This window comes from Oculina patagonica, chromosome 11 (genome assembly GCF_052425735.1).
Source record: "Oculina patagonica isolate OP01 chromosome 11, crgOcupat, whole genome shotgun sequence".
NCBI lineage: Eukaryota > Metazoa > Cnidaria > Anthozoa > Scleractinia > Oculinidae > Oculina > Oculina patagonica.
Genome location: NC_135768.1, coordinates 17,231,661 through 17,287,211, shown reverse-complemented (window position 1 = coordinate 17,287,211; position 55,551 = coordinate 17,231,661). Strand labels below are relative to the sequence as shown.

The 55,551-nt window shown below is 38.3% G+C and overlaps 7 protein-coding genes across 7 annotated transcripts; 1 reads left to right on the top strand and 6 right to left on the bottom strand.

The window, feature by feature from the left end:
- Positions 1-2,514: 2,514 nt before the first annotated feature.
- On the bottom strand, positions 2,515-20,898 carry LOC144629700 (histamine H2 receptor-like). Its single transcript, XM_078487923.1, has 3 exons — positions 20,073-20,898; positions 14,258-14,266; positions 2,515-2,697 (listed from the first exon to the last, which is right to left on the bottom strand). The coding sequence occupies exons 1-3, from the start codon at positions 20,880-20,882 to the stop codon at positions 2,515-2,517; spliced, it is 1,002 nt and encodes a 333-aa protein (XP_078344049.1). The 5' UTR covers positions 20,883-20,898.
- Positions 9,960-11,996, top strand: LOC144630896 (uncharacterized). Its single transcript, XM_078489263.1, has 3 exons — positions 9,960-9,968; positions 10,311-11,008; positions 11,960-11,996. Exons 1-3 carry the CDS (start codon positions 9,960-9,962, stop codon positions 11,994-11,996), a joined length of 744 nt encoding a protein of 247 aa, XP_078345389.1.
- A 3,604-nt stretch (positions 20,899-24,502) lies between the features above and the next one.
- On the bottom strand, positions 24,503-25,513 carry LOC144629699 (adenosine receptor A2b-like). The gene has a single exon (XM_078487922.1). The coding sequence runs from the start codon at positions 25,511-25,513 to the stop codon at positions 24,503-24,505; it is 1,011 nt and encodes a 336-aa protein (XP_078344048.1).
- Positions 25,514-29,689: 4,176 nt separating this feature from the next.
- On the bottom strand, positions 29,690-30,781 carry LOC144630018 (histamine H2 receptor-like). The gene has a single exon (XM_078488296.1). The coding sequence runs from the start codon at positions 30,686-30,688 to the stop codon at positions 29,690-29,692; it is 999 nt and encodes a 332-aa protein (XP_078344422.1). The 5' UTR covers positions 30,689-30,781.
- Positions 30,782-35,802: 5,021 nt separating this feature from the next.
- Positions 35,803-36,813, bottom strand: LOC144629697 (uncharacterized). Its single transcript, XM_078487921.1, has one exon. It carries the CDS (start codon positions 36,811-36,813, stop codon positions 35,803-35,805), a length of 1,011 nt encoding a protein of 336 aa, XP_078344047.1.
- A 4,170-nt stretch (positions 36,814-40,983) lies between these two features.
- Positions 40,984-42,138, bottom strand: LOC144630067 (adenosine receptor A3-like). Its single transcript, XM_078488346.1, has one exon. The coding sequence runs from the start codon at positions 41,983-41,985 to the stop codon at positions 40,984-40,986; it is 1,002 nt and encodes a 333-aa protein (XP_078344472.1). The 5' UTR covers positions 41,986-42,138.
- A 5,197-nt stretch (positions 42,139-47,335) lies between these two features.
- LOC144629696 (uncharacterized) lies at positions 47,336-48,256 on the bottom strand. The gene has a single exon (XM_078487920.1). It carries the CDS (start codon positions 48,254-48,256, stop codon positions 47,336-47,338), a length of 921 nt encoding a protein of 306 aa, XP_078344046.1.
- Positions 48,257-55,551: the final 7,295 nt, after the last annotated feature.

Below are 55,551 nucleotides of genomic sequence, written 5' to 3'. Positions count from 1 at the left end.
AGACAGAGAATGATATTGTTGCATAATTCTGCTGTGCTTTCTAATTTTACAATTGTGTCGTCAGTAAGGTGGATCGTTATGGTTTAAACATTTGCGTCTTTTGCACGGAATCGCATCTAACCCAATAATTTTGATGAATAGATTTTAGTACAAATTTGTATTAATAATAGGTTTTACCAATAATTAAATTGAAATTGACATGAAACCTCTTTGCCATGAAAACGTCAAAAAGGTCAAAGATACTATATTTTCAACCTTTTGAAGCTAATAACTTAAAAACTAACTACTAGGTAAAAACTTTTGTTTTTATCATATTTTTGTCTAATCAGCATAAGAAACGAGCGTTTTTACCGATTGGTGGCTATGAACCTTACCGACGGATATTTTTTTTTTAAATTTGTTTTTCTTTTGGCAATTAGAATAAATATATCAAAAACAAAAACTCTCTCAGAGCTCTCTATGTCAAATCGGCCTATATGAAGTGAAAGAGCGTTTATAGTAGAATCACAGCCTACAAGTAGTTAGTCAAAAGGTTTTGTGTGTTTGATTTTATACAAGTGCAAACTTACTCCTTCAAAAACAGGATTTTTCATGATTTGAAGGCTCAATATGGGACCACCCCTGGAACTTTAAAAGTAAAAGTTAGAAAACCAAACCCAAATGGATTTTGGAATATTATTATTATAATATCTCATCCAGGCCAACTGCAGGAAAATCGGTTGACCCCGACTTCTAAGGTCTGGAACACTTTCTCTGACAATGACACTCAAAAGTGCGACCGTCCTATAGAGTATGGTTAATCTTGAGTTTCAAATTATTTTCTTGCTATCTACAAAAACGACCTCTAAGTGCTTGCAATGCCAGGACAGGTTAAACCTTAAAGAAAACACAACGCCTCCCTTAATCTTTAGAATAGGCAAGCGAGAACAGCATTAATTTCAGCATTTCACAACTTCCTTTTAACCCACTATAGTTATTAACATCAAGGGTAAACAACAAATTTCTCCTTACAACAACAATACATTGTCAAACAGACAGGTGATGATGACGATGAAAATCATCAACTAGGGGATCAGATACTGCATTTGAACACAATGAACTTCTCACTAACTTTAAAGGGAAGATTTAATACTAGGGCATTCCACAAGTTGCTCAAGATTTCCCAAAAAGTTGCCCGTTATTTCTCAAAAAGTTGCTCAAAAGTTGCTCCAAAAATAAAAAGAAGTTGCTTCTGATAATAAAAGATGCTCGAAAGTTGCTCCAAAAAATCTAAAACGCTGTATCTAATCAAGAGAGTTTCTCTAAATATATGCTTATTTCCCTTTGAGGGTAAGATTTCTAAGCAGTTTTATGCAATTTTACAGAAAAAGAAGTATCGAAATAATATATTAAGGGGAAAATTTGTTAAATAACAAGGATTTCTTTAAATGAGAAAAATCGTGCATATCGATGACGTCATGTTTGCTGACGAGTTTTGTGATGTTTTAATGCAGAATGAGCCGAAAGTTAAAAAGTCTTCAAATGTTCCTCGAAAGTCTACGGCAAACTTCGTAAATCTTCGGAAACGTTCGTATGGCCTTTGAACAACACTCGGATAATCTTCGGAGAAAAGAAAGTTGCTCGAAATATGAAAAGTTGCCAAAAAGTTGCCGAGCAACTTGTGGAAAGCCCTATCTAAGGGCCTCTTCACATGAGCCCGGTTTACGAGCTGTCTCAGTTACCAGGACGGATTTTGACCTCTGTTCATATGGAAAATTTTAGCCCGGTTGACGGGGATAAAATTCAAGAAACGAAGGCAAAATAGCGACACATAAAGTTGCATCTTTCGCGACTATCGTAGCTTTATTGACCCATGTAACTTTATTAATAAAGCTAATTCGCATATTTCTGAAGTGGAAATAGATCCAAGGCAAAATTAAACCATTTGGACCGCCCAATTACGAAAGGGAAGCTATTTTCTCAAAAAAAGTTGCGTCCCGGCGACCGGGCTGGAGTGTTCATATGGGAAAATATTCTTCCCGGTTGTCGAGATCTCGGTTGCAGAAACCGAGATATCGGTAACCGGGCTGGCCCACCTTCTCATATGAACACATCCAAAATTTTACAAGAAAATAGGAGTGAGCCGAGATCTCGGTACCTGGGCCAGCCCGGTCAACCGGGATCATATGAAGAGGCCCTAAGACGGGACTAAAGCAGGGCCGTAGCTACCAAGAGGCAAGACGAGGCACCTGTCTCGTCTAGATTTTAACCCAATATGTGTTAGAAAAAATACTTTGAGGTTGGAAAATGATCCCCAGTTGAACCTGATTGATTTTTTTGAAGAAATACCTCATGAAAAAGCTGAAAATAGTGTCTCTGAGCTTCTTGTTTTTCATTTTTTTTTCTTTCTAGGCCCCGCTAGCGGCTAGTGCCTTCGACACTCGCGACTTTTGCCTCGTCTATGTTTTAACGAAGAAGTCTGGTTACGGTCCTATAAAGGTGCCAAATGTGTACACCTAAACCTTAGCACCAGAGCTATCTTGTATCTAACTCCACGTCTTCCTGCTTCACATTCTTAGGATGAAGTTTCCTAAAAGTTTGTTTCGCGCTTTCGCGAAGCTCGGCCACTCGCCAGAAGTAAATCAACGGATTTGCTGTAGAGTTTGCAAAAATGACCACAACGGCAAGACAGTGAGCCGCCGATGTCCTCATGTCTTCCTTCGATTGCGAAGTGTAACGGTAGAGTTTTTCTTGTGTGTGCGATGGGGGAAACGGGCGAACTCTGAACTTGAGTTAACGAGACAACTGCGACGATAATTGCGGGGAAGATTAGACTCAAATGGGGCACTCGCTTGCAAGGAAGAGCCGTTACACTCTTGGGTACCGGGATCTAACCACGAACTGAACGGACAGCAACAGCAACAACTCAGCTTGGTTCCAACAGCGGTTTATTCTTCTAACTTCGTAATCGACGATGTAATCAAGAGATGTAATCAAGAGATGTAATCAAGAGATGTAATCAAGAGATGTAATCGAGAAAGCATTACAAGTGCGGTTGTTTATATACGATTTGTACAAGCGTCTATTGTTAACACACACATATACAGGAGTGGTTTTGGCACAAATCGAGACAACTCGCTCGGCTCGCCCGGGCTCGCCTCGCTCCTTGTCTCGATTAGTGACCAAAACCACTCCTGTATATGTGTGTACAAAAATAGCGAGCGGCAAACAAAAATCTCTGCGGCTTGAGCGCTCAAAAATATCAAGCTGAATTGCTGTGCCAGAATTAATTCCTATTGAACAAATGCCCAATAAAGATAAAATGGGAAAAGGAAGGAAATCAATCATATCAACATGCCCAAAAAAAATCTCAAACAACACAAAAGAACAAGACATTATGCGTCCTAATTACCATAAAAATGCAAAAAAGGAAAACTTTTTCATAAGAGAAGAAACCATCGAATTGTTAAAATCAGTTGACAAAAAGCTTCTTGCAAACTTTTTGACAAACAACGCGTGTTAAAAACATGCAAATCATTGTCTGACAAAGTGCAAAAACGTTTTTTTGACTGAAATTTTACAGACACAAAAAATGGTTGTCCAAAAGAGAAGACATCAAACCGGCTGCTTCGCGAAGCGAAACATGAATAATTAGCCGTAATGTATGGTTACCCCGCAAGCAGAAACCGGAAAACCCCCTGACGTGTATATATTGTCATGCTTGGTCAAGCAGGAAAACTTTTAAACCTGCACTAGGATATATATTTTTTTTGGCGTATGCCTTTAACGACTTAAAATGCTATTCTCCTTTCAAGCAGGAGTAAAAGTTTGGATAAAATAAAGCAAATCGCATGTGTTTTTGCGAATTATTTATTCAACAACAATATAACTCACATGCAAATATTGAGCTGAGAACTTTCTAGCACATAAAAGAACAATATAAGATCACGGTAAGTTTATTTACCAAGCGTCATTACTATTTTTAGTTAATAGGTTATTTCCCGATGTAATGACGTCTTTTGTGACCAATCACAGTTAAAATTATAACTTTATATTATTCACATAAGCTTTTTTGTATTACATAAGCAAGCATGGCCGAAGTATAAAGACGTTTATCAAACCTTCATTGAAAAAGAAGCAAAGACACAGCTTACGGACATGAATCATTTGGAAACGACAAACGAGGGTCCGATTATAATATTTAACATCAGCTATTCGTGCCTTCGCTTCACGAAACCGAAGCAATTACGGACAACAATCAGATGCTTGGTCGCGTGAAGTTTTATTGCAATCGGTTAAGTATATCGGAAGCTTAAAGACGTTTATCAAACCTTTTTCGATCAAAATTAAGAAGATTTAACTCAGTTTATCGAAATGATTCATTTGTAGATGTCTAACGATAGCCTGATACAACTAAAGCGTTTTGCCGAACTTGACAAAAATCGGCCAAGTTACAAGCCTAATTGGAATGCAAATGGGTTACGCGTAACCCGAATTGACCAAAACTTGTCAAGTCATCAAAGGACAGACGCCGCGCTGCCATAAGATGTCCGCCGTTGTCAAGGAACAATTTACCTTGGATACCGTGGCCATGAATGTCCGCCGTTGTCAAGGAACAATTTACCTTGGATACCGTGGCCATGAATGTCCGCCGTTGTCAAGGAACAATTTACCTTGGATACCGTGGCCATGAATGTCCGCCGTTGTCAACGAACAATTTACCTTGGATACCGTGGCCATGAATGTCCGCCGTTGTCAACGAACAATTTACCTTGGATACCGTGGCCATGAATGTCCGCCGTTGTCAACGAACAATTTACCTTAGTTACCGTGGCCATAGATGTCCGCCGTTGTCAACGAACAATTTACCTTGGATACCGTGGCCATGATGTCCGCCGTTGTCAAGGAACAATTTACCTGTCCGTGGCCATGAATGTCCCCGTTGTCAACGAACAATTTACCTTAGTTACCGTGGCCATAGATGTCCGCCGTTGTCAACGAACAATTTACCTTGGATACCGTGGCCATAGATGTCCGCCGTTGTCAACGAACATTTAACTTAGCAACTGAATAAAATTATTTTTTACTTTGCACATCTGTTTTGTTTATTGATTGCTTATATATTAATAAATACAACGGCTCCCAAGCAAAAAAAAAAAAGTCAAATAACCCCCCGCTCTCACCTAAATAAATGCGTGTTACCCGTCTTTCGCTGGCGGCCGCTAAAATATTTTGTCGCAGTCAGAGCGTGACAGGCAGGCTGAGGGGGATTTGGACTTTGGGAAAATCAGAATCGTGGATCGTGGATCGTGGAAAAAAAAGAACACAGCCTCAAATGTTATATTTATTTTTTTGCACACTCAGATGAAATCCAGTGTTTATTTTCTCAAATCTGATTTCGACTCGGCTGCAAGACGTTTTTTTAATTTCTGCAGTTCTTGTTTTTTTATCTCCTGTCTCAGCCGTTCAATGTCAGGACTTCTTTGCTTTTTACTTTCTTTTGGAAGTGTGCCCTTACGAAATATTTGTTTTTGAATCTCATAACTCTCTTTCTCATTAAGAACGCTCTGAAACTCAGCATCTGTTATTTTGCCGTCAACAAGAGATTTGGAAAGAATTCGGTTGACGGTATCAAACTTTGACATGGCAAGGGCCATGATTTTGCAGTGCTTAATAAGTTTGGGCTCGAGTTTTTTGTAAAAACCGGTTAAAACTGCAGCGCTGGCACCGAACGTAGCAGCGACTATGCCAATCGGAAGAGCCGCAGGTAAGCCAATCCCTGTCATTGCAGCACCAACCCCCCCTGCTGAAAGGGCACCAGAAACGCCACCAGCAATGAAGCAAGCGTAGTTGATAATTGTCTTTGTTCGCTTGTATTTTTTTGCAACCAGCCGATAGTGGTCAACTTCTTCGCTTAAATATTTCAAAACTTCATTCGCTTTTTGCAAACGGAAGTCATTCTGTTGCGGCAGAACAGGATATAAAGTTTGGGTTTCCGCGTGTTTTACGCTGTTTTCTTCGCTAACACCATAATCAGGGGCACTCGGGAGAACATTAGCAGATGACATGGTCGTATACATAAAATTTTATTTTTGTATTTAATTTAATTTAATTCCAGCTCATATGTAAGATTTGTGCCGTTAAAATCGAATGGGTTTCCATTTTCATCTCTAATCGAAAGAGTCAGAGATGATACATTTTCTTCAGCAGAAACGTCGCGCAAGACGTTAAGATGTGTATTTTGGTAACAAACTTTTTCATACGGTTTTCCACGTATGTCAAAAAACGCTAAAAGGCTTGTTGGCTTACCATTTAGCAAGCTTTGTTGCTTGTCGATAAGGTCACAGTCGATAAAGTAATTTTTAGGATTTGAAACATTATTTATCTCAAATGTTTCAAAATATTCTTTTTCAATGCTTGCGTGATTCTCAAACCCAGGCAAATTAAAGAACTTAATAAGACTTTCATTTAGTCCAATAGTTTTTAAATTGGGCTCTTTTGCTCTTATTATCAAAGAACGACCTGTAATGCCTTTTGTTACAGAAAACATGTTTTTCTCTGGAAATCCTTTTTCAAAAATACTTCCAATGTCATCGAGTGAGTAGTTTCCTTGCCGTATATAACGCGCCTTCTCTTCCTTGTTCGCTTGTTTATAAAAAACTATTCCATCCTTTTCCAAACTATTCCAGCTGTTGTAAAGAGAACAACTTAAAAGCCGGATATAGCTTGGTTTTGGAATAGGCTGGTCAAAATAAACAGTGTGAGGATTTTCTGTTGTGGTGACAGTGAGCACAACCATCTTTATAATTATCTTTTGAAAAATAAATCTTTAATATAAAATGGCTCCGCCTATTCCGAGAGCTGATGACATTTCTCAATCAATTTTTCTTGATTCCAAAGAAAGAGATTTTATGAAGTGGATGAAAACCCCAGAAGCAACTACAATTTCTGAAGCGGCAAAAGACAAGGCATGGAAACCTTTTCTTGCAAAATATCCAAACGCTGACCGAACAAAATTTGTTGCACAGGTTGAGTTCGCGTACAACCACACAGCAACGGCAGACATTTATTACAAGGCAGAGCAAGGCCATTTGATAAATGTTTTTGGCTCTGACAGCAAATATTGGAGCCCAGAGATGAAAAAAGCACTGGGGGTGAATCAAATTTCAGGCGGTTTTCCACAACAGCTGTCACCAAGCGGCGCAAAAGGCGCATCTTTACCAATTCCCGCGGTTGGATTTCACGAAGCCGCACCGAGTTTGAAAAAAATATTTAACAGCAAAATCAACATCTACGTCACACCAGATCAATATTTCACAACGAAATTAAGAGAGATTTTTCAAAAAACAAAACTGAAGCATACATCAGGAAAAGAGTCAAAAAGGTGGCTTGCTAGCCCAAATATTGGCTACTGGCCTCAACAACTTAACTTTGCTGTCTGGTGCGCGACAACAGGCAGTGGGATAAGTCGTGAAATTTTTGATGAAGAACACTCAGCTCTCAGTTTGCCACCTGTTGTGCGTAATTTTTACCTCTTTCACGTTTATTTCACAATCAGGCGAATATTGTTTCAGATGGGTGGAATTCAGAGCGTAAGCGCCTTGCCAGGCGACCCAACGTTTAGCCAGTTCGACAACAAGTACGACGTGGCTTCGTATAAAAGAATATGCGCTGAGTTCGGTGTCGACCCGTCAAGCGATTTTCGTTTCACAAGAGGTGCCAATCATGGGCTTGGTGATGTTTATATCTGGTTTACTAACATTGGACCAAAAAATTCTGGAGCAAAATACCCCGATTACGATAAATTTTCGGACGAAGGGGGAGCTGCAAGCAAGGGTAACTTAATTCAATATATCGAGCCAGACGACGCTGCATATGCACAGGCAGACTGGTTTTGTCCTAACGCCGCAGAAGGGCTGACTCAGGCAGGTTTGTCGAGAGTAAACCAGTCGATAGAGGCTTTTGTCTACTGTATTCTGGGTTCGCAGGTCAACGTTCGAAGTAGCATACTTGGCACAGGCGGCCGCGCAAAGGAGGCTCAAAGTGAGTTCCTCGTGTTGGTTGAAGACGCTATAAGGCAACCAGATCTGGCAAAGTCAGTTCAAAGATACCAACTTTCTATCGATGAAGCGAAGGTTCGGCTTAACCTTGCTGTCTGCCCTGGTGCCTGGCTGATGCCTGGTAGTATGGTGATAAACACAGAAAGCGTTGTCGGCTACAACAATCAGCTGAAGCAGGCTGTAGCAGGAATGAAAATAGGATTGAATAATGATGTTAATAAATCAACAAAAAAAGCAGCTCTTAAACTGATGGCCGGAGGACCATCAAAGGTAAACCCACCAAACAGCCACCCTTCAAATCCTATACACAAGGAGTCACAAAGGGACACAAAAAAAACTACGGCACCAACGAGCACCGAAGGTGCTGAAGCTGAAAGCGCGCAAAGCGCTAAAGCTACAAAGGTTGAAGTCAATGATACACACGAAATAAACAAAGCAACTATCGCTGTTGGTGCGGTTGGAGCTGCAGCTTTGCTCTACGCCCTTATGCGTTAACGTCTCTTCTTGATGTATCTTTCAACAAGAAAAGCAACCGCAGCAAGTATAAGCAGCCAGGTGTGCTCTGCAAGAAAGCTAATTACTTGACCAGCGGTTTTGAAAAGAAAGCTCACAATCGAGCCAATAAGACCGGGCAGAGCTGATGCCACCTTTGAGCCAACATCACTTAAGCCTTTCCCCAACGCTTTGCCGGTAGCCTTCAAAGAGTTTGTAATGGCACCAATTACAGCACCAATCGTGACACCAGCAGCAAGAAAGATTGCTGTTACTGTCACGCCATTTTTTTTGAAGATTTCTTTGATCCTCTCACGAAGTGGAAGCGCTCTTTCTCTTTCTGCAATCTGTGTTTGCAAACGTGCGAGCTCCTCGGTTCTTTCAGCAACTCTTTCTTCCGCGGCTTGTTTGTCAGTGGTGGAGGCATTCTCATCATCTATAATCTTTCTGTCTTCCGCATTTTGGCGCTCCAGTTCTGTTTTTTGTTCTTTTAGTTCGTTGAGGGCTTCTGTGTTCATTTTTTCTTCAAGTTCTCTCACGGTTTCATTTAATCTGTTATTTTCATCTGTGAGCTTCTGAATATCTTCTTTTAATTTTGGCGTCTGTTTTGCTGTTTTGCTTATTTGTTCCAGTTTCTTTCTTTTTTCTTGATGTTGTTTTTCAAGGTCTTTCTTTTGCTGTTTTAGTTTTTGAATTTCTTCTTTATCCAAATTACCATGTTTATCCTCAAGAGCGGTTCTCTGTTCATCAATTTGTCTTATTTGGTTTCTGATTTCTTCCATGTCATTTTTAACTTTTTCCTGTTCTTGTGCTAGAGAAACAGATTGTTCCAGTGCTTTTTCTTTTTCGGCCAGTTGTTGTTGAACTTCTTCCTTTAATACAAAAATGGACTTTCCGAGTGCATTTTTTATTTCTTTTGTAAGACTTGGATTTAGCTGTTGTTCACCACCTGTACCCCTTTTGGTGGTGAAAAGGTCATATGATTTTTTACCAGCTCCGACCATTTTTACTTGTAATCCTGCCCTTTATGACTGTAAGAGGCTTCAAGGTTTGTTGATGAGCTTTCTGGAAATACCCCTTTTAGAGCATTCCATGCCTTTTCGCTCATTGATTTCGCACTGCCAAGCAAAGGTGTTTCGTCGTAGGAGGTATCAGGCAGCCCGCTCTGTTCGTGCTGCATTGTTTGCATTTCATGTTCTTCACCATCATGGTAGAATGTTGATGCCATATTTGGCTGAAATCGCCCGGTTGTGTTGACCTCTTGTTCATCATCATCATCATAACCGTCATTATCACCGTCATGGTCAAGATCTCGGTCTAAATCAGGGTCCTCGTAGCCAAAATCACCACCACCTGTTGCCATCGCGTAATTATATATATATATTTTCAATTTAAACTTTTCAATTTAACAATAAAACCTTTCGAGTGATGGCTGCTGTTCAAGAAAACCTTCGACCGGGACGCACAGAGAAAATACTTGGCGCACTGAAAGCCGAGCGCGCTGTAAAACGAATCACTTTTGACCGCACTGAAGCCAATCCAGAGGAAACTCTGTATGTTTCGGTGCCAAAGCTGAACGAAAACGAGGTCATTGTGCCTGGCTCGCTGGCGCTGCGCTTCAACATCGACTTGAGCGGAGGCCATGCCAACAACTTTCTGGTTGACAACGTCAGCCGAGCTCTGGTCGACAAGTTTGTTGTAAAGTACGAAGGCACCGTCATGCAGGACACGGTTGGCTATGACATCTACAAAATATTCGAAGATTTTTCCCTTTCGCAGGAGGAGCGCGACGACAGGGTGCCAGAGGGCATTCAGAGCGAGGACCTCAACAAAATTCGCTCAAATGCTGGCGATAAGAAAACTTCAGGAGTCGAAGCAGAAAAAAAGCTGAATGAGCTATATGGAAATAAATACCGCATCCGTCTGGATCACCAGATTCTAACTGACCACGGAGCATTTTATCCACAGGCACTATACAACGATCTTGTTTTCGAACTGAAGCTCGCGGCAGCCGAACATGTTGTCAGAGGCTCAGATGCAACAAAACTGAAATACAAGCTGACAAACATACAGCTGGAGTACGAAATGATAAGAAGCAAGGAAATTGCAGATGAGGCGTTCAGCGCTTACTCGGGCGGCAAAGAGTTCGCTTACGACCACATCCAGCGTGCCGAAGTTGTTACTTTTGCAAAAGGATCCGACACACGTCTGAATCTTAAGGTCAACCCTCAGAGGAGGTCCCTAAAAGGTATCTTGCTACTTTTTATAGAGCAATATGCCAAAGGTGCAAGGATCTCGGAAAAGTACATTAACCCAGACCTTACAAAAGTAAGCGTCACTGTCAACGGCTCGCCAAACATGCTGTACAACAACGGCATCGAAGGAATGGACATATGGGAAGAAGTTAAAAGATTCTACATGAAAGAAAAAAATAAAACGCAGCACATGACCCTGCAAAAGTTTTACACAGAAGACAAGTTCGGCCTTCTGATTGATCTGCGTTCCATGGCTGACCACTCGATGCACGGAAGCGGCAAGCGCCTTGTGAACACAAAGGACGGTGTCCAGCTTGAGCTAGAGAGGAAAACAAGCGGCTCAGGTAATTTGAACTGCCACATTTACGTAATCAGCGACGCCCAAATGAATATAATTGGCAGGCAGTTAGAATCTGTGCTTTTATAATATAAGAACGCAAACGAAGTTCTGTTCTGAAATGGATCCTGCCAATATACCCTTCAACGCCCTCATTGTGGGACCAACAAACTCAGGAAAAACAAGGTACGTGGTCAATCAGCTTTGTGGCCCTTTCCGAGGCAAGTTTGACTACATCGTGCTCATATGCCCGACTTTCGCGCACAACAAGACTTATTATCGCTTTGCTGAGGAAGATCTTCGATTTTTTGTTTTCATTTGCGAGCAGCACGAGGTTGAATCTTGGTTAAAGCTTTCAAGATTTCTTTTTGAGGGTGCGAACACGCTTATCATCCTCGACGACTGCGCTGCTTCTAAAGATGTGAAAGGGCGAACGGGGGAGTTGGTGAATCTTGCTTTCTCTGCTCGCCATGCAGGCTTGAGCGTGTGGGTGCTGACTCAAAAAATGACAAGCATTACAGCCTCATTCCGCGAAAATGTTGCGGCAATCGTTTTCTTTTACACCCCCTCTGCCAAGACCACGAAGGCAATCTTTGAGGATTACGCTGGCGAACTTTCCCATGAAGATTACAAAGAAGTCATTTCAAAGCTGAAAAAAAATAAGTTTTCGCATCTTGTTATTTCTCATCGCCACCCTTACGGCACAGAATTTTTTTATTGAACATATTTTTTAGAGTAATAAATGGCTGACCCGTTCGCAACTTCCACCGATATCACTGCAAGTGAACGAATTATGTTAGAAACGTCCGTAATGGAATTGCTTGAACCTGAACCAGGCAGTATGCCGTCAGAGATGCAAGCAGCGGGACCTGACATTCCAGCTTTACGTGAACAGCTTGCAAGACTTGTTTCAACAGGCAAGTCTAAAGAAGCAATCGGTGTGCAGCTAACTCACGATCAGGTAAAGCGCTTGACCGACAAAGACGTCGAAAAGTACTTCACGAGGTACGAAGCGTATGTTGGGGCCAAGACCACAGAAAATCTTATCGACAGCGCGCTCACTCTTTTTACGAAAGCCGCAAGTCTGTTCGTGCCCTTAAAAAATATTGAAGCTTTGCAAAAAGAGCTTAAAAATGACTACATCATCAACAACGAGCTTTCCAATCTTGTCGGCGGTTTGTCTTTCAAATACGGCAAGTTTCTTCTCCAGCTTCTGTTGCTTTGATAACGGCAAAGCACATTGATTACAGCACAGCACCACAAGCGACTCTAGAAAGCGAGCATAAAGATCTTCCTGAGTAAATTACTAAGCAATGCTAAGAAAATGCTAAGTAATTACTGAACAATGCTCATTAAATGCTGACCAAAAAAGTTTGCTAAGCATTTTTCATTTAAATATATTATTTTTTCTAATAAATGGCGGACCCTGAAACACAAATACCGAGCGAACCTGCAGTTGTTCAAGAAAACGTTCCACAAGTCACTTCAACAACTCCTGCAACAAAACCTGCCAAAAATCCAAAGCGAGTGGCTGCTGGCAAGCTTGCAGCTGAAAAAACAAAACAGGCTCGTGAAGCACAGAAAAAAGCTGCTGTCGAGGCCGCTGCCATAATTGCAAAAGAAAAGGAAAAGAAATCTGCGGCTGCTAAGCGAAATGTAACTCCACCCGTAACGGAACCAGCTCCGACCGAGTCTCCGCCGGAATCCAGCGGTCTAAGCACAAATCAATGGATCTCTTTGCTGGGCATTGGCGTTGCAATTATTACAACTTATGTCAAACGCGAAGACATCAAAGCCTTTATCAAGAGCAAAACCCACCCAGCCAAAGGCACGGCACCAGAACCCGAGCCAGCTCAAGAGGCTCCTGCAGAGCGGCAGCGAATCAGCGCATCATCGAAAATTCCGCAACCAAAAAGAGGAATTCGTCCGATGGATTAATAAACTTTCAATTAAATATTTTTTCATCATTTTATAATAAAATGTGGAAAGTCCCTGACATCCAACAGTTTATGTTAACCGTTGCTGCAGTTTCAACGGTTGGCTTGGTTTGGATAAATTTCACGGAAAAGTGCGTCAAAACAATCGTTTGGATTGCAAAAAACCCAGATATTTTCGTGAAAGTGCGCGAAAGCGCTCAAGAAGAAGGGGAACAATGAATTTTCAATTAAATGTTTTTTTTTTAATTTTATACTGAACTAAGTTCTACCGTCATGTCCGACAACAAACTCGTGAAAACACTCATGGATGCAGCCACCATTACAGGTCTAGCCGCCGGAATCGGCTGGGCTGCCAAAAAAGTTGTGAAAGAAAACTTTACATCCGACCCAAGCAGCAGTTTTATGAACTATGTAAAGTTCACAGCCGTCATGACAGGCAGTCTTGCACTAAAACAATATCTCGAGGACCAAAAAATCCTCCCAACCAATTAAAAAAAATTCGCATAATATAAGAACAAAGACACACAATGGCAAGCATCGCTATTATGGCTGGCGGAGCGATCTTAAACGCCGCTGCTTTCATTGGTGGCAACTACCTTGCTCGCGCTTTGGGTGGTGGTGATGATGCTGCTTTGAAAGAAAAAGAAAGACACGACAAAGCTCTCGAGGCTTACCAGGCAGCTTACGCGAAATACTCTCGCGACCGCACCAAGCTCCTCGACTGGATACAAACCAACGCGGAAATAAAAGAGCAGGCCAAACAGAACTTCACTAACACTGACTACGCTTTCAAACTCTACAACCAGGCACATCCTGACAAGCAAATGATTCCTCCAAAAGAGCCAAAGTTTTCTGATTTTTATCAGCCAAGCGAGCAGCAGAAACAAGGTGAACTTATGTTCGTTGGCGCTGGCGCGCTTGCACTTGGGTACGCTGCCTTTCGGTTTCTTTAAACTTTTCTTTTTTTCTTGTATACGCATGGATGCAAAGATCTCGAAAGTCTACTATAGCCCCCAGGGCTATTGGAAAGGAATTGCCGCGATAAAAAAATTAGCCGAGGCTGCCAAGGTTTCCGAAGATGCTGCTAAAAAGTGGCTCGTTAAGCAGGCCCTTTGGCAGATCTACCTTCCGGCACCCCGATACGTTCCTCGCCCAAAATTCGATGTTTCTACTCCTAACGCGGTCCACCAGGCGGACCTTCTTTTTCTGCCACACGACAAACTGCCGCGAGGGCGAAAAGTTTACAAATACGCGCTGACTGTTGTTGACGTTGCCAGCCGTTACAAAGAGGCCGAGCCTTTGACCTCCAAAGATTCAACTGAGGTTGCAAAAGGTTTTCAGACAATTTACAGGCGAAGTGCACTAAAATGGCCACAGATGCTGCAAGTTGACCCCGGGCGCGAATTCATGGGCGCTGTTACCAAAGAAATGGAAAATCACAAAACCTATATTAGGCGCGGGCGTGTTAACATCCACAGAGATCAAGCCATTGTTGAACGTTTTAATCAAACACTGGCAGAGCGCCTGTTTGGTTATCAGTACGGTGTCGAGTTGACCCTGCCATCTGGCCAGCGGTCGACAGCGTGGGTAAAAAGGCTACCCGAAGTTGTTGCCGCTCTGAACAACGAAGTAACCAGTCTTACTTGTAAGAAACCAGCTGCCGCAATCAAAGAAAAGGCTGTTTCGTCAAAACCGTCCTCAAAATATACAAGACCTGTTGGCAAGAAAGAAAAAAAACTCCCCTCTCTCATTAATGTGCGCTATCTCTACCAACCTGGTGAGCTGGAAGGTGGTGTAAAAAGGGCAACAGATCCGATTTGGTCATTAAAAGTCTACAGCATTGAAAGGTCTGTTACTAAACCTGATCAGCCAGTGCTTTATTACTTGCACGATGGTCCCAAGCGCGGCTTCGTGCGTGAAGAATTGCTTGTTATTCCTCCAAATACACAGTTACCACCAGAAAAGCTATAAACGTTCTGTTTATGTCGGCTTATATCCGTAAGCATTTGTATGTATCCCATCATCCGCTATCCATCGCTTTGAGTCAAAAGGCGACAGCGAGACCTTGTTGAGATGCATTCCGTAAATCTCATGACCCTCGCTTCTAAGTATGTTCATTCCATGCCACAGCTGCTTTGGTCCTTTAAGCGCTTCCTTATACTGTTCATGCATTATTTGCTTCTTGACAACACACTTTTTTACACCCTTCGCTTTTTTTATTTTTTTTTCGTCCACCTTTATCGTTGACTTTTTCTGTCCCGTACAAAAGCAATCTGATATAAAGGTTTCGGTAAATTTGTCGTTTATTTTGTCCAAAAACTTTTTTTCACTTTTTACATCAGTCATTATCGAGTATATTTTTTGTCCCGTACAATCACACTCTGATATGTATGTTTCGGGAAATTTGTTGTTTATTTTGTTCAAAACCTTTTCACTTTCTACATCAGTCATTATCGAGTACATTTTCGGTCTAAGACAAACACACTCTTTTATTGGGTTTCCTGCGCATTCGTCTTTCATTTTCCCCAAGACCTTTTTGTTTTCGTATGAATGGAGTGGATGCTCTTTTCGGTAGTCGCTTGTATCATACAGAGTTTTGTTACATTCGATGTCTGTGTAAATATCTTCTGTTTCGATCTCGAGCAAAAGGCTGTCTGTGTCTGTATACAATAGCTCGCATCGTTGTCCGTATACCTTTTTCAGATGGTTGTAATAAAAATCGTACATGAGTATCTTGCTGTTGTCAAGGATAGTCATCCCTGTATAGACAGGCTTATTAAGAAACAGTTTGCTTTTGCGCATGTCAATCCCGACCAGGTCGTTTGAAAACATTACATGCCTTGAGTACAATGGGCTGGCAACCATTTTTCTTATTTTGTTTGTTTCATTGCTTCGCACTATTTTTATGTCAACACGGTTACGCAGGTTTTCCATTGTTTTTCCGAAAACTGAGTTATTCATGAGCTTGTAAAAGTTCTTTTCAAAGTCGTTTTTCGCTTTTTTCCTGAATTCTGTGTTCATCCGGATGTACGGCTCCATCCAACATTCCTGTTCGAACTCTAACACCCTGTGTACATGTTTTAGTTTCATTCCCTGTTTCAGATAAAACTGCAAGTTTCGATAATGTACAACGTAATTACTTTTGTCCTCAAGAGTCAACACGAGCTTTTCACTGTCAGGTGGATCCATATCAAGGTCATTTATTAATTTTTTTTGGTAAGGAGAAAATAAGTCTTTATCTATTTTCTTTTTCTCAGGAGCTAAAGGGTAACTGTTGTGCTCTTCATGCAGTTCTGCAGGGTATTCGAGGTCTACCTCCAATATCCAGCCGGTTTTTGCAAACTCTTTTTTTCTCATTATTTCTTTTTCATTCGGCATAACTCTTTTCCATCTAAAAGCACTTTTTGGCAGTGGCTTGCTCATTGCCCACCCATAAAGGTTGTTTGCATCGAGGTACATTATGTATTTTTTTGGCTTGCTTGGATCGTAGCCTTCAACATAATGATTGTTTGCCTTGGCATATCTCTTGCTTACCATGGAAATACCTCCTCTTATTCCCCTTTCGACAAAGAGATGTATTTCTGAGTCTGTAAGGAGCTCAAGCTGCACGCCTGTCTTTTTCAAGAGTGCGTCCCAAGAAAGGCCAGGCGATGTAAAATAGTGAGCTGGATCGAGGCCATACTTTTCTTGGCATATGTTTCGAAAGTTCTCAAAAACATCAGCCAAAAGAGTTACGTCAGTTTTAACGTACAAATCGTGGTAATCTCCAAGAGTTTCGCATCCAAAAGTTTTCCACACACTTTTTGCATGCTCGTATTCTTCGTCAGTAATGTGTTCATCGTTTAGCTTACTGTAAAACTTTTTTTTGTCTGGCAAACTTGTTTCTTCAAATCTTTCCCATGAGTCCATGTACTCGTATGGATAAACCCCCTTTTTGTAAAGAAGTTCTGCATTTTTTTCTATTTCTGCTTTTTTATGATTTTCTGATTTTTTCCCAAATTCTGCATTTTTTTCACTGTTTATTTTTGATATGACTTTTGTTATTTTCAATGACTCCTTCGGTGTTGCGCTTACAAGTGAATCGAGGCTTCCTTGTAGAAAGTTTAAGCTGTCAATAAAACGCAGACCACCAAATGAAAATGTAATGTATTTCTCCATGTTGTTGGCGACGCATTTCACCTCTTTCTGTGTCGCTTGCGACAGCTTCGACATCGCTTGCATTAAATGGTGTGCATCATAGCCCCTCAGGTTGTGAAATACAACTGGTATTTGGTCCGTTTTTGGTTTTATTCGCATTTTCAGGTTGCATGCGTTGTGCGCGGCTCCGCGGTACTTGCCTGTGATGTGGCAATGATCCTTTACAACATCTCTGAAGTTTTTCTGAAGTAAAGGTTTGCCACAAAAGAAGCAGTTTTCCTGTTTTTGTGCATCTTCTTTGTCTTCTTCTTCTGTTAACCTTTTTAAGAAAAAATTGTAATATTTTTGTTCGTATTCACAATAAAAATGTTTTTTCTTTTCTGTGTAGAAACATTTTTTATGAGATTGGCCGCAATATTCAGGTTCTGCATATTCTTGTTCGATTTCCCAAACTGGCAGTGAGTCTAAAAAGTAATCTTTTATCAAACTTTTTTCACAAATATGGCAATCAGTTGCATTTTTAAATTTTACCCAATCTTCTGAAGTCATCACAAGAGGTTTTGGCAATGACAAACTATTTCTTATTGTTTTCTCTTCCTCTTGAAGACAGTTCAAAAACACTTCAACAGCATTTTCACCTCTGTAAACCACTGGTCGTTTGTTTCTGCCATCACTCCTTACAACTGTGTAAGCAAAACCACATGCCTCATGCTTTTCTGTCTTTTCTGTGTAGCTTTTTTGTTTGCTTTCTGGGCCACGCTCGCGGCCTTCAATCTTTCTTATCAATGCCTCAAAGTCGGCATATATCACGTATGGCGCCCTCATCTGTTTGTTATGATTTTGGAAAAAAAGGGTGTTTTCCCCATCTTCCGGCATCTCGATCCTTGTCGGCCTGCCGTTCATGCCATTGCAATATTTTTCGTGGTTCTCGAGCAAGTCCGCTCTTGAAAAACCGGTCAAGCACATCATGCAAAAGTGTTTTTTACAACACCTTTTGCTCTGATCAAAAAGTAAAGCGCTTACTCTTTTTACATAACAATAGTGCTGAATTTCTTCAGACTCAATTAAAATAAAGTTTATACGAGGAATTGTTTTTTCTTTTTTGCTTATTCTGTGCACAATCACACGATTGTCTTCCCAGCCGAACACATTTATTGCGAGGTTTATGTTTTGTGCCTCAAGCTTGTCAATCTGTTTTACAGGCGTTGGAAAGACAATTCCTTCATAGTTAATTCCGTCGTTAACCGGATATTTGCTTGTTCTTTGCAAGTTTTTTCCGTCTCTTGGTGGGAATAAAGCAGCTCTTAGAGCCCACTTCAAACATTCGTTATCCCTGTTTCGCACGTTAATGATTGCTTTCTTGTTTGCCAAATTGGCTGGGAGGGGTAAGTAAGTTCCTCCTTTCAATGGCTGATAGCGTGCAACATTCAAGTACGCTGCCATTATTCTTTCAAGAACCCACCCTGAGCCCCGCTCTGACCAAGCCTCAATTTGGCCCTTTGCTGTTTCAATAAATCTATCGAACTCTTGTTTTATCTGTTGTTTATTATGTTCGTTAAAAACGTGCGGTTCTTTTTCTTTAAAATAATGCTCCATCTCTTGTGTTAAACCAGTCTCAAAATTTTCTTTTGTAAATTTTATTTTCATCTCAAAACTTACTTTTACGCTTTTCAAATCTCTTATTTCATTCTCTACCAAATCAATAAACTTTCCTTTTGTTTTCTTTTGAAATACAAAAAGGTCTTTGCTGGCACGGCCACCCTCTGGTATGGTCATTTTCCACACGCGTAGCCATTCGTTAAAATCGGATTGGGCCAGTAAAAAAGTTTCGTTTCTTTGAGTTTTTCTTTCAAATTCACGAATTTCCTTCAAGAGTTGTTGCAAAACTTCTTGCGAATAACTTGCAGCAGACATCTTGTCTTATATACTAAGAAAAAATATTTGTTCAATAGGAATTAATTCTGGCACAGCAATTCAGCTTGATATTTTTGAGCGCTCAAGCCGCAGAGATTTTTGTTTGCCGCTCGCTATTTTTGTACACACATATACAGGAGTGGTTTTGGTCACTAATCGAGACAAGGAGCGAGGCGAGCCCGGGCGAGCCGAGCGAGTTGTCTCGATTTGTGCCAAAACCACTCCTGTATATGTGTGTTTAACAGAGTATAATAAATGCGCTAACACCAAGATGTGAAAAGTAATATAAAGTCCTTTGAGAATAGCGCAACCTAATAAAAATTCTAACTTAACTTTCCGAGTTTATTGTCAAAAGTGTTCGTTGCTTGGCGGAGGAAGTTACAACTAAAATAACACTAAATTAAAACTACCGAACGAAATTAAAACTAGTGAATAGCTAGAAAGTGTTAACGAGCGGTTTCTTGCCGACCGATCTCACCTCTAGTAAATTAAGTAACCAAACATTAATTAAAGAAACTAGATGTGTCAGCAAATGCATTCACAGTTAAAACACGATGAGTCAGCGACCAACAGGTTGTTAATTACTCCTATTCAAGTGAATAGCAGAGGCGAGATCGGCACGAGACTCATTTAGTAAAGTAATCAGAAAACTAAATTAAATACTGAGAAAATGTAACACTTTTTAGAAATGCGACAAGCGCGGAACTCTTAAGTAATTAGCTACGGTAATAACCAAAACAACCGCTATTACTAAAAATAAATAACACAAAAACTTCGGAACTAAAAAGGAACAATCAATTATTTTAACTCACGCCTTTTTATATTAAACGACCAAAATAATAGATCAACAGGTTATTTTTGGCTAATTAGGTACTGTTGGCTTTTATGTGTTTTTAAATGAATAACGTGCTAAATACGGTTTAACATAGAAATGACTTAAATACGGGAAATTCTCCGTAACAGAAGCGCTTATTGCTGTAGTGACGATAAAGGGGAAGTAGCTTAGGAGAAAAGCGCTAATAAGAATAATCATTGTATTTGTTGTGCGTCGATATCGGACCATGCTTTGATGGGTTTGTTGTTGTGAGTCCTGAATCTGTTTGTTGTGCCTTTTGACAGTTTTGTAAATTATAAAATAACACCAGGCGTCAATTGCTGTTATCAAAATGCAAAGGGCAATAAGTATGTGGGTCAGAAGTTTGCTTGTCGCCCAAAACCACAGAAGCGTTATCCACGTAACCCATATCGACCAGTAAATAATCACCGTAATGAACACGCGGGTGTTTGTTATTAACTCGGCACATCGAAGGTGAAAACGCAGGGCGAGATATCGCTCAAAGCTAATGGCTGACAGCGTTAGGAATGAAACCCCATTGAACATCCAACTAGTGTAAAAATGAATAAACACTGCCAAGCAGTACAGTTCCATGTTTCCAAGAAGAAGTGAAATTTCTGCTGCTAGAAAGGAAGGCTGGGTTGTTAAACCAACGAAAAAGTCGGAAACTGCCAGGGAACAGAGGAGAACATTTCTTGGTTGATGAAGCAAGGGTGTCCTCCATATTGCTAAAATGACAACCATATTAAAAAGCAGCGTTGTGAAGCACATTATAAAGACAACAACACAGGCCGAAATTGAAGATATTATGTAAAACTGTGGTAAATCCTTTCTGGCTTCTATATCCAGAAAAGGTTGAAGAGTTTGACAGGTTGAAGAATTAGTCGTCGTATAGTTTTGCGAAGCAGAACTTAATAAATATGTTGCATTAGCCATGATATTCCGTTAACACAGTCTCTGCATCCGTTTTACATAGTATCAATTTGTATTCACGCATTTGTAGAAATAGCTTTTAATTTGCACAGCTTTTAGTAAACAGGTTCGAAACAGCTGCTTTTCAACGATTGGCAGTTTCATGTCAAATGCAAAATTGCGTGGGTTTTAAATTAGCTCATCATTGTCTCTAGTTTCCCTTTCACATGTAATTATAGCTTTTTATTATGTTAGAAGAGTGCTTTCAACAAGCAAGAAACTTTTAAGGAAGAACTTAACCTTTTTAATGTATAAGCCTTCCAGCAGTAGGCTAAAATATAGCAGTTGTGTTTGCGTCTCTCGCGAGTGCCTCGTGAATACTCCTTAAGTAGTTATTTACCTAAAAGATATCGGGGATATTGTTACGCTCTCGACGTGATACGCCTCACGGGATAAAATACGTATGAAAATAAACATTGACATTTATTTTCGATTGCTAATTTTGTTTTCGAGTTTTAACCAAATTCGAGACATTTTTTTATCTTTTCAACTAAAACATCGTGTTAAACGTAACCTTTATTTTGCAGCATTGAGAAGATTGACTGAAGACATAATCATTTTTGGTCAATTATGTGTTTTTCAGTAGATAGGCGAAGCGAACAAGGAAAATACTCAAGTAGGTAATACTTGGTTGTTTACCATTTGCAAAAAAATAAAGAAATTCGGTTGGGAACTTCCGTTTAGGAAACATGTATTCAATTTGAAAACAGGAGAAATGCGGACTGAGAAGTGGAAATGATGCTACGAGAATTTCTATTCGGAACGGAATAAACCAAAAAGTTGTCTTCCATTTACATCGTAACCAGAATTTCTGTTTTATATGTGAATTATATGTCCAGCACCGATTGTTGAAGATAAAGTTCATGTCTCGACAACAAGAAGATAGTGTATTTTGTTGCCGATGGAAGTGAAAATCGGCAGCAAAATGTGACTTTCGCTGCGGTTGCCCTTGCAGACAGGCAGGCGCATAAATTTAGCAAGGCGTCACAACGGTTTATTTGCGTTATGCACCTATAATTAACTAAGCGTTTTTGTTGTCCCGCCAACTGGTAGGAAACTTCACTGCAGGCATAACGGCGATCTTTCATGCCTATTCAATAATTTAGTAATTTTTAAAATATTATTAAATAATATTTTAACCTTAATCAGTACCCAACCAAGTAGTCTTGTGACACTTTGGTGACAGCTTGGTTCCCTTAAATTATTCTACGTACGTTAGAGTTGTTTTTCATTTAACTTATGGATAGTTCCAAAAAGTGAGAAATAAAATAATAATTAGGAATGACCGTTTGTTCGTTTGTCTCACGATAGAATCGCTTTGAGATGTTGATCGCGACGTTTCGACTGCAATACTGCTAGTCTTATATCAGGCGATGAGGTCGATTGTTTACTCGTCGCTATTTATGCACGTTGGTTCGCTGCTATTGGTGCATTTCGACCCTCATTATTATTCCGACCAATGTTTTCTCAGAGGTCCGCTTTGTAGTTGAACGGCTGTTGTGTTTTCTCATCGTAGATATCCATGCTTCAGGAATTTCAATTCCGCTGTCTCTGTTGATGTTATTTGGATGAAGTCTTATTTGGAAACCCTCTTTGACCCTGCGTGTGTATCGGTGATGGTCACGATCGATAAACTTGACTTTATTCCATAAAGGAAAATGACCCGTTTCGTTTGCATGCTCCGAAACTGCGGAGGTTTGTGTATGAGCAAGCCGTATGTCTCTGTCGTGTTCTTTTATCCTGTCTTGCATCGCTCTCCCTGTTTCTCCTATATATACTTTGCCGCGTTCACATGGAAATTTGTAAACGACACCGTCTTTTTTACCTGGTTCTAGGGAGTCTTTCGGTCGCACTAAGGGCCTGTTTATATGGAGGAGAGTTGTCCCTGGTAGGAGGGTTACCCTCCATGCCGAGCCACCCCGGGCGAGAGAGCTTTTCATACGTTTCTTTATAAATAGCTGCGAACCGTTTATATGAGAAATTGCAAAGTTGACTCGGGGGGCAGGGTGACCCTGGGTGGAGGGTCACTCGCTTTGAAGGGAGGGTGACCCTGGGGAGCGAGCCAACTTTTTTCCATATAAACAGTTTGGTTAGTTTTGCCTCGCCTACCAGGGACAAGTTGACACATACGGAGCATGCGCAAACGCTAAAATCAGCAAAAACAAAAGTGCAGATAAATTGAAACGAAGTCGGCGGTAAATTAGTCCAAAAAATGGTCTTGGTCGACGATTCAGCGTTCCTGATTTTAGAAAAAGCAGCCATAATAGATGTTTCAAAACAACTCTCGCCAGTCTTTTGAACCGAGAGGGCCAAGTTTTGGCTCGGTCAACAGGGACAACTTTCTCATCTAAACGCTCGGCAAAAGATGGCTCGGGGGAGAGGGTAACCCTCCTACCAGGGACAACTCTCCTCCATATAGACAGGCCCTAAGTGAGACCGAAGAGTTGTGTCAAATTTAAAAAATCTTTGTTTTGCGATTGGTTTCAATGCTCTATCCAATGCATTAACATGCTTTCTCGTCCCTTTTTTATTAAGAAAAGACCATCCATTCATAGACCTCCCATCAATATCGTTTTTCCGACTTCCTAATATTTTCCAAGTCATTTTAGCTTTTGTAAACTTGCAAACACGTACTTAGCTTTATGCTAATTATGTGTAGGTACTCAAGCTGATTTTTTATTAATCTACCATTGAAGTTCTTAAAAGCCTTTACTCCAAAGATTTGTTATGACAACAGTAGAATTACTAATGAAAATAAGCGAAATAAGACTTCGACGTTTCGAAGCCATCTTCACTTCTAGTTTTACTTTTCAAGTAAAAATGACGGTTGTAGTTTTGTATTTAGAAGGGCGATATATTAAATTCGTAACTAAAACCGTCATTTTAACTTGATAATGGAGTCAAGATGTCTTTGAAACGTCGTGGTTTTAATTTTTAATTGTATCTCTAAATGTTCTCTTATTGTAACAGTAGAATTCACCGATATTTTGATCATCTTCTTGTAAGATCCTTTACCTTTGTTTCATTGAAGAAACAAAAGCTAGTGAAAACATACAAGTTAAAATCATATGCACAAGCACCCTGCGTGAACATCTATGTAAATAAATATGTTCACAAAAGCAATCAGACCATAGTAAATCATCACCTTTTTAATATTTTTAAAATGTAAAACTCCGAGTCGATGGAAGTTAATGCCGTAGCTGTCAAGCAAATGCTGTTTAAAATAAATAGAAACACTGAATAGATCTGCCAGTGTAATATTGCGTGGTTTTCATTAAACAGGAGAAATTTTACACTTATCATTTTCAACTTCATAAAATGCCTTAGGCTCTCAGATTTTAAAATCAATATTGCATTAATGTGGGACAAAAATATATATAATGCATTATTCATCAAGCGCTAAAACATCACACAGTCTTCAAAATTTTATAGTGAATGGCGTTTTCTGTGCTCATAATATTCGCTGGAGGTTTAAGAACTATTTACAAATTCGAAAAGGTTAAAACTTTAATAGAGAAAAAGCGAACGTTGTCGACTAAATAAGGTATCTTCAGGAGTAGTCAATAGTCAATCCTTTTGCTATTTCAGTTGATGCATTTGCATGACATTTTTGTTACTGTTTTAATAACTGCTACTCGAAGTTCACGTAGACGCCAGCAGTATAAAAAGGGATTGATGGCAGAATTAGCAAATAGCAAAGTTGCTGTAAATATCCAAGCTGTGTTCGAGTTTGTGACATAGATATGACTGTAAAAAATCCTGTAAATAAGCCATGGAAAATAACAAAAAATTGTGCAGATGTAAAATACGAAAGTGTTTACTGCAGTTCGGCTTAATGACAGAAGGTTATACGAATTTTCATCAGTTGACACTACCACTGCTTGCTGTTGAGCGAGTATCTGCAACTGATGGCGACGAACGATTCGATATATGCCGATGTAAGAAATAGTAGAAGCTATAATATAAACGCATATTAAGACAATACTAATATAAAAATTTGCCAGTCGATACCAAAATTGAAAACTAGACAGCAACAGGATATGAGTAACCCAAATTATTATCAAGATTAATTTAACACGCCTTGTAGTAACAAACATGTTATACGTCATGTGATATCGAAGTGCCAAAAATCGACCAACACTTATCGCTGCCATTGTCGCGAAGGAAATCCCACAGAAAGAAAATCCCATCGTTCTTGTTACTCCCAGCAGAATAATATCCGATGTAAGCTCTTTGGCGATGTAAATCGGCTGAACCACCAAACCCACAACCAAGTCTGAAACAGCGAGACCACACAGGAGAATTAAGGACGGCGAACGAAGCGAAGACGTTATGGCAACCGCTGCTAACACCATTGCGTTTCCAAAAATTGATATTAGCATCAGTGGCACATTCAGGACACAGTTGACAATCACGATAGTAGTAACACGGGTTACAGTTTCTTTATAATTGTCAAAATCTCCACCATCTGCCGATTCATCCCAAAGCGAAAATGTATGGTTTAGCATCACGACAGATTTTACCAAGATATAACTAAGCAATTTGTCATCCAAATGTTGTCGCCATTCTTGAATGCGTTTCAAACGCAGTGACATGTTTACACCTGAGTTTGTTTGCCGGATTATCAGATTCAGTCTAGCATGCATATAATTTGAGTAATTCCAAACTGTTTTCTTTCAATGCTACAGGAAGATGTTTTAAAACACAAAAACTCACACCTATTACAATTAAACTTGCTAAAGCTGCAGCTTATCATACTGATGTGACAAGATGTCAGTTTTTCCACCTGCAATCGAATTGAATCAAAACAATGTGGAGACTTTTGGAGTGTCTAAATGATGACGCTGACATTAAAATTTGTATTAATAAGCCAATCTACGAAGATTCAAAATTGACTTTACTGCGAAATTGAATTATCTTAGTTATATGTCCGGTTTACGGAGTTTAAGGCCTGCCTCACACTAGCGACATAACGACGAAGACATAACGACATTGAGAATAGATCAGTTTTTTTGTCGTTATGCTTTAGTTATTATTTTTCTGTTATGTTGTCATGTCCTGTTGTAAAATATTAAATTCAAATCGTTGTAAACCTCTACTATTTACTGCTAACCTGGAAAAATTGTCAAAACTATTTAAACAAATTAACTACCAACTTGCAACATTAAGGCTAAATTTTTTAAAATGGACCATTCGCGACGCAGCTGCTTCAAAACTTATGATATTTTTGCTAATGCGCTGAAATGCCCATAAAGCACATTATGTGAATGTTATCTGTGTGTGTAATGTATAACCAAACCAATTCAATAAACTGTAATCACATAGGTGGGATTCAGAAGCAAAGCGTGCCATTTCAAAATTTATAACAAGAATTTGCCTGTTTTGCCTAAACTTACTGCCAAAAGGTAGTAAAAATATATATATTTTTCAATGATCCTCTGGTTCAGAAGCGCTCAAATATTTGTTTTATTAATTAGAAACATATTTAATTGACCAGCTATTAACGCATATGATAAGTTGCTTGACCTATATTCTACGAAATATTGTGTTAGTACGAGTCTCGTTGTTGAGCAAGCAGATTATTTCCAGACGGACCTCAAAATCGCGAGCTGGTAACAGCAACAAACTGGTTTATTCCATAACGTTGACTCTTAAACATTACACACGTCACATCAGAATGAAAGTCTCGTTCCTGTACACAAACACTAAGACTAATAATTAATGGTAGCATAAAATGTGATTTTATATCAAAATTATTGCATATACTTAAACGTTTCAAAATGTCATTACATGTCACCGTTCAATGACTACTTTTCCTTGACCTCTGAGTGGACGTGAACACCGCACCTACACTGCATCCAGTCTTGCAAAGAAACAATGTTCGGCTGTTTGGATTTTACTCTGTCTTTGTACATAACATCTTTCTTGCTGTTTTTACAACTGCCCTTCGCAGCTCGCTAAGACGCCAACAATACAAAAGTGGATTAATTGAAGAGTTCAAGAATACTAAAGTGGTGGCAAGGTTCCATTCCTTTTGCCAAACCATTCCTGTTATTCCAAGAAGAGCTAAACCAGTAAACATTGGAATGTAACATAAAAGCAGAAAAGCGTAAAATACGAAAGTGTTTATTGCACTTTTTTTAAACTGGGTTATGTTTATGTTATTACTAGCATCTGAATTTTGCATTGCCTGTTGCTGAGCGTGGATTTGTATTTGATGTCCTTGAACAATTTGGGAAATTCGAATGTAACAAAATGAGGATATCAACAGACATACTATGATGAAAACCGATGTAACTATATAATATATCAGTCTGTTCCACAGGTAAAGAAAAATCGAAGCCGAAAACATGATAATCCACACTGCTACTAACGCGTACAAAACGCGTGATATAGTTACTATGGAAACATATCTCATGTGGTAGTGAAGAGCCGCAAATCTATCCGCGCTTATGGCTGTCATTGTCCAAAGGGAAATCCCACATAAACTGTATGACGGGATTTCATAATTTTGCCAAGAGTGATCTCGCATAAGCTCAAAAGTAATGAAAAGCGGTTGCACAACAAGCCCAATAAGAAGATCTGTGATGGCCAAATTACAGAGCAGTGTTGTAGACGGCGAAGAAAGCGAAGGAGTTCTCAAAATTGCTGCTATCACCAGAGCGTTCCCAATAATAGACATGATCATCAGTGGTGCATTGAGAGCGCAATATATGATGACGATATTTTGAGGATGTGTATTTTCTTCAAAGTCGAAGTAATCCCTTCCTGATTCGTTCCTGATTAAGGTGCTGTTGTTCAGCATGTTTCGTCTTTTAAAAAAGCCAACTTAAAAAACGAAAATCAGTTCAGTTTTAACTTCGTTGTGGTTACAAAATCGTCCTCTTGCAAGAAAGATCGACATTCTTTGAATTGGTCTCGAGTTCTTGTTTAGTTTTTATCTCCAGGGCTTTTGTAATAAAGTCCATTGTGATAGATTATCAGTGTTGATTGCCCCCTTATGGATTTTTTTTTACAGTCAGAAGATTTTTATCCCGCTGTATTTTTTAATTGCTTTCCAAAGAAAAGTTAACAAACATCCGTTAGAGAGAATAGTGACAAAACTAAGTAAAGCAAAACAGATATAATTACATAAATCTGCTGTGCTTTTTTATTTTGGAATTTTGTCGACAGTTTTGATCTTAAGGTGGATCGTAATGGTATAAACAATTGCGTCTTTTGCGCTCTATCGCATCCGACCCAACAATTTTGATGGATAAAGCTTAGTACGAATTTGTAGGGGAGCTTCAGCAATATTTAGGAATTTAAAGAAGATTCCTTTCCATTTCTTTGACTCTTTGTAAATATACCCACATGCAGTATTAACCCTTAATATGCTAAAATTACTCCAAAAAACGCGTTTTTTTTTAACCGTTAATCGATTTTCTTGGCTCTACGGTCCTAAATTTCTCTAAACTTTGCTAGAATGCACATTCTGACACTGCATTAAGTTTTTGATGACATTTCCATGTAAAAATGTACAACTCTTTTACTCTGGCGCATGCGCATAAGCCAAAATTTGTTTTTTTTTTTTGCTGAACCGTTCCGATTTTTTTCCTTGCTCCTTTGCTTTTCGTTTTTCTCTGCATGCATGCTTTCTTCTTCTCTCTATCATTTACTGTGTGCACGCCTTCTACTGGCCTGAAAAGTTTTGATCTTAATCAGAGGAAACCCTGGAAAGGAGACCATGATCAAGTACGGGTATATTGGCCTGTTTTAGCACCAATTTTACACCAAAAACTGATCAAGTTTTTTTCGATTAGCTCTGTCGGAATGCAGTCAATGTTCAAGATGGACACTCCTGTGGAAAGATCTATCCAAACTCTATAAGTTGCACGTCACAAACATCTGCTGACGTGTAAATTGGTGACGTCATAAGTGGTTGAATGGCCATTCATCCAAATCCCGAAATAATCCGGACTTAGCATATTAAGGGTTAACATCATAATGACAACATTAATCTTTAAATCTGCTGTGTGCAAATGCTTTATGTAATTTTTACCACGGTCAGGAAAGCTAGCCTCTTCAAAACGAACGCTCGAATAAGACGAATAACAAGTTTGTGTTGGGACGTTTGCTGACGGCGTGTGCGTTGTAAGCAGGTGAGCGTTACAAAAAACACGTTTTTAATCCAGGGTTAATTCACAACTTACCAATTCCTCCTCCTACAAACCTAAAATCTTCGAACGAAATCGCTCACTACAACTGTATCGTATCAGATTGCTTCCCCCTTATAAACTACAATTTGATTGGTTCTGATACTACCTGAAATCTGATTGGTGTGACAAACAAACATACTTTGCTGACTGAGTCACTGAGTGACTGACTGACTACACGGCCCATCACGCCGACTAAGAGCTATGTTTTGAAAAAAATAACTCAAAAATGAAAATCATCAACAAGGGAATCAGATACTTCAATTATACACCCATACCTATAAGGGGAAGTTCTACAAGGGGACTAAAGCAGGGTCGTACCTAGCAAGAGGCAAGACGAGGCGCTTGCCTCGTCTAGATTTTAACTCAATATATTTTTTTAAAAAGAATACTTTGAGGTGGGAAAATGATCCCCCGTTGAACATGATTGATTTTTCGGAAGAAATACCTCATAAAAAAGCTGAAAATAGTGTCACAGAGCTCACAACTTTTGCCTCGTCTATGTTTTAACATTAAAAGTCTGGTTACGGCTCTGTAAAGGTGCCAAATGTGTACACCTAAACTTTGGCACCAAAACTATCTAGTATCTAACTCCACGTCCTCCTGTTTAACTTTTTTCGGAATGAGTTTCCTGAAAGCTTGCTTCGCGGTTTCGCGAAGCTCTGCCACTCGCCAGAAGTAAATCAACGGATTTGCTGTAGAGTTTGCAAAAATAACCACAACGGCAAGACAGTGAGCCGCAGATGTCCTCATGTCTTTCTTTTCTTGCGAAGCGCTTATTGCTGTGGTGATGATAAAGGGGAAGTAGCTTAGGACAAAAGTGCTAATAAGAATAATCATTGTGTTTGTTGTGCGTCGATATCGGACCATGCTTTGATGGGTTTGTTGTTGCGAGTCCTGAATTTGCTTGTTGTGCCTTTTGACAGTTTTGCAAATTATAAAATAACACCAGGCAACAAAAGTTGATATCAGTACGCAAAAAGCAGTAAGTATGTAGTTCAAAAGTTTGTTTTTCACCCAGAACCACTCAAGCGTTATCCACGTAACCCATATCGACCAGTAAATAACCACCGTAAAGAATACGCGGGTGTTTGTTATTAACTCGGCATATCGAAGGTGAAAACGCAGGGCGAGATATCGCTCAAAGCTGATGGCTGAAAGCGTTAGAAAAGAAACCCCATTGAACATCCAACTAGTGTAAAAATGAATAAACACTGCCAAGCAGTACAGTTCCATTTTTCCAAGAAGAAGTGAAATTTCTGCTACTAGGAACGAAGGCTGGGTTGTTAAACCAACAAAAAAGTCGGAAACTGCCAGAGAACAGAGGAGAACGTTTCTCGGTTGATGAAGCAAGGGTGTCCTCCATATTGCTAAAATGACAACCATGTTAAAAAGCAGTGTTGTGAAGCACATTATGAAGACAACAACACAGGCCGATAATGAAGATATTATGTAGAATTGTGGTAAATTTTCTCTGGCTTCTATATCCAGAAAACGTTGAAGAGTTTGACATGCTGAAGAATTGGTCGTATAGTTTTGCGAAGCAGAACTTAAAAAATATGTTGCATTAGCCATGATATTGCGTTAACGCAGTCTCTGCACCCGTTTTACATAGTGTCAATTTGTATTCACACATTTGTAGAAATAGCTTTTAATTTGTACAGCTTTTAGCAAACAGGTTCGAAACAGCTGCTTTTCACTGATTGGCAGTTCCATGTTTAATGTTAAATTGCGTGGGTTTTAAATTAGCTCATCATTGTCTCTAGTTTCCCTTTCACGTGTAATTATAGCTTTTTATTATGTTAGGAGAGTGCTTTCAACAAGACTGAAGAAACTTTTAAGGAAGAACTTAACCTTCATTTTATATTAGCCTTCCAGCAGTGGGTTAATGTATAGCAGTTGTGTTTGCGTCTGTCGCGAGTGCCTTGTGAATACTATTTAAGTAATTGTTTACTTAAGAGAGCTTGGCGATATTGTTGCACTCTCAGGATTGCCCCATGATTTTCGATTGCTAATTTTGCTAATTTTGTTTTCGAGTTTGAAATTTTAAACATTTTTTATCTTTTTTTAAAATTGAAACATCGTATTAAATGTAACTATTTTGTAGCATTGAGAAAATTTACTAAACATAATCATTCTTTTCGATTCTTTGGTTAATATGTTTTTTTTTCTGAAGACAGGCGAAGCGAACAAGGAAAATACTCAACTAGGGAATATTTGGTTGTTTACCATTTGCAAAAAAATAAGGAAATTTCGGTTGGGAACTTCCGTTCAGGAAAAATGTATTCAATTTGAAAAAAGGTTAAATGCGGAACTAGTGGAAATGATGCTACGAGAATTTCTATTTGGAAAGGAATAAACCAAAAAGTTGTCTTCCATTTACATCTTAACCAGAATTTCTGTTTTTTTTTTGGTAAACAACCATGAATTATATGTGCATCACCGATTGTTGAAGTTAAAGTACATGCCTCGATAAGAAGAAAGTCGGTTTATTCTGTTGCCCATGGAAGTGAAAATCGGCAGTAAAATGTGACTTTCGTTGCAGCTGATCTTGCAGACATGCAGGCGCATAAAATTAACAACTTGGGAGTCAACAAGGCGTCACGTCGGTTTATTTGCCTTAAAAACCTATAATTAACTAAACGTTTTGTTGTCCCGCCAAAGCGTAAGAAACTTCTCTGCAGGCATAACGGCGATCTTTCTTGCATATTTAATAATTCAGTAATTCTATAACACTTTAACTTAATCAGTACCCAAATGAGTTGTCTTGTTATAATTCGGTGACAGCTTGGTTCCTTAAAATTATTCAACGCACGTTATAGTTGTTTTCATTTACTTTATGGAGAGTTCCAAAAAGTGGGAAAGGAAAGAATATATTTTCAATTTTGATTAAAGAATGGAAATCATTTCCGTGTTTTCATGCAGCTCTACAAACAAGAGTTAATTTGAGAGTGGAATGGAAAGCGTTTCTATGTTTTCTTATAGTTCTATTAAATAGATTTAGCCAAGCCTAAAAGCGGAGCTCCCGATTTACTGACCAATAACAGGAAAAATATAGCACTTGAGCCCGCGATCCAATGTAAACCATTATTTGGTCAGCGGTAAACGTCAAAAAACATTCGACCTCGATGAGTTCTATATGTGAGCCCGCGATATGGTCATGTGATACTGGTCAGTTGATACCCTGCTTTGACAGCTGTCAATTGACCATGACATGGATGTCCAATATCAAAGATGTAAGCTGGCGTTAACCATAACCTTTAAACGATTTCTGGAGTATGGCCGCCATGTTGGGGCGACTTCGTCGTCGTCGTCGCACGCGCCCGCGAGCCATGCCGCTAGCCATGATGACCATGAAAAACCAAAAGCATGGGTCTGTTCATTTTCTATGGGTATGGGGCTCTGCTCTGCGGCCCTTCGGGCCGCTGGGAGCTCCGCTATTAAAGCCAAGAGAAATTGTTTTGTGCCAAGTGAAGATCCTTGGCTTACTCTACAAGATGACATGTTTTTTATAGGCTCGTGACGTCAGATGACGTCATGAGCGACACCATCTTGGATTTCGTCATTAACAAAAAGTCGGACATCAAGTCAGAAATGCTTATGGAATTTGAAATTAAGGAAATCACAGACAATTACTTGATAAATAAAGAAAAATGCAACAAATGAAGATTTTTGGCCAGACCTTCTTGTAATTATGGCATTTTCATGGCATATCAAAATTTCGTAAGGAATGAATCAACAGCTACTGATATTTTGGCACAAAAGAGAAAATCCTCTTTTCAAAACTCCAAAAAACCTCAAGAGAAGGTGCATCCAACCCCCCATGTACTTCCGTGTTAATCAAATTTATAGAATAGAGCACAATGCCTCTTTAGAAATTCAACATTTAGATTACTCCGTTTGCTTACAACATCTAGTGAAAACAGTAAACAGCGCTGTTTTGGCGAAAGAGTAAAATAAATAAAGCAATCTGATTCGCTTACACAAGTGTAGGTCTTAATATAAAATGAGCTGTTTCAATTCTTCCAATTGATACCTGTAGCCCATTACATTTGAAGGCATTGTTACATTTGTGACCAAACCCTGAACAACACTAGAGAGTGTTATTGCATTTGTGGTCAAACCCTTATTACAGTTGAGGGCGTTATTACATTTGTGGTCAAACCTTATTACATTTGAGGGCGTTATTACATTTGTGGCCAATTATTACATTTGAGGCTTCTACAGGGCTGCCTCTTTGGGCTAAACAGGAAATGCTATTACTTTTTTTCCGTATGCGGTTTCATGAGATGCGGTTTCATCTCGGAAGTAAATTCGTTGTTTTGTGTTTACATGATATCAGAACGAAAGTGTCATTCCAGAACGAAAATTTCATTCCGGAATGAAAACCGGAATGAAATCATTCCGGAATGACTTGACTTTCGTTTCGGTATCAAGTTAACAGATACAGAGAAATATATGGGATGGCATGAACTCGTTCCGGAATGAAAGTCATTCCGGAATTATGTAAACAGTGGATGTTTGGAAGAGACTAGAAATGATTTGGAAACAAGAGCTGTAGTTGAGCATTTCCACAGCTTTTTTGAGTTCTCCCAGTTTCATGAACTGGATAGAAATACAAAAAAAATAAAGTGCTTTCTGTCTTCAATAAAAGATAAAGTGAGGTAAAGGAAGGAAAATCACTCTTTTATTACGATTATCAAACTGTGAATTCTCTGCTCGCGCAGTGCTCTGTGTTTACACAGCTGGGATTATGTGAACACGACTTCTATCTCGCACTTTCTGGCAGTTTTGATAGAGTTAATAAGCCGTTTTAAGAGTTTTATTATCATTCCATGGGCTAACAACAAACATTAATTTGACTGATAAAAAAGCCAGTAATTTTTTTTTAAGTTTAAGGGTTGTCTTAGTGCGATTACACGCCTAAATTAATTTAAGAAATGTCGCCCTTTGCCTCGTAGTGGTTAACATTACATTTCTTGTCTTTTCATGAACCAATAAACCATAGCTGATAGTAACAAAAATAGCATTTTTATTTGAAAACACGATGTATAAAATTAACATACAGCACAACGCAAACAGACTAGTAATAAGTATGTGGGCCTGTCAACAAAGTAGCCAGCTATGACGTTATCTTTGATAGCTGTCGCTTTTTTCATATTTACCTTGAAAATTATTCATTTTTCCTTTGACCAATATTCATTACTCCTGGTCAAAAAAATTAAAATTTTATATTCCTTTTCGATTTTAAAGTAGACCAGTCAAAATACCTTTACGACTTAAAGATAGCTTGCATTCAAAATACATTACTGCGCTCAACACCCGTGCGAAAGCAAGTAATCTAAGAGATCTCAACAGCGGTTTCCAACTGAATGTTGAAGTAATCCTTAATTGCAGTGGTTTTGCATTAATTTGTTTTGTGATTGGTTTTTAAAGCTCGCGCTTCTTCCTCGACCAATCAGAAGTGAAAACAAAGCCACGTCCGTTTTCCCGCGCTTCGCGTCCGTTACATATGTTTTCTTCGAGCTTTGATTGGTTCACTGGATCGTCTGTGTCCTTTGTGATCGATAACTTTGGTTTTCCTTTATACGAAAAGCGCTTGCATTAATATGCTTTCTCGTGCCTTTTCAGTAAGAAAAGACCATACCATACATAGACCTCCCATCAATATCGTTTCCCGACTTATTATATTTTCCAAGTCATTTTTAGCTTTAGTGAACTCACAAACACGTCCTTAGCTTTATGCTAATTATGTGTATGTACTCAAGCTGAGTTTTTTATTAATCTACCGTTGAAGCTCTTGAAAGCCTTTGATTACTCCAAAGTTTTGTTATGACAAAAAAAGAATTACTTATGAAAACAAGCGAAATAACACTTCGACGTTTCGAAGACATCTTCACTTCTAGTTTTACTTTTCAAGTAAAAATGACGGTTGTAGTTTTGTATTTAGAAGGGCGATATATTAAATTCGTAACTAAAACCGTCATTTTAACTTGATAATGGAGTCAAGATGTCTTTGAAACGTCGTGGTTTTAATTTTTAATTGTATCTCTAAATGTTCTCTTATTGAAACAGTAGAATTCACCGATATTTTGATCATCTTCTTGTAAGATCCTTTACCTTTGTTTCATTGAAGAAACAAAAGCTAGTGAAAACATACACGTTAAAATCATATGCACATGCACCTTGCGTGAACATCTATGTAAATAAATATGTTCACAAAAGCAATCAGACCATAGTAAATCATCACCTTTTTAATATTTTTAAAATGTAAAACTCCTAGTCGATGGACTTTAATTCTGCAGCTGTCAAGCAAATGCTGTTTAAAATAAATAGAAACACTGAATAGATCTGCCAGTGTAATATTGCGTGGTTTTCATTGAACAGGAGAAATTTTACACTTATCATTTTCAACTTCATAAAATGCCTTAGGCTCTCAGATTTTAAAATCAATATTGCATTAATGTGGGACAAAAATATATATAATGCATTATTCATCAAGCGCTAAAACATCACACAGTCTTCAAAATTTTATAGTGAATGGCGTTTTCTGTGCTCATAATATTCGCTGGAGGTTTAAGAACTATTTACAAATTCGAAAAGGTTAAAACTTTAATAGAGAAAAAGCGAACGTTGTCGACTAAATAAGGTATCTTCAGGAGTAGTCAATAGTCAATCCTTTTGCTATTTCAGTTGATGCATTTGCATGACATTTTTGTTACTGTTTTAATAACTGCTACTCGAAGTTCACGTAGACGCCAGCAGTATAAAAAGGGATTGATGGCAGAATTAGCAAATAGCAAAGTTGCTGTAAATATCCAAGCTGTGTTCGAGTTTGTGACATAGATATGACTGTAAAAAATCCTGTAAATAAGCCATGGAAAATAACAAAAAATTGTGCAGATGTAAAATACGAAAGTGTTTACTGCAGTTCGGCTTAATGACAGAAGGTTATACGAATTTTCATCAGTTGACACTACCACTGCTTGCTGTTGAGCGAGTATCTGCAACTGATGGCGACGAACGATTCGATATATGCCGATGTAAGAAATAGTAGAAGCTATAATATAAACGCATATTAAGACAATACTAATATAAAAATTTGCCAGTCGATACCAAAATTGAAAACTAGACAGCAACAGGATATGAGTAACCCAAATTATTATCAAGATTAATTTAACACGCCTTGTAGTAACAAACATGTTATACGTCATGTGATATCGAAGTGCCAAAAAACGATCAACACTTATCGCTGCCATTGTCGCGAAGGAAATCCCACAGAAAGAAAATCCCATCGTTCTTGTTACTCCCAGCAGAATAATATCCGATGTAAGCTCTTTGGCGATGTAAATCGGCTGAACCACCAAACCCACAACCAAGTCTGAAACAGCGAGACCACACAGGAGAATTAAGGACGGCGAACGAAGCGAAGACGTTGTGGCAACCGCTGCTAACACCATTGCGTTTCCAAAAATTGATATTAGCATCAGTGGCACATTCAGGACACAGTTGACAATCACGATAGTAGTAACACGGGTTACAGTTTCTTTATAATTGTCAAAATCTCCACCATCTGCCGATTCATCCCAAAGCGAAAATGTATGGTTTAGCATCACGACAGATTTTACCAAGGTATAACTAAGCAATTTGTCATCCAAATGTTGTCGCCATTCTTGAATGCGTTTCAAACGCAGTGACATGTTTACACCTGAGTTTGTTTGCCGGATTATCAGATTCAGTCTAGCATGCATATAATTTGAGTAATTCCAAACTGTTTTCTTCCAATGCTACAGGAAGATGTTTTAAAACACAAAAACTCACACCTATTACAATTAAACTTGCTAAAGCTGCAGCTTATCATACTGATGTGACAAGATGTCAGTTTTTCCACCTGCAATCGAATTGAATCAAAACAATGGGGAGACTTTTGGAGTGTCTAAATGATGACGCTGACATTAAAATTTGTATTAATAAGCCAATCTACGAAGATTCAAAATTGACTTTACTGCGAAATTGAATTGTCTTAGTTATATGTCCGGTTTACGGAGTTTAAGGCCTGCCTCACACTAGCGACATAACGGCGAAGACATAACGACATTGAGAATAGATCAGTTTTTTTGTCGTTATGCTTTAGTTATTATTTTTCTGTTATGTTGTCATGTCCTGTTGTAAAATATTAAATTCAAATCGTTGTAAACCTCTACTATTTACTGCTAACCTGGAAAAATTGTCAAAACTATTTAAACAAATTAACTACCAACTTGCAACATTAAGGCTAAATTTTTTAAAATGGACCATTCGCGACGCAGCTGCTTCAAAACTTATGATATTTTTGCTAATGCGCTGAAATGCCCATAAAGCACATTATGTGAATGTTATCTGTGTGTGTAATGTATAACCAAACCAATTCAATAAACTGTAATCACATAGGTGGGATTCAGAAGCAAAGCGTGCCATTTCAAAATTTATAACAAGAATTTGCCTGTTTTGCCTAAACTTACTGCCAAAAGGTAGTAAAAATATATATATTTTTCAATGATCCTCTGGTTCAGAAGCGCTCAAATATTTGTTTTATTAATTAGAAACATATTTAATTGACCAGCTATTAACGCATATGATAAGTTGCTTGACCTATATTCTACGAAATATTGTGTTAGTACGAGTCTCGTTGTTGAGCAAGCAGATTATTTCCAGACAGACCTCAAAATCGCGAGCTGGTAACAGCAACAAACTGGTTTATTCCATAACGTTGACTCTTAAACATTACACACGTCACATCAGAATGAAAGTCTCGTTCCTGTACACAAACACTAAGACTAATAATTAATGGTAGCATAAAATGTGATTTTATATCAAAATTATTGCATATACTTAAACGTTTCAAAATGTCATTACATGTCACCGTTCAATGACTACTTTTCCTTGACCTCTGAGTGGACGTGAACACCGCACCTACACTGCATCCAGTCTTGCAAAGAAACAATGTTCGGCTGTTTGGATTTTACTCTGTCTTTGTACATAACATCTTTCTTGCTGTTTTTACAACTGCCCTTCGCAGCTCGCTAAGACGCCAACAATACAAAAGTGGATTAATTGAAGAGTTCAAGAATACTAAAGTGGTGGCAAGGTTCCATTCCTTTTGCCAAACCATTCCTGTTATTCCAAGAAGAGCTAAACCAGTAAACATTGGAATGTAACATAAAAGCAGAAAAGCGTAAAATACGAAAGTGTTTATTGCACTTTTTTTAAACTGGGTTATGTTTATGTTATTACTAGCATCTGAATTTTGCATTGCCTGTTGCTGAGCGTGGATTTGTATTTGATGTCCTTGAACAATTTGGGAAATTCGAATGTAACAAAATGAGGATATCAACAGACATACTATGATGAAAACCGATGTAACTATATAATATATCAGTCTGTTCCACAGGTAAAGAAAAATCGAAGCCGAAAACATGATAATCCACACTGCTACTAACGCGTACAAAACGCGTGATATAGTTACTATGGAAACATATCTCATGTGGTAGTGAAGAGCCGCAAATCTATCCGCGCTTATGGCTGTCATTGTCCAAAGGGAAATCCCACATAAACTGTATGACGGGATTTCATAATTTTGCCAAGAGTGATCTCGCATAAGCTCAAAAGTAATGAAAAGCGGTTGCACAACAAGCCCAATAAGAAGATCTGTGATGGCCAAATTACAGAGCAGTGTTGTAGACGGCGAAGAAAGCGAAGGAGTTCTCAAAATTGCTGCTATCACCAGAGCGTTCCCAATAATAGACATGATCATCAGTGGTGCATTGAGAGCGCAATATATGATGACGATATTTTGAGGATGTGTATTTTCTTCAAAGTCGAAGTAATCCCTTCCTGATTCGTTCCTGATTAAGGTGCTGTTGTTCAGCATGTTTCGTCTTTTAAAAAAGCCAACTTAAAAAACGAAAATCAGTTCTGTTTTAACTTCGTTGTGGTTACAAAATCGTCCTCTTGCAAGAAAAATCGACATTCTTTGAATTGGTCTCGAGTTCTTGTTTAGTTTTTATCTCCAGGGCTTTTGTAATAAAGTCCATTGTGATAGATTATCAGTGTTGATTGCCCCCTTATGGATTTTTTTTTTACAGTCAGAAGATTTTATCCCGCTGTATTTTTTAATTGCTTTCCAAAGAAAAGTTAACAAACATCCGTTAGAGAGAATAGTGACAAAACTAAGTAAAGCAAAACAGATATAATTACATAAATCTGCTGTGCTTTTTTATTTTGGAATTTTGTCGACAGTTTTGATCTTAAGGTGGATCGTAATGGTATAAACAATTGCGTCTTTTGCGCTCTATCGCATCCGACCCAACAATTTTGATGGATAAAGCTTAGTACGAATTTGTAGGGGAGCTTCAGCAATATTTAGGAATTTAAAGAAGATTCCTTTCCATTTCTTTGACTCTTTGTAAATATACCCACATGCAGTATTAACCCTTAATATGCTAAAATTACTCCAAAAACGCGTTTTTTTTAACCGTTAATCGATTTTCTTGGCTCTACGGTCCTAAATTTCTCTAAACTTTGCTAGAATGCACATTCTGACACTGCATTAAGTTTTTGATGACATTTCCATGTAAAAATGTACAACTTTTTACTTTGGCGCATGCGCATAAGCCAAAATTTGTTTTTTTTTGCTGAACCGTTCCGATTTTTTTCCTTGCTCCTTTGCTTTTCGTTTTTCTCTGCATGCATGCTTTCTTCTTCTCTCTATCATTTACTGTGTGCACGCCTTCTACTGGCCTGAAAAGTTTTGATCTTAATCAATGGAAACCCTGGAAAGGAGACCATGATCAAGTACGGGTATATTGGCCTGTTTTAGCACCAATTTTACACCAAAAACTGATCAAGTTTTTTTCGATTAGCTCTGTCGGAATGCAGTCAATGTTCAAGATGGACACTCCTGTGGAAAGATCTATCCAAACTCTATAAGTTGCACGTCACAAACATCTGCTGACGTGTAAATTGGTGACGTCATAAGTGGTTGAATGGCCATTCATCCAAATCCCGAAATAATCCGGACTTAGCATATTAAGGGTTAACATCATAATGACAACATTAATCTTTAAATCTGCTGTGTGCAAATGCTTTATGTAATTTTTACCACGGTCAGGAAAGCTAGCCTCTTCAAAACGAACGCTCGAATAAGACGAATAACAAGTTTGTGTTGGGACGTTTGCTGACGGCGTGTGCGTTGTAAGCAGGTGAGCGTTACAAAAAACACGTTTTTAATCCAGGGTTAATTCACAACTTACCAATTCCTACTCCTACAAACCTAAAATCTTCGAACGAAATCGCTCACTACAACTGTATCGTATCAGATTGCTTCCCCCTTATAAACTACAATTTGATTGGTTCTGATACTACCTGAAATCTGATTGGTGTGACAAACAAACATACTTTGCTGACTGAGTCACTGAGTGACTGACTGACTACACGGCCCATCACGCCGACTAAGAGCTATGTTTTGAAAAAAATAACTCAAAAATGAAAATCATCAACAAGGGAATCAGATACTTCAATTATACACCCATACCTATAAGGGGAAGTTCTACAAGGGGACTAAAGCAGGGTCGTACCTAGCAAGAGGCAAGACGAGGCGCTTGCCTCGTCTAGATTTTAACTCAATATATTTTTTTAAAAAGAATACTTTGAGGTGGGAAAATGATCCCCCGTTGAACATGATTGATTTTTCGGAAGAAATACCTCATAAAAAAGCTGAAAATAGTGTCACAGAGCTTACAACTTTTGCCTCGTCTATGTTTTAACATTAAAAGTCTGGGTACGGCTCTGTAAAGGTGCCAAATGTGTACACCTAAACTTTGGCACCAAAACTATCTAGTATCTAACTCCACGTCCTCCTGTTTAACTTTTTTCGGAATGAGTTTCCTGAAAGCTTGCTTCGCGGTTTCGCGAAGCTCTGCCACTCGCCAGAAGTAAATCAACGGATTTGCTGTAGAGTTTGCAAAAATGACCACAACCGCAAGACAGTGGGCCGCAGATGTCCTCATGTCTTCCTTCGCTTGCGAAGCACTTATTGCCGTGGTGATGATAAAGGGAAAGTAGCTTAGGGCAAAAGCGCTAATAAGAATAATCATTGTGTTTGTCGTGCGTCGATATCGGACCATGCTTTGATGGGTTTGTTGTTGCGAGTCCTGAATTTGTTTGTTGTGCCTTTTGACAGTTTTGTAAATTATAAAATAACACCAGGCGTCAATTGTTGATATCAGTATGCAAAGGGCAATAAGTATGTGGGTCAGAAGTTTGCTTTTCGCCCAAAACCACAGAAGCGTTATCCACGTAACCCATATCGACCAGAAAATAATCACCGTAATGAACACGCGGGTGTTTGTTATTAACTCGGCATATCGAAGGTGAAAACGCAGGGCGAGATATCGCTCAAAGCTGATGGCTGAAAGCGTTAGGAAAGAAACCCCATTGAACATCCAACTAGTGTAAAAGTGAATAAACACTGCTAAGCAGTATAGCTCCATGTTTCCAAGAAGAAGTGAAATTTCTGCTACTAGAAAGGAAGGCTGTGTTGTTAAACCAACGAAAAAGTCGGAAACTGCCAGAGAACAGAGTAGAACGTTTCTCGGTTGATGCAGCAAGGGTGTCCTCCATATTGCCAAAATGACAACCATATTAAAAAGCAGTGTTGTGAAGCACATTATGAAGTCAAGCGCACACGCCGATATTGACGCTATTATGTAGAATTGTGGTAAATTCTCTCTAGCCTCTATATCCAGAAAAGGTTGAAGAGTTTGGCAGGTTGAGGAATTGGTCGTCGTATAGTTTTGGGAAACAGAACTTAATAAATATGTTGCATTAGCCATGATATTGTGTCAACGCAGTCTCTGCATCCGTTTTACATAGTGTCAATTTGTATTCACACATTTGTAGAAATAGCTTTTAATTTGGACAGCTTTTAGCAAACAGGTTCAAAACAGCTGCTTTTCACCGATTGGCAGTTTCATGTTTAATGCCAAATTGCGTGGGTTTTAAATTAGCTCATCATTGTCTCTAGTTTCCCTTTCACGTGTAATTATAGCTTTTTATTATGTTAGGAGAGTGCTTTCAACAAGACTGAAGAAACTTTTAAGGAAGAACTTAACCTTCACTTTATATTAGCCTTCCAGCAGTAGGCTAAATAGCAATTGTGTTTGCGTCTGTCGCGAGTGCCTTGTGAATACTATTTAAGTAGTTATTTACTTAAGAGAGCTTGGCGTCATTGTTGCACTCTCAGGACGTGTTCCGCCTCATGATTTTCGATTGCTACTTTTGTTTTCGAGTTTGAAGTTTTAGACATTTTTATATTATAAATATTTTTTTAAACATCATATTAAATGTAACTATTTTGCAGCATTGAGAAAATTTACTAAACATAATTATTCTTTGGTTAATATATTTTTCTGAAGACAGGCGAAGCGAACAAGGAAAATACTCCACCAGGGAATATTTGGTTGTTTACCATTTACAAAAAAATACGGAAATTTCGGTTGGGAACTTCCGTTCATGAAGAATGTATTCAATATGAAGATTCCTATTGAAGATCCCGCCATTTCAATTTAACTGCGAAATTTAACACGGTCGTAAAAGCTGTAAGGCGGACCTAATACAGATGATGCAAAACGAATTTCCATTCGGAACGGAATGAACCAAAGATTCGTGTCCCACCTAAAACCAGAATTTTTGGAAACGGCTGGAAAAATGGTAAACAACCATTAGCTTGATGTGACGCCGATTGTTGAAGATCTAGTGCGTGCTTCGACAAGAAGAAGTGAAATTCGGCAGTGAAATGCGGCTTTCGTTGCAGTTGCCCTTGCAGACTTGCAGGGGCATAAAATTAACAACTTAGGAGTCAACAAGGCGTCACGGCTGTTTATTTACCTCATGAGTCTATAATTAACTAAGCGTTTTCGCTGTCCGCCAACGTGTTAGAAACTTCGCTGTAGGCATAACGGCGATCTTTCATGCATATTCAATAATTCAGTATATTAATAATATTTTAACCTTAATCGCCCAACCAAGTTGTCTTGTGATAATTCGGGGACAGCTTGGTTCCCTTTAATTATTCTACGTACGTTAAAGTTGTTTTTCATTTAATTTATGGAGAGTTCCAAAAAGTGAGAAAGGAAAAAATATATTTTCAATTTTGACTAAGAATGGAAATCATTTCCATGTTTTCATGCAGCTCTACAAACAAGAGTTAATTTAAGAGTGGAATGGAAAGCATTATATAGCTCTATAAACAAGAGCTAAATTAAGGGCCTGTTTACATGATTCCGGAATGACTTTCATTCCGGAACGAAACTCATTCCGGAATAAAGTTCGTTCTGCATTCACATGATAGAGTCGACCGGCTCAACCTTATGCGTTTTCACGTGCGTGGCTTTCGCGCGAGATAAAAAACAAAGATTGCGCAGGTTTCGCGCAAACATGTTATTGTGCCCATTTATGACCACATTTACTATTTTAACGAATAATTTGACCACAGAGCTGCTTCTTTGGGCTAAACAGGAAATGCTATTACGGTTTTTTCGCTCGAGTTCAAACTGTGGACTCCGTATGCGGATTCATGAGATGCGGTTTTACCTCGGAAGTAAATTAGTTGTTTTGTGTTTACATGATACCACAATGAAATGTCATTCCAGAACGAAAATTCCATTCTGGAATGAAAACCAGAATGGACTCATTCCGGAAAGACTTGACTTTTGTCTCGGTAAACTGATACAGAGAAATATATGGGGATGGAAGGAACTCGTTCTGGAATGAAAGTCATTCCGGAATCTTGTAAACAGGCCCTAAGAGTGGAAGTTTGGAGGAGATTAGAAATGATGTGGAAACAAGAGCTGTAGTTGAGCATTTCCACAGCTTTTTCGAGTTCACCCAGTTTCATGAAATCGATAGAAATACGAAACAATAAAGTGCTTTCTGTCTTTAATAAATGATGAAGTGAGATAAAGGAAGGAAATCGCTCTTTTATTGCGATTATCAAACTGTGAATTCTCTGCTCGTGCAGTGCTCTGTGTTTATACAGCTAGGATTATGGGAACACAACTTCTATCTCGCACTTTCTTAAAGTTTTGATACAGTTAATAAGCCGTTTTAAGAGTTTCGTTTTTATTTATTCCATGGGCTAACAACAAACATTAATAGCCCAATTTCGATATTTTAAAATTCAGCTTAAAACAATAGACATCACTACGAGGCTCCGGGGAATAAACCCCACGAAATCTATAGTTTAGTCCCCGGAGCCTCGTCCTGAGGTCTATTGTTTTAGGCTGAATTTTAATATATCGAAATTGGGCTATTTGACTGATAAAATAGCCAGAAAAAAAATTAAAGTTAAAGGGTTGTCTTAGGGTGATTACACGCCTAAATTATTTTAACTAGTAATAGTTCTCACTAGCTGCCCCCGCCATTTTATAATTTGTTTTACAGCAATAATCTAAAATAAGATTAGTGGAGTCTTTTTGTCGCCTTTATTTATTGATGCCGATGAACTGCACTATAAATTAGGCTTCTTTTTTCTGTGCCATCTACGTCACGTTATTGTTTGCTGCGGAATTTCTTGTTGTGTGACACCGTTGCGTCCTAATTAATAAATTTACAAGTTAAAGTCGAATATATTAGCTAGCGGAAATAACACATGGTAACACATTATTCGTGGTGACAACACGCAAGCTTATTTCCGTCCGGGCTTATAACATTCAAAACGAACTTACCGCAATAATTTTCAGGCCAAAAAGCCCAACAGTTCCACGAGTAACAAAATATGGCACATTCAACGATTCGAAAAAACAATTTTTACTCCTTATTCAACCACTCTTTGGATCAAATAAACTGACAGTTTGTTACCGAAACGAATTACCGTGTCATGACAAAGTTTACGCTTTTGTTTATTACTCGTCGTAAGATGTATACGGTTTCCACTTATTTTCACGACGTTCAGTCGCTGACTGAAATAAGAAACTCTTTGTCCCCGGATGATATGCCTGTTATGCCTTCCATGTCATTTTCGGTATCATTTCAATTTCAGGTACACGTTTCAGCTATTTTTTCAAGCAACTGATGTTTCTTGTGATCACAGTGCGACGGCTATTTTTATCCTTTGCGGTACTGACTTCCGTTGCTCCTTTGCAAGCGTTCCGGCAATCCTTTGCGAGCATTAGGGCAATCCTTTGCGAGCATTTGGGCAATCCTTTGCGAGCCGCTTTGACCAAAATCGAGATTTTTTCCGGTACCGTTCACTAAATGCACACATTTTACCTACCTACGCGGGGACTTCTAAGGTGCCTCCTCGGGTTCCGGCCTCTGGGCCGGAACCCTGCGGGGGCAAAAACGTCGCCCTTTGCCTCATAGTGGTTAACATTACCTTCTTGTCTTTTCATGAACCAAAGAACCATAGCTGTTAGTAACAAAAATAACATTCTTATTTGAAAGCACGATACAGCACAGCACAGTACAAACAGATAGAAAATTAGTATGGGCCTGTCAACAAAATAGCCAACTATGACGTTATCATTGATAACTGTCGCTATTTTTTAAAATTACATCGAAAATAATTAATTTTTCGTTTGACCAGTATTTATCACTGCCGTTCAAAAAATTGGAATCTTTAATATTCCTGTACGCTTTTGAAGTAGACCAGTCAAAATACCTTTACGACTGGTATGGTATTCAATATTCATTACTGCGCTCATACAACAGCCGTTCGAAAGCAAGTAATCTAGACCAATCTAGGCGAACTCAACAGCGCCAATAGACAGGACAGTAGAAGTTCCATTGAATGTCGAAAGTAATCTGCATTGGAGTAGTTTTGCTTTACCTTTTTTTGTGATTGGTTTTAAAAGCTCGCGCAATCTCTTCAACAAATCATAGATGAAACCAAAATCACCCGTGACTCGCCTACACACGTTTTCCCGCACTTCGCGTCGGCTACCTGTATTTTCTTCAAGTTTTGATTGGTTCACTGTATCATCTGTGACCTTTGAGATTGGCCAGAGTGATAATTTTGGTTTTCTTTTAAATAAATAATATACGAAAAACACTCTATTCAACGCATTAAAATGCTTTCTCGTCCCTTTTCAGTAAGAACGATTACAGTAGTTGGTAAATAGACCTCCCATCAATATCGTTTTTCCGACTTGCCCTTATTTTCCAAATAATCTTCTGTTATCTCACAAACATGCACTTAGCTTTATGCTAATGATGTCTATGTCCTCAAGCTGATTTTTTACTAATCTTTCGTTGAAGTTCTTAAAAGCCTTTACTCCAATGTGTTTTTTATGACAACAGTAGAATTACTAATGAAAATAAGCAAAATTAAACTTCGAAGTTTCGAAACCTTCTTGAGTTCGTTATCAAGTAAAAATGACGGTTGTAGTTTCGTATTTTAAATACATAGAAAGAGACAGAGTATATTTAGAATATACTAAATTCTAAACTACAACCGTCATTTTAACGTGATAATGGAGTCAAGATATCTTCGAAACGTCGCGGTTTTACATTTTAATTGTATCTTAAAATGTTCTCTTATTAGGATAGTAGAATTCACCTTTATTTTGATCATCTTCTTGTAAGAAGATCCTTAACCTTTGTTTTCTTGAAAAAAGAATATTGAAAATATTCAAATGAAAATCACATGCACATTTACCTTGCTTGAACATCTATGTAAATAAATTTGTTCTCAAAAGCAATCAGACCATAGTAAATAATCACCTTTATAATATTTTTAAAATGTTAAACTTCGAATCGTTGAACGTCTATGCCGTTGCTGTCAACCAAATGCTGTTTAAGATAAATAGGAACACTGGGTAGAACTGCCAGTGTAATATTGCGTGGTTTTCATTGAACAGGAGAAATTTTATACTAATCTTCGACTTCATGAAATGCCTTAGGCCCTCAGATTTTAAAATCAATATCGCGTTAACGTTGGACAAAAATATATATTATGCATTATTCATCAAACGCAAAAACATCGGAAAAACACATAGTCGTCAAATTTTCATATTGGATAGAGTTTTTCTGTGTTCATAATATTCGACGAGGTTCAAGAACAATTTACAATATTTTAGAAGATTAAAACTTTAACAGAGGTGACTGTTGTCGACTGAATAATGTATCTTAAGGAGTAATAACAAATAAGACCTGTCTCTGCTAATAGTCAATCCTTTTGCTATTTCAGTTGATGCATTTGCATGACATTTTTCTTACTGTCTTCAAAACAGCGACTCGAAGTTCACGAAGACGCCAGCAGTATAAAAAGGGGTTAATGGCAGAATTAGCAAATAGGAAAGTTGCTGTAAAAACCCAAGCTGTGTTCGGATTTGTGACGTAGATATGACTGTAAAAAATCCTGTAAATCAGCCATGGAAAATAACAAAAAATTGTGCAGATGTAAAACACGAAAGTGTTTACTGCGGTTTGGCTTGATGACAGAAGGTTATACGAATTTTCATCAGTTGACACGTCCACGGCCTGTTGTTGAGCGAGTATCTGCAACTGATGGCGACGAACGATTCGATATATGCCAATGTAAGAAACAGTAGAGGCTATGATATAAACGGCAATTAAAACACGACTGATGTAAAAATTAACCGGTTGATACCAAAAGCTAACGCTGGACAGCAACAGGATATGAATAACCCATATTATTATCAAGATTAATTTAACACGCCTTGTAGTAACAAACATGTTATACGTCATGTGATATCGAAGTGCCAAAAAACGATCAACACTTATCGCTGCCATTGTCGCGAAGGAAATCCCACAAAAAGAAAATCCCATAGTTCTTGTTACTCCTAGCAGAATAATATCCGATGTAAGCTCTTTGGCGATGTAAATCGGCTGAACCACCAAACCCACAACCAAGTCTGAAACAGCGAGACCACACAGGAGAATTAAGGACGGCGAACGAAGCGAAGACGTTGTGGCAACCGCATGTAACACCATTGTGTTTCCAAAAATTGATATTAGCATCAGTGGAAAATTCAGGGCACAGTTGACAACGACGATAGTAGTAATACAAGTTGCTGTTTCTTCGTTGTCAAAATCTCCACCATCTGCTGATTCATCCCAAAGCGAAAATGTATGGTTAAGCATCACGACAGATTTTACCAAAGTAGAACTTAAAACTGATGAATTCGTCGTTCAAATGTTGTCGCCAATCAAACTTTGTAAAATGTTTACATTTGAGTTTGTTTGCCGGATTTTCAGATTCATTCTAGCATGTATATAATTTCAGTAGCTTCAAACTGTTTTTTTTTTTTCAATACCACAGGAAGATGTTTTAAAACACAACAATGCACGGCTGTTATAATTAAACTTGCTAAAACTGCAGCTTATCATACTGGTATGACAAGATGTCAGTTTTTCTACCTGCAATTGAATTAAATCGGAAACAATGGGGAGACTTTTTGAGTGCCTTAATGGTGGCGTTGACATTAAAATTGGTATAAGCCAATCTACGAAGATTCAAAATTAACTTTACTGCACAACTGAATTGTTTTATTCATATGACTGGTTAACGGAGTCTAAGACCTAGTTCACACTAGCGACATTACGAGCTAACGACATAGACATAACGACATAAAGCAAAGATCAGTTTTTGTCCTCATATCATTATGTTATGTAGTTATGTTTCTGTTGTGTTTTTTTTGTCGCGTTGTTCACTGGTAACATAAAAGACGCCATGTCACGATATCTTTAAATTAAAAAAAATGTGGTTCAAAACATAATCTTTAAATCGATGTAAACCCCGGCAATTTACTGTTAACCTGGAAAAACTGAGAAGCATTTTTGAAAAAGTTACTACCAACTTGAAAAATTTAGGCTGAACTTTTCAAATAAGCAATCCGTGACGCAGCTGCTTCAAAACCCATGATGTCTTAGGTTATCCCGTTGCACATCACCTACGAAGCACATTATGTGAATGTCATTTATATGCATGTTGAATCACCAAACGAACGTAATATATTATCATCATATATGTGGAGCTCAGTTGCAAAGTGTGCCATTCTAAAATTTTTTACTTGAAATTGCCTGTTTTGCTTAAAGCTGCAATAAAAATTAACGTACTTCCAAAGGGTAGTGAATATGTTTTTTCCGAGATGCTCTTCTTCAGAAACGCACTTGACAGTATTTTGCATTTATCAAAGATAATTTGTTGTGAAGATGACCATAATAGCTTTATTTAGCTTGTTTCTTTTCAAACTCTCGCTCTTATACACAAGCACTTCCAAGGTCTAGAATATTCTCTAAAGGGCTAATTATAGTAGCAAAAAATGTGATTCTAGACAATTTTTACTAAAATATTTCAAAATGATATTACATATCTCCGTTGAGTGACTACTTATTCTTGACCTCGGAGAAGTCGAAAGAACTGCACCTACACTGCATCCAGTCTTGCATAGAAACAATGTTCGGCTGTTTGGATTTTACTCAGTTTTTGTACATAACATCTTTCTTGCTGTTTTTACAACTGCCCTTCGAAGCTCGCTGAGACGCCAACAGTACAAAAGTGGATTCATGGAAGAGTTTAAGAATACTAAAGTGGTAGCAAAGTTAAATACCCTTTGCCAGTCCATTTTTGTCATTCCAACAAGAGCTAAAACAATTTACTTTGGAAAGTAACATAAAAGCAGAAAAGTATAAAACGCAAAAGTGTTTATGGCACTTTTCTTCAACTGGGTTATGTTATTACTTACTTCTGAACTTTGCACCGCCTGTTGTTGAGCATGAATTTGTATTTGATGTCGTCGAACAATTTGGAAAATTCGAATGTAACAAAATGAAGATATCGACAGACACACTATGATGAAAACCGATGCTACTATAAAATATATTAGCCTCTTCCATAGGTAAAGAAAAATTGAAACTGAAGAAATGATAAGCCACATTGCTACTATCACGAGCAAAACACGTGATGTAGTTGCTATGGTAACATATCTCATGTGGTAGTGAAGAGCAGAAAATCTTTCCGCGCTAATGGCTGTCATTGTGCAAAGAGAAATGCCACATAAAATGTAGGACGGGATTTCATAAGTGTACCATACAGATTGATCGAGCATAAGCTCGTTAAAGATGAAAAGGGGTTGTACAACAAGCCCAATAAGAAGATCTGTGAAGGCCAAATTGCAGAGCAGTGTTGTAGACGGCGAAGAAAGTGAAGGAGTTCCCAAAATTGCTGCTATCACCAGAGCGTTGCCAACAATAGACATGATCATCAGTGGTGCATTGAGAGCGCAATATATGATGACGATATTTTCAATATGAGTATTTTCTTCAAAGTCAAAGTAATCCCTTGCTGCTGATTTGTTCCTTAATAAGGTGTTGTTGTCCATCGTGTTTCTTCTTTTAAAAACCCCAACTTGATAAAAAAAAATTGGTTTTAACTTCGTTGTGGTCAAAAAATCGTCCGCTTCCAATAATAATCAGCTTCCTTTGAGTTGGTCTCTAGTTCTTGTTTAATTTTCATCTCCAAGGCTTTTGTAATAAAGGCCATTGTAAAGGATTATAAGCGTTGATTTTTCCCATCATTGATTATTTTTTATTACAATGGAACTGACAGTCATAACAGTTCATCCCGCCCAAAAGTATACAAAGCTTCTGCATGAAGTTCTGCATGAATTTGCTGTGCTTTTTAATTTGAATTTTTTTCATTAGTTTTGATACAAAGGTGGCTCAGTTTTGAACTAAAGGCAGCTACACCAACAGTGTCAAGCAAAAATTAGTTTTTTTGACATTTAAAACAAAAATTGTTTTTTATGGTTAAAATAATAGATGCAAAGAAAGAAGACTGTCTTATTTTTTAATTTGATTTCATACTTCGCTATTTTTAACTTTTGAAAACGAAGTCTATTTAATTCAAGTTTAAGGTAGCTCACAATAGTTTAGGCGGCGCAGCCGAGTTGACAATCGCTCTCATAGATAACGACGATCAGTCTGATATTTTAGTAGAAACTCTAAAGGATTAAAGTTCAAAAACCTACATTTGGACGTGTTTTTAAGCCAAAGATCAAGAAAGGGTTTATTTAAGAGCAACGCGCGCACGATTGTCAGGTTCTATCAGCGAAAAACAATAGAACACAGATGAGTTTCTACTAATTAAATTTACTTTTAGAAGAATTTCAGAGAACAAAAGTCTTCGAAAATAATGAAATAGATGAACGATACAATACAACCTAAATTTCAGCGCCTACTATTCATTTTCAAATAACTAATGACTTAAGATTTCTATTGATTTTCTTATGATTTTTAATTCAGTTTTAGAGCTTCTAATAAAATAGGCTTTCTTTGGTAACTCTGATACTACTGCACTTGGGGACCCTGCATACATTACTACACTTAGACAGAATAACAGGTCAAGGGATTTTTTCGAAACTACTGATTTTTGATCAGGGGAAGGACTCTATGTCTTACATCATATCGGGAAAATTTCATACAAGTAGTTGAAATTAGCTGAAATTATCATAAATTGAACTGTTTATTGCCTATAATACTACAGGAATTGGATTGGATTTATTTAATCATGTTGCCATAGATTTATATTCACCGAATCGTTATTACGTTATCAGGAAGGAAATGTTAATAAGAAAGTGTTTACCTTGTTGTCACCTGCAGAAAACATGCGCTAAAAGTGTTAAAAGGTAATCAAGGAAAAATAGCAATTTCTTTAGATATGTCCTTTATGTCTAATAACTCGTCATAAAATTAATGGCGATCAGAGGCAAACGAAGAGTCAACAAGGAACGCATTACAATGAAATCTAAATATGTTAACAGCACACTTTGAGGCTGGCAATGAACCGAACGAAAAGTGCAAAACATAACTAACAAAAAAAAACAAAAATACACCTTTTGACGTAAAACTGTCTAAATGCCTTTCTGGCACAGAAATTTATCCAAGCTTTCTCGTTTTCCTAAGTTGATACCTGTGCAAAAAGCTCTGGTGATGTATGTTTTAATCCCAAAGAAAGGAACGTTCACTTGTGCCTGACTCTGTTGCATGACGCGGCTAGGAACATTACAACATTCCTTCTTAACGATACTCTCAAGTGCAGCACAGACCAATATATCTCCCATTACTCACTTAGCTTCTTCAACTATTAATCTTGGCCTCGGTACCTATTATACACCTAAGTGGAGGAAGACACTGCGAGGCAGGCATGGCCAGGTTAGAGCATTTTACCCGGGTTGCAAGTCAAATGTGTTAAACCTTCCAACACTTCGCAGCTACAACAGCGAAATTAATAAGGACATAGCTGTTTTTCGTCCTTTTTAGTTTCGATGTGTGTTTCTACATACTAACTTTCTTGCTACTGTAACAATTAACTGCCTTTAGAAGCTCACGAAGCTTGTTGATTTTGAAAAGGCGTTCGATTCCATCCATCGAGACAGTCTCTGGCGCATTTTGCGGCATTATGGAATACCACAACGCATTGTTTCCATCATCCAGTGTATGTATGCCAATTTCACCTGTAGTGTCGGGAAGTGTGAGCTAGGCTTTGAAGTTAAGACCGGAGTGAGACAAGGGTGTGTTATGTCAGCAACTCTTTTCAATATTGTCATTGACTGGGTTCTGCGACGAACAACTGAGGACAAACCAAGGGGCATCAGATGGACACTTCTTTCAAAATTAGAAGACCTTGATTTTGCAGACGATCTTGCTATGCTGTCACACACACACAACCATCTACAGGAGAAAACAACACGGTTAAACACCTTTGGTAGGAAAGTGGGGTTGAGAATAAGTACAAAGAAGACCGAAGTTATGACCCTCAACGTAGCTACACCAACACCAATAAAAGCGGGAGGTCAAGATCTGCATAATACAGCCACGTTTACATACCTGGGCAGCGTAATTAGTCAGACTGGAGGAACCAGTAATGACATCTGTAGTAGGCTAAACAAAGCTCGATATACTTTTAACAACCTGAATGTTATCTGGAGCTCTGCACAGTATAGTAAGGAAACAAAGCTATCGATATACCAAAGTTGTGTTTTACCAGTACTCCTGTATGGGTCCGAATGCTGGCGGATGACAGAGCATGACATGAAGAAGTTGTCCTCTTTTCACACCAAATCCCTCAGGAAAATACTACGTATCTTTTGGCCAAGGGTTATCTCCAACAAAGATCTGCTTACCCAATGTCACCAAGAGAACATGAGGAATATCATAAGAAGGAGACGTTGGAGCTGGGTAGGACATGTGCTTAGGATGGAAGGGAAAGCTATTCCAAAAACAGCAGTTCATTGGATACCGGAAGGGAAAAGACAGAGAGGACGACCAAGAACAACTTGGAGACGGACGATAGAAAGCGAACTTAAAACCCTTAATTACACCTGGGGAGACATCGAAAAGAAAGCTCGTGACAGGCATGTGTGGAGAAACTTTGTCGCTGCCCTTAGCGCCAAGGGCGTATAGGGCAGTAAGTAAGAAGAAGCTCACGAAGACGCCAACAGTAAAGAAATGGATTAATAGATGAGTTCATGTACATTATAGTGATAGCAAAGTTCCATTCCTTGTCTGACTTGCCAAACAGAATCAACAGAACAAAAATTGGAAAATAACACAAAATCAAAAAGATAAAAAATAGAAAGGAATTCATCGAGCTTTTCTTTAACCGCAGCATGTTCAAGTTATCACAATCGTCTGAACTTTGCATTGCCTGTTGCTAAGCATGAATCTGTATTTGATGTCGTTGGACAATTCGAAAAATTCGGATGTAACAAAATGCGGATGTTAACAGACATATAACGATTGTTGCTGATGAAATAGTAACGTATATAGACCTATTAATACGGGAAAGACCAAACGAAAGGAGGAGCAGAGGATTTTTTTCTTCAGCGGCTCGTTTTTTTATATCCCCCCAAGGTCCATACAAATTTTCATAATCCCCCCAAGCAATCAGCCGAAAAATGAATACCCCCCCCTCCTCCTCCCTCACAAGAAATATCAAAATAAATATCTGTATAATAGTACACTATATATGTTTGACATTTTAAGAGACATGTTTAATAACAACATCGAGAGAGCTTTGACTGTTTATGTCATACCTATGCCAGCCAGTCTAAGTAGCGCGAATTAGGTATAAATAGCCCGCCAGCTCGTGTACGAGTACTACCAGGAGTATTGACAGGAACCTCCGTTTCACTGTCACTCTCGTCGACAAAAGCAACAACCTCATCATCATCATCACTCTCACAATCACACTCGTCCGCGGATTCATCTCCGCTGTTGCCATCCTCTTCACCCTCGTTTTCCGGCCGTTCAGCATCATTCCTCTCAAGTGCGACATGTGCCATTATTCTCCTTATGTTATCATTTTTCTTCCCAAGGAGAGAAAGTTTATGATGGTCTAAATATTTGTTAAGTTCTTCGACGTAAAGCTTGTTCATATTTTCAAACGTGAACGCGATAGTTTTCCAGTCATATTGTTCGTATCCTTTCATTGAACATTTAAGTGCACATTTGTTGTTCAATTTCATAAGACGGTGCACTGAATTACACTGTTTTCTTTTGCATTCATTGATTCAATAACGATGCACTGCTTAGACTGAGGTTGCATTAAATTTATCCATTTTAGATGTTTTACTTTCTATACTGTATCGAAACATTACATCTACAGGCCAGGAACACTCCTTGAAAAACTTCAAAATAGGTACTGTAGTCTCTCAGAATAATAGAGGTACCCTTGTTGCTTACGATCTTTGAAAGAAGCAACTGTACTTATCATTTCTTTTTTCACTTTTTAAAACTATTACAAAAGCTAGAAAGAATCTTGCAAAAAATAAGCATCCCCCCAGGAAATATTTAAACAATTTTTATATCCCCCTTTTTGACTCTAAAAATTTGAGAAACCCCCCCCCCTAAAATCCTCTGCCCCCCTGTAGGATACATAATGAATGCAGCCTAAATGTTAAAAACATAGCTTTCCGTTTTTATTTTCCATATAAATTAATCTGTTGCACAAATAAATGTCGTCTTTAGGAAATTAATATTTCCGCTAATCCTCAAGTTATGTAGGAGGTAATACGTGATAATCAGAGAGAACGAATTTCATTAAAATTCACTTCAAAGCAGTGATATTGAAAATATCAGTTTCTTTAAAAAAACGGGCAAATTACTTTTCCGCTAACTGATTAATCAATTTGTAACACAGAAATATGCAATACACCAGTAGAATAAAATAATTGATTTTACAGTTATACTATCATGTTGATAGAGGAACGATGTTTTATAATATTAGATAAACAATTCCCAACTGCTCTCACTTTAGATTTTGCCAAAATTAAACGAAGCGTCCTTTATATTACCATATGATAAATATTGTATATTGCCAAAGACTACATACAATTAGCTGTTGTTGCTCAAATATTGCAACATTTGTAAAATGT

Bases quoted from the DNA above. Each gene is read 5' to 3' on its own strand.
- LOC144630018 (XM_078488296.1), bottom strand. From the start codon at position 30,688: ATGGCTAATGCAACATATTTTTTAAGTTCTGCTTCGCAAAACTATACG.
- LOC144629700 (XM_078487923.1), bottom strand. From the start codon at position 20,882: ATGGCTAATGCAACATATTTATTAAGTTCTGCTTCGCAAAACTATACG.
- LOC144629696 (XM_078487920.1), bottom strand. From the start codon at position 48,256: ATGCTTAACCATACATTTTCGCTTTGGGATGAATCAGCAGATGGTGGA.
- LOC144629699 (XM_078487922.1), bottom strand. From the start codon at position 25,513: ATGTCACTGCGTTTGAAACGCATTCAAGAATGGCGACAACATTTGGAT.
- LOC144630067 (XM_078488346.1), bottom strand. From the start codon at position 41,985: ATGGCTAATGCAACATATTTATTAAGTTCTGTTTCCCAAAACTATACG.
- LOC144629697 (XM_078487921.1), bottom strand. From the start codon at position 36,813: ATGTCACTGCGTTTGAAACGCATTCAAGAATGGCGACAACATTTGGAT.
- LOC144630896 (XM_078489263.1), top strand. The intron at 11,009-11,959 runs GTTCGGCCTTCT...AACCTGAACCAG, and splicing joins AAGTTTTACACAGAAGACAA to GCAGTATGCCGTCAGAGATG.